The 72089-nt window shown below is 35.5% G+C and overlaps 1 protein-coding gene across 1 annotated transcript; it reads left to right on the top strand.

Moving 5' to 3' along the window:
- Window positions 1-25642: 25642 nt before the first annotated feature.
- LOC107847743 (importin-9) lies at window positions 25643-60539 on the top strand. The gene is made up of 33 exons (XM_016692199.2): window positions 25643-25861; window positions 27102-27163; window positions 27334-27426; window positions 28851-29022; window positions 29183-29298; window positions 29438-29524; window positions 29604-29720; window positions 29809-29872; window positions 30003-30145; window positions 52198-52245; window positions 52325-52393; window positions 53139-53214; window positions 53840-53970; window positions 54209-54268; window positions 54410-54479; window positions 54627-54691; window positions 54784-54845; window positions 54942-55065; window positions 55148-55205; window positions 55346-55458; window positions 56603-56680; window positions 56796-56858; window positions 56983-57078; window positions 57193-57302; window positions 57925-58114; window positions 58643-58757; window positions 58931-59043; window positions 59122-59199; window positions 59539-59604; window positions 59681-59812; window positions 59908-59964; window positions 60061-60141; window positions 60211-60539. Exons 1-33 carry the CDS (start codon window positions 25750-25752, stop codon window positions 60259-60261), a joined length of 3072 nt encoding a protein of 1023 aa, XP_016547685.1. The 5' UTR covers window positions 25643-25749; the 3' UTR covers window positions 60262-60539.
- The last annotated feature ends 11550 nt before the right edge of the window (window positions 60540-72089 follow it).

Below are 72089 nucleotides of genomic sequence, written 5' to 3'. Positions count from 1 at the left end.
TCAATACCTACTTGTTCCACCCTCTTGATGTGAACTACTATCATTGCAGTAGCTTCAATTTAATATATTTTGTGCACCCACAGTCAACAAAGATGTGAAGACAAGTCTCAAGAATCTGCCTATTGCATAAGTAATAATTAATATCATCAACATGAATATTCTTGTGAACTAGCATATGTAAGTCATATTCATGAATTATAACATAATGAACCATGAAATTACCTTGAATGGGTCCTAAAGTGGCACTTTATGAATTTTGGACTAAAATGGCTAAACTATGAACATGAGCCTGAAAGGGCTAAATGATGAGCACGAGCCTAATGAGGGTAACACTTTGAATATAAATAAGTAAGATAATGTCATGAGTCTAAGGGAGTTAGTTAGCTGATCGTGAAGGCATAGGTTTAAACGACAAATGCCTGAAACCAAGTTTGTCAACAAAGAATAGAGATTGTTCCGCAAGTCAAATGACTATTTTTTATCATGTGTCCCAAAAAGGGGCTAATCATGGATATTCTTAACAAATTATGTCATGTCATGTCCTGTGCCCAGCAAGGTATAGGATGGATTAGCTGATTGGATCGAGATCAGACTCCATGCGCTTACATGGTGGTTTATGACGATTCACTACTTTCTCCTGCAAATAATCAAAGAAATTAAATTTACCTTACTTGATCAATTATAGATTTAGTTTATATTCTTGCTCTTTTCCAGTTGTCTTCACTTAATTAATATTTTATTATTATTTATAATCTCTTGTTGTACTATCCTTCTGAAATGGTTTTACATCCAATACATTCCACGTATTGATTGTCTTTAGCGCTACATCATTTTACGGTGTAGGTTCTGGCTCTCAAGTCAGTGGTCAAGTGCCTCATAGGATCTCTATCTTCTGTCGTTGGTGAGCCTCATTTCTACTAGTAGGTTGGACGGGATATGATGACTTCTTCATTTTTTTTTCAGTATTGGTACTTATTAAAGGCTTCACAGGCTGATGTAGTTGTCAAACAAACTTTGTCATTTCCAGTCTTTATTTACCATAACTATTAGTATTGTTGGACATTATGCAGTGCTAATAAACTTTGGTAAAGTTTTATCTCTTGAGTAAATCTTAAATAAATTTTATATTATTTCCGCTTTATTCATTTGTATTAGAAGTATGCTTGGGTGATATGACAGAACGTTCGCTCGTACTAAAAATAGTATCGGGTGCGTGGCACGTCTAAGGCCTCATCTCAGGCCATGACAATTTATTAGTCTCTAACTCTGCTTCAACAGCTTGGCATCCATTTTTTTTTTCTCTTTGCTTTCTTTCAGTGAACAAGTTGCTAATTTATGAGGACTTTGACGATTGGCTTGGCTAGTTTTGCCATGAAAAATGATTGCCAGCAATCAATGACGGGGTCATTATTTTCACTTGGGTGTTCAATATATGAACAAATAAACACAAGAAGAAGTCAAAGGGGGTTCAACATCTAGTATATATACATTAAAAAAATAATTTTAACCATATATGGAGAAAGTTCTAATGAACTTCTTAGTCCTACCAGACTCTACCCCTACCTACAAGGAAATGGCCAGAGTCTACACAAATATTAGTAAAATATTAATAATATGTCACGATAATGTATATTAGAATAATATCAAATATATTGATGTAATTTAATCTTTTATAACACGTTATTTTTCATTTATTCTAGTTTATTAGTCAATGCTATTAAACAGAACTAGTCTATGAAAACGTTCGTTGCACGTTTATCCCAAATTCATTTAACAGTCTTTCCAACATATACATCCACAAAGGAATGAGCTTGTATCATCGCATAATGCGAAGATGCAAAGCGATGCAAGCCCCTCTCGCTGTGAGTGGCTTATGCAAGCCAACCTTATAGAAGCGGATGCATCACAGAATTATGCGAGATGCGGTAGTCGATGCGAGAAGCTAGCCGATGCGAGTGCATCATGTTGATTTTATTTTTAGGGTTAATTTTAAATTTAAAAAATTATCCCTTCCTATTGACTTTATATTTAGAGTCAATTTTAATGTTTTAAAAAAAGAGTCTACCGTTGTGACTACCACTGTGGCAATTTTCTAGAGTTAACTTTGCTATTTTACTGAACTATTTTGCTATTGAGATTTGTTGTTTTGCTGATCTGTTTTGGCAAGTGTTTCAAAGATCAAACCTTTGATTTTCATGTTTAATTTAAACTTCTGCTTATACATATATAGGACTGCTTATCGGACAGATCGGATGGACCATTACACTTAACAGTTTGGCTTATCGGTTATCGGTTTTAAAATATATAAATCTACTAGCCAACCAATATGATATCGGTTGGTTCGGTAATGGATAAACAATTATTGGACGGTTATCGGGCGGTGTATCGGACCTCCACAATATGACACAAAAATAGACAAATAGTAGTACTATATCGTGATAAAGCGAAGGCTTTTCTAACTTTCTATGCAACATGGTTGTGCAGGGAAGAGACTACTAAGTCATTCTACTACTTGCAGTTGGAATCTCCAAGAGTAAAGCACAATAGATCTTTGGTTTTTTTAATTTCTAAACCTTTGTGTATATTGTTTACAAATATTGTTCCTCTTGGTTGTGTTACTTTGCCATAGTAATCTGCACTTCGGAAGGTTGAAAGAACAGAAACAGTCTTATCCGAAAAGAAAATTAAGTAATCCATCCGCACACTGATAAGCCGTTAATTATAAAATTTTAATCCGTTCACCAACCGTTTATCCGATAAGCCAATAAGTCAATTTTGCGGTTGGCTTATTGGATATGGTTCGATTTTGAACAGCCCTATATAAATATATATATATATATATATATATATATTCTCTTTTTATTGTTGAGTATATCATTGTGTTCTTTTCAGTTCTCTCTTACTATTTTGAAGCTCTATTTATTTTTAAATTTTTGTAAATTGCGCTTCACTTCAATGATGCGCTTGCATCACTTCACGCTTCGTGTAATGCATGATATGGAGCCTTATCGGGGTTTTTTTCACATCACGCTTTCCTGAACATGGCCTATTGAAAAGGAAATACAAGATTCTAGCTATGAGTAGTTGAAATAGTAAATAACCCATTCATTGATGGTGAGCCCTTTCCCCGTATTCTTTGGACCGGCCAACATTAATCGCTTACTTTTTGTGTGTCTCAACCTTCACAAGACGAAATGAACAAAGACCTGTGAGATAGTTTTTCTATTTTTCTTTTACTATATTATTTTAGACTTTTTTATATTATATATGAACATAATAGTGCAACAAAATAAATTAACAATGACAATATTCTTCCTTCCAATACAGAAAGTGAAATTACCAAGTTTCAATTCATCAATTACAATCTTAGCTATAACAACTTGTAACCAGAAAACACAAGTCATACCATGCCCATAGTTGGAGATATTTGTCATCAAGTTCTCTATATACTTATCCTGATTTAAGAGAAAATGATCTTACTCCACCATCAATCGTACACTGGAGCGTAAGTGAGAACTCCATCGATCCTCCTAGGAGGTTGGGTGTAAGAAAAAGAATATTTTCAAACAACACATATAATTAATACACTTACTCTCACAATCATCATCATCACTTCTACTTCATCTTTTGTTTTATACTTTCAACATCACGAAAGTTTCTCCTTTTTTCTTTTTCTGTTAATCTTTAAAACATAATTTTACAACAAGTGAAGCCGTCAAATAAAATATCTAAAGTCTTACCTGTATAATGCATAGAACGAAAGAAATGTTGGTGAATTGAAAACATCAATCAGTTCAAAGAAATTTCCATTCACGCTCAAAGCTAAAGCAACAATTGACATACTCTTTTGCCAAGATTCCTAAGCAACAAAACAAAATAAGATAATTATACAAAACTAAGGTAGCATCAACAACGAAAACAACTTATCTAATGTAATCTCAAAAGCGGGGTCTGCGAAGTTAGGATGATGTGTATATGCACTATCTTATGAAGGTAGAAAAACTATTTACAAAAAAAAATAAGAAAGTATGTAAGTAGAATATTGTGCTTTATTTATTTCTATTAATATATGCATACTTAAATTTTGTAATGAGTTAAAATCCAAGTAACTTGAGAAAATTGAAGGAAAGGTGTCTTTTAAGTATTGAATGAAGGATTGGTGACATTGACCAACAGATAGGGTCAAACATCATTAGGAAACTTGATTAAGTTAATTGTGGACTTGATTAATATTTTTAAAACTTTCTAATCTTTTCAAAAATACAAATCAACCCAACCCACACCCCTCTTCAATCCTAATCAACCACTCTCTCTCTCCAGCTTCTCCCAACCAATAGTTCTGCAAAATTTCTCCCTTCAACCTCTGGCAAAAAATAGTCGGGAGAGTTCCTTTTCAACTTTCAACCATCAATCGACGTGAATACTTCTCCAGCGACAACAATTTTTAGTTCTTCGTTCTCCCATTTCCTTTTTCATAGGTAAAAAATAATGAAGAAACAGAGGAACTTGAGCTAACTACTCTTCTGGTATTGAAATGTGGACTGAATAAAACTCTAATTTCTAGTATTTTTGCATTTCTTATTCTCGTTGTCGTACTGTTGATTCAAATTTGTTGGTGATTTTTCATCACAGTTAATGTTCTTAGTGTGTATGTGTGTATGTGATATGTTGGTGTTGCTGGGTTGATTTGTTGTTTATCTTGGTAGAAATAGTATTACAACAGTTGAAACATATGATGTAATAGATGAAACATATGATGCAACAAATGAAAATCTGATGCAACAGATTAAAAATCTAATGCAACTATGAAAATCTGATGCAACAAGTGAACAATCTAATAGATCATTCATCTGTTGCGACAAACGACTCTTCTGTTTGGAAGAAATCTAAATAATATTAATCTAACAGATAACTGATTAGTGATCTATTTTTATTCTTTCCAATGGCTTACTCTTTATTTTAAAATCTGATGCAACAAATTAAAAATCTGATGCAACTACAAAAATCTGATGCAATAGGTGAACAATCTAACAGATCATTCATCTGTTGCGACAGACGACTCTTCTGTTTGGAAGAAATCTAAACAATATTGATCCAACAGATAACTGATTAGTGATCTATTTTTATTCTTTCCAACGGTTTACTCTTCATTTTACAATAAATAAGGACTATTTTTATTCTTTGCAATGATTTATACATGTCAGTTATCTGTTGCAACAAATAACATACCTGGTGCAACAGATTAGTGATCCATTTTTATTCTTTCCAATGATTTACTCATCCGTTGCAACAGGTCGGTTATATGCTGCAACAGATAAAATACCTGGTGCAACAGATTAGTGATTTGTTTTTATTGTTTCCAACGGATTACTCATCCGTTGTAACGGTTCAGTTATGTGTTGCATCAGATAAAATACCAGGTGCAATAGATAATGTTGTTTTTATGGTTCCCACATATTACTCATCCTTTGCAACAGGTCGGTTATATGTTGCAACAGATAACATACCTGGTGCAACATATTAGTTATCTGTTGGAACTGTTATATTACTGTTATGCATTAATCAATTATAATCTATGCTATGTTCCTGTTAATTAAAGATAGCATGGCTCCCAAAATAAAAGAAATCGAATCAAGTCCAAGTAAAGGAACAAGTGCAGCAACTCAGCTACATCCACCACTCTATGAGCTTGCTTTACAAGCGTTATCTCAATCAGGAGCAGAAGATAATGAACACGAGGAGGAGGAATCTTTCAAAAGAGATGATCCAAATTCTAATAACCCTTCCGTCGAAGAGTTGGTCAAAACCTTCAGCATTAATCGTTACCCTGTGAGAATGCAATGCAATGGTGCCACAAATTTAACGGGTGATCTCATGTTAAAGTCAGTCATGGGAAAATCTTTTGACGCCTTCAGAAAAATACTTTGAGAACAAAAATTGGATTCTTATTTCAGGGAAAGCTACTTTGGGAAATATCTTGATTTGTCGGAGGACAACAATGCTTGTTTCCAGATGAAAATGGTATATGATCTTCTCAAGCGCAAGTTTATGTATGAAAACAAAGATAAGATGGATGAGGTATGGATAAATTACTGTGGCATGCCTGTTTGTTTTGGTTGGGAGGAATTTGTCATAGTTACCAGACTAAAATGTTATCCTCCTTCTCCTTCTCAAGTTATACCTACTCTAACTCAAAAAAATCACCCCGCACACCCAAAAAAGGAAAAGGCAAGTCGAGTGATTGTGATGACCTGGTGTCCATTGTTGGTCCAAGCTTCAAAAATAAAAATTTGATTGAAGCATTGAAAGGTAAAGGACTTTCAAATATGCACAAGCAATCATTGTGCTTGCTTTGGTTTGTACATAATGTTCTTTGGGCAAGAGACGTTAACAACAATATAAGTCTCGATTTAATAAATCTCTCAGAGGATCTTGAGGCATTTAACAGCTATCCTTGGGGTTATGAAAGCTTCAAAATGACAGTCGAATATTTGTTGACTCCATTAATGCCAAAAATAGTCAACTTATATGGTTTTCCATGGGCCTTCATGGTAAATATCTCTTTTATCATGATATGATTTATTATTTTTTTATTCAATAATGCTTTTAATTTATTGGCGTTATGTTATAGGCTTGGGCATTTGAAGTCATTCCTTATTTGAGACAACAAGTGAACTATCAGGAAGAAGTTTCCTGTCTAAGAATTTTGAGATGGTTGTCGGCCAAAACCGATAAAAATGCAAAATTTCTTGATCTTTTCAATCCCCCCAAGGAAGTAGTAAGTCCAATTCTAATCAAGTTTTTGTTTTAATTAATGATTAAATGATTTCATCATCATTCTTAATATATGTACCAATTTATTTTAGATTGTCCATCCGTGGATTGTTCCGACCAACCGAGAGTCGAAGATGCCATTTTTTCTTACTTTATGGTCTGTACAAACTTTATCAAACCATAAAGTCGTTGATGGAATAAAAATGGAATTTATTGGAGCAACAGCCATCACAAAAAAAATAATTTTGGAGGGTGGGGCTAATGATGCTCCTCTTACAGTTTTTGAAACAACAAGCCATTATGATTATGATCATAATAGTTGTACAGATTTTTCTCTAGATTTTGCCACATCTAGCGAATGTTCTTCATGCAAATGTCAAAACTGCAAGGCGAAACACAATGGAATGATTAATGTTATTAATGCACTAACTGCTTCTGTAAATAAAATGACATCTAAGAGGGGTGTCATATCTAGACACTCCATTAGAGATCAAGGCGGCTAAGAGGAGAAGGAAAGACACTTCCAAGGCATCATCAATCATCAAAAAAAGCAAGATTCCAATGCCACTATCTTTTTCTTGCACCGATGTTCAGTATGCAAGGGCCACAGAAGAGCAGCATGAGTTGAAGAAGGTGAATGTACATCATCTATTTCAAAAACAAACAAGCACATATCTGTTTCAACAGATGATACACTACTGAAAATTATCAAATAAATGTATATATCTGTTGCAACTGTTGTCTAACCTATTGCATCAGATTCGTTATTTGTTTCAATAGATGAATCTTATGTTAGAACAGATGGGTCATTTGTTTGAAATTATCGTACTACTCTGATTTACCTATTCAAATTTGTCCCAACAGATAATCCATATGATGCAACATAATAATCATTTGTTGCAACAGATGGAAAATCTATTGTATATCTCTACTTAGCATTGATAATTCTGGCTTTCCAGGTGGATGTCACAGCTACTACCGAAGAGCATAATATGACAGTTGATAATCCATCAACTGCTTCCAAAGATGAAGAAAAAGTAGAGCCTGTTAGTTTGGGAGAACGGAAGAATTACCCGTTTGAAGGGTTCAACATCTCGGATGAGGCTCCAAAAAACTAATACAGTTGATCAACAACTATTCAGAATGGATTGCCGATGGGTTTTTAAAGCATCATGCCGGCAGGTACATAAATCAATTTTATGGATATTGGTTTATACAATTCTTGTTGTACGAACCTGACATTAACACATATAAATCATCATGTAGAAAACAAAATAACGAGCACTACAAAGTGAACGAATCGAGTCTTGGTTTTTATATGTTTGACTTTGTTGTTGCACATCCCGAATAAAGAATCGATTTTATTTGATGTCAGAGCCCCATACTTGCCGAAATGATGAGGTTTAAAGGCCATACATATTACTATTAATTAATATTTTATTTAATTGCATCTGCGTATTGATTTTTTGTCACGTAATCCGAAATGTTTGATAATATGTGCAGCACATTGATGTCATTTTTTACTATCTTTGAAAGAAGGCCAAGTTGCAAACACAAGAACAATACAGATAAACAACAGGAAATTATTTGTCCAAAGTTTACATCAATAATGCTTACGATAGGTATTGTCAACAACAGTCGAAAGTTTTCCAAAATGAGGAATGCTCAATCAACATCATCAAAGGTTTTAGCATTCCGACTGGCTTACCTTGGCATTTGGTCGATGAAGTGTACATCCCAATCAATTGTAATGATGAATTCCATTGGGTGTTGACTGTCGTCGTTCTAAAAGAGAGAAGCATCCGAGTTTATGACTCGATGTCACGAAGGAGATGTTCTGGGCCATCATCTGAGATACAAAAACTGGCCAAAATATTGCCTACTTACCTTGATATGAGTGGCTTTTTGGATCAAAAGGTTCGTACTGATTGGTCGACGATTGAAGCATACCGGGATAAAATGGCTAATCCATTTGATGTACAATATGTTGACGGAATTGCTCAACAAACCATTGGTAGCCTGTAAGTTTAAGTGTCGTGATTTAGTTTCATTTCACAAATTTCACAACGCTTGCATGAACTGCAAGATATGGATTATCTATTTTTTTATAACGCAGGAATTGCGGTTCTTTTGTTGTCGCCTATGCCGAGTATTTGAGTGATGGATTACAAGTAACAAATGATGGACTTGATGCTGGATTACACTGCAAAAGATATGCTGCTCTTTTATGGAAATATGGAGAAGCGAAAGATCAGAAGCCGTACGCAACCGATGTTAAAGATCCACGACGACCAAAGCCGAATTCCATAGCACTGGATGAAGAACAACTTGTCCATATTGATTAGATCTTTATTGCTCGAGTCCGTCAATGTAATAACCTATCCTACTTGGTTTAACTTGTTGATTTATTTGTAGAGTATATCGTTTGTACTCATAATGATTTTTTTTACATTTTATTTATTTGTTGAGTTATTTTATTTCATGTAATTTCTGAAGGCTTCGATTTATTTTATTCCATCTATGAATATAATTAATTATGAGTTTTGAACATGTTAATTTAAATGGAGTACTAGATTCAAATATCGCAACAGATAATAATCTGCTGCAACAGACGACATATCTTATCAGATAGATTTAGACATATGTTGCAACATGAGATGCAATACGTAGGTCATCTGCTGGAAATTATATAACAGGTCTTTCTACTTTTTTTATTTGCTCCAACAGATTACCGATCAGTTGCAACAGATAAGTTATATATTGCAACAGATCGATAATTTGTTGCGACAGACAGACAGGGAACATCTGCATAACAGAACAGATAACCAACCTATTCCAACAGATAATCAATCTGTCACAACATGTACTATATCTTTTACGACAGATATAAAATCTGTTGCATTATAAAAATTCAACTTTGCCAAACATAAAAATTACTGTCCCTATATATAGAGTGAATTGGCTTGAAATAAAAATTTGTTATCGTGTTTGTCTCTGTCTTTGTACATGTTCTTTTTTATACACAGGCTCCAACCATTTAGTTAGTACCCCATATGCCCAGACCCATTGCATCTTTCCCACAACGGTGTCGCACACACCAGTCATTTATGTGTCGGTCAGAAAACACTCCATGTATGCAAGTGAGTACAGCCCGCACGCTGCACCGGTTGTATTTTTTGGGAGCTGGATGTTCCTATTTCGACCTTCAACAATCCATGATTCCTTCGCTAAGACTTCAGCCGACAAATGATCCATCAGTTTACTTTGCGTCAACAACTTGGGCAACAACTTCAAGAGTGGCTGCATGTGGGTTAAAAATGTCTTCTTACTGAACAAAGGTAAGTTACAATCATAAACCTTAATCTTTCCCTCATATAGTAGTATCTCAACAGTGAGAAAATGGGTGACATCCACGTTCATGACTGCAAGAATTTTCTTTGCCTTGGTCCAGCTCTTGCCGTGTGGATATGGTCTCTTCCCTCTAACATATTTAATCACTTCTTCATCCCATTGGAACGTAAAAACTAGCTGATCAAATCCCAGGCCACCGAAATCAGCTAGATTACGAAGATCAACGTACCTATCTTTGAAATTATTGTAGAAGTTGAGGTCCATTATCCTATTAGCAGCATCATAAGCATCTGGGTATGCTAATTGTCTGCCCCTCATGAGGCAGAGAATTTCATCAACATACTGTGGTATAAGAAGATAATTTTTAAATAGGTTAGTAATTGTAAAGAATAAAAACATAGTGGAAAGAATCTGATGTAGAGGGTTCTTTGAATCAGTTCACAGATTACCCAACCAACGCAACTTATGCAACAGATGTGTATTATGTTGCAACAGAATACCAAGCTATTGCAACAGATTATATATCTATTGCGTAGATTCTTCTTCATGGGGTAGATTGGAAGGGTAGGTTAGCAAAAGTAAACTTACCTTGTCCTCGTACTACACGCACATATTTGTCATATTCGAGAAGTCTTTGGCGGCAAATGAATGCATGGTGTATTCTTTTTGAACCTTTCTCTTGATGAATTCTTCCAGTTCCTTCTTCTTCTCCTTGCTAAGCACCGCAAATATGTCCACCTTCTTCGGCAGCCCCTGAACTTCAACAACTATTGGAGCGGGGGGATTGCATTTTTTGTTGATTTTAGAATGGAGAGAATTTGTCTAATTTTTATTCTCTTCCTCCTAACCTCCACTGTAGGAGTGCATGGCTCTCTCGCCTCGTTGGATGGTATGACACCCCTCATAAATTTTAACTCCTCATAAACTTTAGCAATAGCCTCTAGCATGTCGAGGAGTTTATCATCTCTGTCCTTGCTCACGTTGCATTTACAATGAGAACATAAGGGTGAGGAGGTATGAGAGGGACTACTGTAAGAGTGGGAGGGACCGGTGTAGGGATGAGAGGGAGGACCTGTGCAAGGGGTGTTTTCAAACATATTTATTTTTTGCTGAGCACCAACATGCTCATAATCACGACTGGCAGCAGAAGCAGAAGCAGGATGGCTGCCACCATCACAAACAACTCCACCAGTAACACCCCCAGAAGAAGCACCCAGATCTGTTGCAGTTTGAGTTAGGTCGTGAAGAGCTTCAACATTAGACTGACCTTGCCTAACTTCTCTTCTTATGGATGTTTCTCCATCCAATTCCTTCTTTATTAACTCCACCATTGGGTCTTCTTTTGTATTAACAAGACCCAAAGTAAGAAAAAAAGTCATCCCCAGCTCATCAATGGTAGGCACAATCCAAGGATTCATAACCTATAAAAAACGATAGAAGGATTTTAAATCATATAATAATAATTTGCAGTCAGTTGGGTTACATTGGGCTCGGGTTATATTAATACAGCCAACTCATGCAACAGATGATCTAGCTACCACAACAGTTGATCTGTATGTTGAAACATATTGATAGTATGTTGCATCAGAAAACCTATCTATTGCATAATTTATAGTAGATGGGTAATCTGTTGAGCAGGGTTCAGAGAACAGAGCAACATATGGTTAATCTGTTGCAAAATATGGATCGCCTGTTGCAACTGATCACCCATTGCACTAGTTGCAGTTGACGAGTAATCTCTTGCAACAGATGGAACATCTGTTTCAATATCTTTCTTTGAGGCAAATTATTTTAGTTGAAAGAAGACGTACTGCATCATCTAGAGGGTTAGAGAGATCATCCTCGTTAATATTTTTTTTGTTGCTCTCTACTGCAGCCAACCACCTAAGGATCCTTAGATGAGAAACCTTATTCAGGTAATCCGTGAAATGCTTTCGGAGGGGAGGAATGGCTTCACATGCCCAAGCCAAAAAATTGCAAACAGGAAGCAAGCAAAAAAAAAGTCACAATTATATTCAATATAAATTAATAAATGAGTAAAAATAGTGATCAATTTTACCATGAAAGCCCAAGGAAAGCCGTATAATGTGGTCGACTTTGGCTTTAGCTCTTTCAGTAAATATTTGACAGTCAAGTAGTAGCTGTCGTAGCCCCAGAGATAATCGTTGAATCTCCCAAAATCATCAGCAAGTGCCAAAAAATCACATTCTATGACTTTCTTGACGTCTCTTGCCAATAAAACGGAATGGACAAACCAAACTAAGCATAATTTCTCCCTGTAGTGCTTTGGTATGTCTTTATTCTTGAGATCCGCTATCCAATCCTTCACTTTGTAGCTAGGTCCAACAATGCCCAACAACCCATCTTTTTTCCCTTGAGTTTGTTGGACCCTTTGTGGGGTGTTTTCTTGATGGCAGGTTCTTCTAGATGATCGTCTCTCAAGCCCGTCACAATGGCAAACTCTTTCAATCCAAAACAAATCGACATGCCACAGTAGTTGATCCAGACTTTATCCATCTTATTTCCGCCCTCCTTCGGACCTCCATCATCCCCCGCATAAATGATCATGCGCTTGAGAAGGCCATATACCATGATCATTAGAAAACGGATAGGGAGGGCCTAGACAGCTCAAGAAAGTGTGCAAAGCAGCTCTTCTTAAAAAGTCCATCTATATTTTCCTTCTTCATAATACTCCTAAGTTCGTCAAAAGGTTTCCCCAACTGACATTTAAGTACAAGATCACCAAATAATGCATTAGGGTTATTCATCGGCAACGCAACTCGATTGTTTTGACAAAATCATGCTAGAATTTTGGTATTATTTCATGCCCTATCGGTGAGGAGGAGTTATCACTTTCCTCGGCTTCGTTTTGCCCTGACTGAGATTGTTCTGGAAGTTCCTCCGAATCTATCTATACTCTAGCCTTTTTTGTTTGGTGATCGAAAGTTGATCCACTTTCTCCACTTTCTGTTTCTTTTCTTTTGGGAGACATCTTTTAACTACAAACAAAAGAAAAACAAAAAATACATTGCATTTGATGTCAGCATAATTTTTTAAAAAAAGGTAAGACAAATCTCAATAAATTATTCTTAGCACATAACCAAAAAAAAATACTCCAACGGACAACCCATCAGTTGGAACAGATGGGGAACCTGAATCTGTTTGAAGACCTATTTAATATCTCCCCACAGATATTCCACCTGTTGCAACAGGTGGAGAAATTTCAATATATTATTCTCTGCCACATTACAAGAAAATACTCCAACAGATAACCCATCAGTTGGAACAGATAGGGAATCTGTTTGAAGACCTATTTAATATCTCCCAACAGATCTTCCACCCGTTGCAACAGATGGACCACCACCACCATTACTAATGACACGACCAATTCCACCAAGACCAGCACCAATGCCACCAATACCAACACCAAGACCACCAAAACCACCGCCAAAAAACACAAATACCAACACCACCAATAACAGCCACCAATAACACCACAAAAACCATCCAACAATACCACGACAGTCAATAAAACACTGAGAGAAAAACTAGGGTTTTCTTAGGTGCTTCCTACTTTTTTAGCATCAAAACTCAAAATTGTTAACCCATTCTCAAAGATAATACGACTAAAAGTCTTCTTTTTTATCATTAACTAAAAAGCCCTATTTTTTAGAATAAAGAACAAATGTAGAACTCTTCTTGAATTCTGTTACATGTGAAGATAGAGAAAACAATAAATACAAGTGAGAATAAAGTCGAAAAAAACAACTATATGTAGTAGTAAATGGGAAGAAAATCGACCTATTTTAAAGGGTTGAGCAATATATTGAGTAGTTGTTGTTTGTATTGTTGAGAGGAAGAGGACACCCAGAGAGAGAGAGAAGAGTGAGAACTTAAGATTTGAAATGAAAAGTTTTCGCGCAAATGGATGATTTGTATAGGTTGATTTGTAATTTTGGAAAAGAATGACAAGTTTTGAAATTGCTAATTTGGTCCGAATTGATCTTAATTAATTTTAAAAATTTTAAAAGATATAATTTTTAAAACATTGAGTTGATGAGAACTCATTTCTACTCAGAGTGATCGATCGACGACTCGGGTCGGTATGAACGCAATACCAATGCCATGCAATTGTAAAGACTCGATTGGATTTGTAGTTGACCCTACGAGCTCATTCATTCATCCATAGTTCCACCTAAATCAATTGCTATGAAATCTGTTGCAACAAACAACTAAGCTGTTAAAAATTTTCAAACAAGCACATATATATTGCAACAGATGACATATCTGATTTAATTATCAAATAGATATTTGCATCTGTTGTGACAGATGACTGAGTTGTTGGAAATTTTCAAAAAAATATTTATATCTATTGTAACAGATGACATATCTGATTTTATTAATTATCAAATGAATATTTTCATCTGTTGTCACAAATGACTGAGCTTTTGGGATTTTTAAATAGATATTTATATTTGTTGTAACAGATGACTGAGCTATTCGAATTTCTAAATAGATATTTATATATGTTGCAACAGATGACATATCTGTTTGAAAATCTTTTTATCTCTTTTAATTTTAAAGAAAGAAGCTTCTGGTCCGAGTAGATAATATCAAGTAGTAGTACTTACTACTAAAGGCGGTAAAAAATATTTCTTGGATATCTCAAAAGTGAGTTCATTGAGCAGTCTTGTCTTTTCAATGTCAATAGTCTTAGTCTTCCTCGTGCCCCTCAAATTATTAATGAAATTAATGAATATTAATTAATGAATATTGAAAACCACCACGTCTACGTACACAATACATCTGTAGAAATTATCTCATGTCTTTCTTCAGCTGCAGTTTATTTTATTCAACTCTCATCTTTTCCTCTCTCCTCTTTAGGGTCACAACCTTTTTTCTCTCTTTTCTCTTCTCTTTTCATAAAGATATTTTCGGATCTAAACCCATCCATATCTTTCCTCGACTTAAATTTCTGTTTTGATCCCCATGTTGATATTAAGGTATGGTTCATTATGCTCTTTCATTCTCGTCTTCTTCTTTGCATGTTATTTACATCTGTTTTTTATTTAATTACTATTTACCCACCTCATATTTATTAAAAAAAATTAAGGAACTTGTAAGTGTTGAATAAACAATCCGAGAATTTTTATTAAAGTTATCTGTTGGGAGAAGTTTAAAAGTCTTGTTAGCAGTATCATTTTTTTTGTATGTATTTTGTTTGTTTCATTATTGTTGATGCAGTTATTGATGTTGGTGGTGGGGTTGGTGTTGTTGGAACTGGTGTTGTTGTTGATGGTTCTGGCACAAAGGATACTGCTTCTTTGTTGTTGATGATGTTGTTGGAACAAATGTTGTTTCTTTTTTATTGATGTTTATGTTGTTGTTGATGTTGCAACAGATGGAGAAACTGTTGAAACAAATAAAACCACCAGAAAGGCTGGTTTGATGTATCAAACTCCACATCTGTTGCAACAGACTCCCCATCTGTTGCAATAGACTCCACATTTGTTGCAACAGACTCCAAATCTAATGCAACAGATGGACAATGTTCTTTTTGTGACATCAATTTTCTTTCTCTTCTTTGTAGATATAAGGAACTGACAGTTGATCAACTTTTGATGGACTATCTCAAGAGGCTGCAGTAAAGATGGGATCGGAGGAATAAGTTGTTTGTAGATGGAACCACTTCATATGTGGGAGGTATGTATTACTGATAATGTTATCGTGAAAACACACATAGAGTGCACTGATTTTGTGAATGATATTTTTTTTGATTAGTCATAGATCATTCAAACAAGATGTCTGCAATTTTACAGTTAATTTTGGTAGGTCCAAACTGATAAGGCTGAGGGACCATGAATATGGTTCTGATAGCCTGTTAAAATTTAATGTCGGTTGTTGCTCATGTTTATTTGTCAAGCATTGTTAAGGGATCTAATTTTTGTGTTATTGTAAAGAGATTGAATAGTGATTGGACTAACTTTTAGGGTGCATTGGACCCTTAGAGGACCTTCGAAGTTTAGAACTGCATCTAATAAGAATGAAAAACTAATATATTTATTGCCCTATCCAAAATTTATATGGCTCGGTTGCTCGCTCGGGGTGATGATTTTATGCCAAAATGTGCGGTAGGAGAATGCTTTTAAAGAAAAATAGGTGGTTGATGGAAGACTATATCATCTGAGAGCTAATTGAAGAAGAGACATAGGGCAGAAAGTAACTTCTAACGAATCCGGCCGGTGGAATTATCTTAACAGATGCGAGATCTGAATCAAGTGCAAATATGAAAGTGTATCCGGTAATATAATTTCATCTGTTATGTCTCTAAAAGAAAAACAATGCAGATAGACACTTTGTTAGAGAGCTGCGTGGTCGGGATTATCACCTAGATAGAAAATAGGAGAAGACCAACAAAGAAGCCTCACGGGCATTGAGGGTAGAATGAGGTACAACAAGTCTAGAAAACTTATGCCAACAGCTACTGCCATTAAAATAAGGAATCTAAGCGAAGGCGACAAATTTTTGAATTTTAAATTTCATCTCATGCCTTCCTATTTGTGTTTCTGATCAGGTCCACTGTCGTTGACCTGATCGGAACCACAAACTAGATTGAAAGGCAAATAGAGTATCATTGCTTCCTTAGAAATATGGTTATAATTGATTGTGTTTTCTTGCTTTGACATGCTTTCAACATTCGTTGGAGAAGATCAGATGCTTGTTGTAGTATGTGAATCCTGATAATTTTCAAGCTTGCCTCCAGCTTGTTGATTCTGTATTCAAGCTGGTCATTGCCCTCTTCGAAGTTGGAAAAGAGTTCCTGGTCTCTGGTGAGCTCGGTCAGGAACACTACCTTCAAAGTTATGGCATTCTAGAAGCCCTTCAGAACACTTTCTTCAGAAGCCTTAAAGGATACATGGAGGGTCTCTGTGTTTGTTTTAGGTCAAAATGTGTTGATGCACGTTGAAGATATGGTCCCAAAAGTTGAACAACACACTTTTATCTAGCGTTTCTCCATGCATCTTGCTCAACCAATTTGATAAATTAGTAAGCATGGAGTTACCTAGCGTGTGATCTAAACCGGATCTACCAAGCCTATCAAACATTATATAACTCTAAGCTCATTACTCTATCAAAAAAATATGACCGAGTTAGTGCACAAATCGAACAAGCTCTCAGCCTTTCTGCTGATTGCTCTTCTCCAATATAGATGATAAGATATCTGCTATGCAAAAGTCTACACCATCGCCAGACATGTTCCCAGGCAATCATGTCTGGCGATGGTGTAGACTTTCGCATAGCAGATATCTTGTCATCTATATTGGAGAAGAGTGATCAACAGAAAGGCTGATAAATTGGGCTTTTTTTCTATGTACACTAACTTGGGCATATTGTTTTGATAGGGTAATGAGCTTGGAGTTACGTAACATTTGATAGGCTTGGTAGAGCCGGTTTAAATCACATGCTATGTAACTCCATGCTTACTAATTTATCAAATTAGTTGAGCAAGATGCATGGAGCAACGCTAGATAAAAGTGTGTTTTCAACTTTTAGGACCACATCTTCAACGTGCATCAACATATTTTGACCTAAAACAAACACAGCAACCCTCCATGTATCCTTTAAAGCTTCTGAAGAGAAAGTGTTCTAAACAGCTTCTAGAATGCCATAACTTTAAAGGTAGTGTTCCTGATCGAGCTCACAAGAGACAAAGAACTTCTTACCAACTTCGAAGACGGTAACGACTAGCTTGAATACAGAATCAACAAGCTGGAGGCAAGCTTGAAAATTATCAGGATTCACATACTACAACAAGCATCTGATCTTCTCCAAGGAATGTTAAAAGCATGTCAAGGCAACAAAACACAATCAATTATAACCATATTGCTAAGGTAGCAATGATACTCTATTTGCCTTTCAATCTCGTTTGTGGTTTCGATCAGGTCAACGTCAGTGGACCTGATCGGAAACATAAACAAGAAGATGGGATGAAATTTAAAATTCAAAAATTGTCGCCTTCGCTTAGTTTCCTTATTTTCACTGCAGTTGTTGTTGACATAAGTTTTCTAGACTTGCTGAACATCATTTCTACTTTCGATGCCTGTGAGGCTGCTTTGTTGGTCTTCTCCTATTTTCTACCTAGGTGATAATCCCGACCATGCAGCTCCCTAGCAAAGTGTCCATCTGTATTGTTTTTCTTTCAGACACACAACAGACGAAATTACATTACCGGATACACTTTCATATTTGCACTTGATTCAGATTTCACATCTGTTAAGATAATTCCATCGGCCAGATTTGTTAGAAGTTACTTTCTACCCTGTGTCTCTTTTTCAATTAGCTCTCAGATGATATAGTCTTCCATCAACAACCCATTTTCCCTCAAAAGCATTCTCCTACCGCACCTTCTGGTATATAATCATCAACCCGAGCGAGCAACCCAACCATATAAATTTTGGCCAGGGTAATAACTATATTGGTTTTCCATTCTTGTTTGATGTAGTGCAAGGCTTCGAGGGCCCTCTAAGGGTCCAATGCACACTTAAAGTTAAGTCCAATCGCTATTGTTTCTCTGCAGTGACGACAAATATTGATCCGTTCTCAAAACTTAACACGCATAAACACGAGCACCAACCGTCAGTAATTCGTAATAGGGTATCTGCACCATCTTCATGAGGTCCTCAGCCTTATCAATTTCGAACCCATCAAACTTAATGGTACAATGCAGGATCTTATTTGAATGATCAATGCCTAATCGGTTAAAAATTGCATTCACAAAAATATTGTACTTTGTGTGTGTTGTTCCGGTAACCTTATCAGTAACACATACTTAACTCCCACACATATGATAGTGGATCCATCTGCACGCACCTTATTCTTCCTAGCCCATCTATGGCTTAAATTGAATAAACAGATGACTAGCTTGTTGCAACAGATGACACATCTGTTTATATTGTCAATCAATTGGAGACATTTGTACGACAGTGATCGACCTGTTGCAGAAATTAAAAAGATATATACATCTGTTGCAAAAAGATTGTCAGTATGTTGTTTGTAAGTTATCTAACAGAAAGAATATATTTTGTAACAGATTACCCATCTGTTAGATTTATTTTAAAACAATTTTCTTTTCTTTTCGAGATACAATAATTTATAAATAGGTCCCTCCTTACAAATATGGATGATCCAGATTCGTACAAGAATATTCATATCGAGTCCTTGCGTGAAATTCAAAGGTAGTTTGATTGATAAACTCCAGAGAGATATTTGGCTGACTTCGGAGCAAGGCTGCCGGATGAATGAAAGATGTCTGATTGACAATAATAATAATAGTAGTAATAATAATTAGGTAATGTTTTTTTATTTTAGCGATTATTTTCCTCCTTTTGTATATCAAATCTACCCAAGGGATTCAAAAATCTATGAACATTCATTTCATTTTGTTGTCGACTTTGAATTTTTAATTCTTATTTAGTATTTAAAAATAATCATATGTTTATTCGTTGTTCTCAACATGTTGACGGTTGGTGGTAGGGATTGAGCAGCAATTTGTGTCAACAGTTAAAGGTTAATCTGCTACGACAGATCGATCATATGTTGCACCTGACGGTTATTAATAAAAAGGGCTATTGTTGTTATTGAGAGGGTGAAAAGAAAGACATGACTCGGAGTTCCGATTATTCAATATGAAAAATGTTTCGTAAATAAATAATAAGAAATAAATAATAAACACAATTTATAACCACAATTTTAATAACTGATCGTGACTTTTCACCACTTTTGTTTTTAAAATTATTTATTGTATAATAAAATGATTATTATTTTATTAAGAAATTTGAAAAGGTAATTTTTTTTATTTATAAAATAAAAAAGTAAGCAAATTTGTATTAATGATATGATGATATAGTTATTTTTTTTAAAAAAAGAGTAGATTATATGTTGCAACAATTAAATTATCTGATGCAACAGGTTCACTATGGTTGCAACAGATGATATATTTGTTGTCACAGATGATTTATCTGATGCAACCTATATCGAGTCACAACTCAATAAAAGCAGTTCTTGGAAAGAACTAATTAATAATAATAATCTGAAAAGTCATGACTTATCACAATATTTCTTAATTTAATTAATTCATTACTTTTCACATTAATAAAAAATGTAATTAATAAATGGAGGTCAACAGTTAGATTATATGTTGCAATAGATATGTTATCTGATGCAACATATTTTATATTTGTTGCAACGGATAATGTCACAGATATGTTATCTGATGCAACAGATATAGAATCTGTTGCCATAACTCAATAAAAACGGTTCTTCGAAAAACTAATTAATAATAATAATCTGAAAAGTCATGACTTATAGCACAATATTTATTTTCTTAATTTAATTAATGTGTGGAGGTGAATAGTCGCACCTTTTTGCCTCTCATTCAAATTCAATCCTCTATAAATAGGTCTGTCCTTACTCAATCATTCATTCAAATACACACTCTATTTATTTATTGCATCTCGTCTTTCATATTACACTCTAGAAGATAAGATTATGGCTGACCCAGTGTGCGACGTTGCTTTTCTGCAAGACGCCGTGAATGAACTTCAGAATCAAGTTCGTGATCTGCAATGGGAATTGGGAGGAGTTAGATCAAGAATGCTCCGCGAGATACGCAGGCTGAGGAGGGCCTTGTTGCTACTTCCGATTGAAAATTGGCCGGCTGGCAATGATGATGCTGATAATAATAATAATAATTAGACTATTATTTTTCTTTTAGTTTATTATATGTATTTTTATTTGTTTAATAAATAAATTATGTTTGATCTTTGACGTTTTAATCCATATTTAATTTTCATTCTGTCTATTATCTTCTCAACAAATATTTCGATGATTCGGCGTAAAAAGGAATAATTTAGAATCCAGTAGCAATAGCAAGATTTATCTGTTGGGTTTGTGGCAGGGGTTGATTTGTGTTGTTTCAAATAGATTAATCATTCGTTGCAACAGATAATTAGTCTGGTGCAACAGATAAACATTCTGATGCAACAGATAATTAGTCTAGCGTAATAGATAAACATCCTGATATAATAGATAATACATCTGATGCAACAGACAATACGATGATGCAATAGATAAATAGTTTGATACAACAAATTACTCATCTGATGCAGCTGATGATTGATCTGTTTAAATTGTGGGCACTTGTGCTGGATTCATAATCGAGGTTCTATCCATTATTGGAAAAACAGAAGTGTACCCAGATGACAAATACAAATAAAAATCATAATTTTACTTACCAAAGTAACCTATGAAGTAATGCCAAAGTGGAAAGTGATGTAGTAAACAAAATTTGACCTAAGAAATTAGTCAGATCACAGCAGTAGCGCTGTACCAACAACAACAACAACAAATGGTCGACAAAAAGAAGATGAAGCAGAAGATGATAAATAAAACAGCAGAAACAGAAACAATTAACAATAAAAATTGCTAAGAGAGAGAAAACAACAATGGATGAGAAGAGAGAGAAAGACGTCTTTTTTTCCCTCCGTTTCCCATTATTTTAGGTATACATTGGGATCAAAGTGTAAATTTAAAAATTTGTGGGTTATTATAAAACTTTCTCAACTTTTTTAATACATAATAAAGTAATTGTCACCTCCAACTAATAATTAAAACTTGTGTCACGTACACCTCATTTTAAAACCCTTTTGTCACCTGTGGCCCAAACCCCCAAGTAACTTAGGGAGAAATATAAGAGAGTTGATATATACTTACTGATAACTCTCTTATAATATTCTTCCATTGTAAACTTCCAACATGGCAACATTTCTACAAGTCCCAAATAAAAACATGACATATTTATTTAAGTGAAACAATATACTTCTATTAATGAAAATCAAGCAATTAGCCTAAAAAATAATAAAAAACATAATTAGACCAAAATTACCAAACTATTTTAATAAAAGGCAAATATTATAAAATTTGCATACTTGAATCTTAATGGTCCTTTAGAACATTCTGGTACATCTTCTTTGTAGTAGATTTCATTAATGTCTCCTGTTGTACCTTGTATATTGTATAGCTAGAGAATTGGTGACCGAATTTTGCTTAATTTGAAATATGTATAACCTCAGAAAAAGTAAAATTAACAGTAATACCAATTTCTATCTCTTTGTAATAAAAAAATTAACCTACAATATCAGTTCTTATAGTATTTTGAAAATAGGAAAAATTACCTAACTAAACAACGTAAGTTTCTAAACTTCTTAAAATCCCTCCACTTCTAAAAAATTACTTAAATCCCAACATTTCATACTTTTTGGTAAAGTTGAGATACAAGTTAAAACCTACGATTAAGAGTCAATCCTTTACCAAAAATAACTCACTTCTTCTCCTCTCTGTATGCCGCAATTTCTGGTGCGGTTTCTATCAATTTTCTCCATCTAATTCAAAACTTGCAATTTTTGGTGCGATTTCTATCAATTTTCTCCATCTAATTTAAAACTTTGAAGTAAGATAATTTTCCTTCCTAAAATCAGGTTCTATTTGTTCTAATCCTTTTTTACTTTCTTTTTTTTTCAAAAAAAAAAAATTTGCCCATTCCTTTTCAAAGTGAAATTTTAGTGTTTTGGTTGAGCAATTATTCGATTGTTCATTTTTTAGGCTTCATTGTTTGAATTACCATTATGAATAAAGATTTGGCACCTTCTTTTAGTGTTGGGTTTTCTTAATTAGAAAGTATCAAAGAATCTCAAGAAGTTGTAAACCTCATTCCCGAAAGTTTTGATTACGAATTTATGGGTTTTGATGAAAATAGATCAAAGCACAAAAACAATCCCCAAACTATGAAGAAATTGCGGCAAAAGCATGATAAGAAGGACAAAAAAAAGTGGTTCTAAGAAAAGGGGATCCAATAGTCCAGCAAGTAAAGCTCCCGCCAAGAGAAGAAGAATTGTCGAAGCAAATTTCAGATATGAGCTTCCCAAGGTAATTGCATAGTTAGATCTGTTGAATATTAGGCCGAGATACATATTTTGACTTGTATGATACGTTTAGAAATTTATTGCTTATAAGTTTTTTTTTTTTGTCAATTTATATATATCTTGTGTTTTTGATGTTTTATTGAATTTAATATAACAAAAGATACAAGTTCATAAGTACATAGGTACATGTTATGTTGACTTGTATCTGTGAGTTATTGTTAATACTTTGATTTGTATCTAGTGTTGTTTAAATTTTTATGAAAGTCTTATGAAAAGAGATACATGTTTTTTCTTCTAAGATATATGTTTTTCTTTCTGAGATACATGTTGTGTTAATTTATATCTATGACTTACTGCTAATGCTTTGAAATGTATGTAGTGTTGTTTAAATGTTATTGAAAGTCGTATTACACAAGATAAATGTTTTTTTTCTAAGATACATATTTTTTAAGCTTAAAGATACATTTGTGTTATCTTGTATCTAATGTATGATGTTCTTAGAGCTCTTATATATATTGTAATATCTTAATGTAGATTTGTTGCATCTCAATTAATTTTATCATTTATATTTTTTTTGTTTTACATGATTTGCTAGTATACTGTAGAGTGGTCTGAGTTTATTTTTTTCGGTTACTTGTATTATTTCTTGGATAGATTAGGTTGATTTATATTTCTCTACGTTATTTTGAAATTTGGTTAATTTAGAGCAGCCTGAGGTTTTTGTAAGCATGTATTGTGTTTGTGTATAGCTTAATGTGATCGTTTGAAATATTGTGGTGTCATTGGAGCTTGACTCCACTGTAGTCTCATTGATTATGAATGTGTTGTTTTAGATAAGCCTGAGGTTTTCCTAAAGTATGTCTTGTCTTTGTTTATATCTTGACGTGATCGTTTGGAATACTGTTGTGCCATTGGAGCTTGACGTGATAATGTAGTCCCATTGATTATGAAATTTGCTTTTTTAGAGCAACCTGAGCTTTTTAGATGTATTGTCTTCATGTGTAGCTTGACGTGATACTGTAGTTTTAGAGCAGCCTGATTTTTTTTGCGACTTTGTGGATAGCTTGATGTGTCATCACTCATCACTTTGTTATTTTGAAATTTGATTATTTTAGATCATGTTATTTTATAATAATCAAATTTCAAAATCACAGGAAGTGATGAGATCGTGTTAAGCTATACTAAAGAGAAGATAAATATTTTTAAAAGAACTCATGCTTAGGCTCAAAGATTGCAAAACCTCCAAAAAAAATTCAGGTTGCTCTTAAGTAATCAAATTGAAAATTGAGCGATGACGCTATAGTGTCCGAGAAGGTCACCTTAAGATGTGACTTCTTTATTTTAGTAAAACTATAAATTACTAGAGCTCTATATCCTTCAACCAATCACCTATAAATCATAAACTAGCACCATGATGTTGTTAGTAGGTGTTGAAGGAGATAGAGGTTCAATAATTTATGGCTTGTAAAGGGATATGTGCAACTTTTTCCTTGAAGAATTATGGAGTGATTCAGCTTGTAAGATAATTGTTATTAATGTTGATCAGTGCTAGTTTAGTCTTGGAGCAGAATGGTTGTACATGATTTAGTGCACCCTGAATTTGTTTTGTATTAGATACATAATAACAAAACATGTATTTATCTATATTAATATGTATCTTGTTCATTATCTGAAGCAATTTTCTATCACTTGCATTAATCACAATAGATACATAAAGCATTTAATTTGTATCTCTTTCAGTTTTAATCATCACAATTCACTGATGTATGATATTTTACATTTGATTGTAATTTGGACAGCATCTAGATGTCATCATGTACTACTTGAGGAAGAAGTACAAGAACAAGAATTTTTCAATCAAGAGATACACTACTGCAGATTACTTTTTCAAAGTGTATTATATGCCGAGTATCTGAGCGAGGGATTAGACATTCCATCTTCAAAAATTAATGCTCAATAACATCGTCTGAGATATGCTAGTCTTTTGGGCAAGTACGAATCTGAAAAGCGGAGAATGGATACTTTAGTGAGAATGACTATCCACCAAGGCCAAGGATCAAGTTCACACCAAAAGATACAGACCGTGTTTTGAGTATTCAGTAGTTGTTTATTTGTTGACTAGTTGGCTATTAAAAACGTTGTTGATGATATAAACATTGTTGATGTTTTGATGATGTTAGTAGTGTTTAGATAAACATGCATTAAGTTTCTTCAATGATTAATTACTTCTATTTGCATTAACATTCTAACGAAATGCTAAAGCATGTAAAGATATGTTTATGTTTTCGTTACATGTTTTTGGTTACACTATTTACAGAGATTGTGTTTGATACAGATTTTACAGTATTTTACAATTTTATGAATCTAAATTAAAGAAAGATATATTACAATTTATGTTGTTTGCCCGTGTATTTTTGTGGAATCAGAAGTGAAAAGCCACTTGAACCGGTGAACCCGGTCCATCAAGAAAATGAAGACCCCACCAATAATTATCGAACCGGGCAAAACCCTAAGATGACCTATAAAATGCACATTACAAAAAACCTAAATTCCCTCCCATTTTCATTCCCAAAACACACACAACACACTAACTGTGTGAAACCCACACAACACACTAACTGTGTGAAACCCATTTTTCTTCAAAATGGATGAAGATAAAGAATGGCTAGTAAAGTGTTTGAATGCAACACTAGACCCAAATCAGCAAGTTCGTTCTTTTGCTGAAACTTCTCTTCATCAAGCTTTTCTTCGACCTGGTAATTAATCTGCTTTTTTATTCCCCTTCAGTTTTACTGTACCTCCTGTCGACTAAATTATCAAAAATTAGAAAAATTGGGTGTTGGGGTGGGGTTAATTTTTGTGTTTGAGTTACTGGGGAGATGCTTAAAGCCTTATAATTTAGGTAAAGTTTGAATCTTGGAGTAGTTTAGTGAGTTTGTGGGGGTGGGGGGTTAATTTTACTGTAGCTTATAGAATGATCGTAATTAACTGATATTGATGTGTTGGATGGTGTAGGGGGGGTTAATTTTTGTGTTTGAGTTGCTTGGAAGATGCTGAAAGGCTTATAATTTAGGTGAAGTTTGAATCTTGGAGTAGTTTAGTGAGTTTGCATCCATGCTAAAACATTGTGTCTTGTTTTTTTTTTTTTTGTGTGTGTATGTGGTGGTGGTGGTGGTAATTTTACTGTAGCTGATATTAATAGAATGATTGTAATTAACTGATATTGATGTGTTGGGTGGGGTGGGGGTTAGTGATTGTGTTTGAGTTGGGGGTGGATGCTTAAAGGTGTCTTATTTATGTTAAGTTTGAATCTTGGAGTAGTTTAGTGAGTTTCAATTATAATGTACATCATATTTAACTGAATTAGCTGGCGTTGATGTGTCCGTAATTGGGGCTGGGGGTTGAAATTTGTGTTTGAGTTGCTTGGTAGATGCTTAAAGGTTTCTAATTTATGTAAAGTTTGGATCTTGGAGTAGTTTAATGAGTTTCAATTTTACTATAGCTGATATTAATAGAATGATCATAAATTAGCTGGCATTGGTGTGTCAGTAATTGGGTGGGGATGGGAGTTAATTTTTATGTTTGAGTTGTTTGGAAGATGCTTAAAGGTTTATAATTTATGTAAAGTTCGAATCTTAGAGTAGTTTTGTGAGTTTCAATTTCACTGTTTTTCTCTGTACTGCATGAATGATTGTTTTTAACTTTCTTAATAGCATACTCCACATCTTCAAATGAGGAAAAATGAAAAAGAGAAATCATCAAAGCACGAAGTATTGATGATATATAAACATGTAAAGCAATCCATGAAGTCTTGACTACTGACACAAGTTTCAAGTTTAGGATTAAGCTTTCTGCTATGTGTGTGAATTCTGCTGATCTATAAACATGGTTGGGTTTATATATTCCAGGATTCTTCATGAATTTATTCATGTTTTTTGAAGAAATTCTATAGATAGGATAAACTTTAATCTTTGATAATGTTTTCTTCTCCTGAAGGTTTTGGAAGCTCATTGTGTAGAATTGCGGCAAAGAGAGAGCTACCGCTGGGATTGCGTCAGATATCCTGTTATACATATACACACAAAAAAAAACACCTTTATATATTAGCTTCTTTCCTTTCAAGTTGTACCAATGTGCTAATCCACAATTAATGGGCTTTTGTTCATCATTTTTTGTCGATTGTCTTGTTTTCTTCCTTCTGGCCTTGTAAGCTTAACTTGCTTTTTACCTAGCTGCTGTTATTCTAAAGCAATTTATAAAGAAGCACTGGCAGGAGGATGAAGAGGGTTTTGAGCATCCTGTTGTTTCAATTGATGAAAAGGTTGTTAATCCTGTTTCCCTTACCCTTGGATCTGTTTCATCTCCTAATTTTTCACCATTGTCTTATTGATTCTTTGAAATGCTAATACTGTTTGGCCATGAAAATAATAATTTCCGGAGTTGGAGTTGGAGTTGGTGTTGTGTTTGGCCATGAATATAAATTGGATTGTTTTTGAAATTTTGAAAGAGAAATAGGAGTGAAAAAAGCGAAAACAAGTTTTACTTGTTTTCACTTTTCCAAAAATAATTTTCACTAAAGTGAAATAATTCTTATGGCCAAACACTACTATTTTTATTTTTTTTCACTATAGTGAAATAATTTTCTGGAAAAAAAAACTGTAAAAATTCCCATGGGCAAACGCCTACTTAGGACATTTTGCAGTCCTTTAATATGTGGGTTTAACTTACTGTTGGTGTTATTAACTTTTTCCTCTTTAAAGGTCTAATTTATTGGTCAATTTGTGCTGTTAATATTCATACTAGAATAACTGATTAGTTTGTTATCATGTAGCTTACTAGATTATCATGATATATGCTTTAACCTTTGCTTAGAGTTAGCACAAACTTTCTTCATGAAGATGCTGTTATTTTAACAGTCAAAGGCATCAATCATTTGCAGGTGGAGACCTCCTTAGAATTTTTGTGGTTTGGATATCAATGACTTCCCCGTCACAATTATATCGTGTGTTAAATAAATTTTAGCTAATCTTTGTATAGGCAGTTCGAGGCTTAGAGCAGTAAGACAGCCTTTTCCGTTATTTTTTGTACTGATTGCACCCCGCTGTAATGCTGGAAGGAATAGTAGTTGGGAGGCCATAAAATTTTTTGCACTGACTGCACGCCCTTCTGATTCTTGTAAGGAACAATAATTGAGAGGGACCATAGGTTTCTTAGGAATCCTTTAGGTGGATTGACCTACATAAATTTGCTTTTAATTCCTTCTAGAAGACGTATATATGTGCTCAATGCGGTTTTAACCTTTGAGAAACTTGACTTTTGTAACTGCTATTTTTAGTAGAAAGATAAAGATTTTGTTAGTCTTTTGTATAACTAGAGGAATTATGGTGATCAGTGTAATAACAACTTACAGTTGGCTTTTGAAAAGATCAGACTCTAGATAGATATAAGATATAACAGTAAGATATTTAGACATTCTCATCTTGTTCATAGCTTAGATTCAGAAAGGAAGAAAACTCTAGCAAATTGAGCAAGAAAAAGGGTTCCTGCGTGAACCTAAGTTTTTTCGACCATATTGATTTGGTGATGATCTGGACTGCAGGAAATCAAGCTTCCTTCATGCAACACCTACTTTATCAGAAGCTAGATCCTATTGTATCTTTGGGATTACATCTCAGGTGTTTAGGGAAGCTCTGTTGTTTCACTTTCTCTATACTGTTTCTGATGTGATTCTGTGTGTTTTATCAGGTAGCTATACGTGGCCTGCTGTTGCCGTTGCTTGATGATCCTCATAGAAAGATCTGCACAGCCATTGGTATGGCTGTGGCATCTATTGCCCATTACGATTGGCCAGAAGAGTGGCCTGATCTTTTACCATCGCTAGTGAAGTGTATCTCTGACCAAACAAACATGAATGCTGGTGAGTCATTTGCTTCACCTTATCACGAAGTTAATAGATTGGAATAAACTTGTTTTGGTCATTTGAATTGCATGCAACTTAGTGGTTGCCTGGTTGGGATCCTTATTTTTTTGACTTCTTAAAACTGAGAATTTAGAAGTCTGATGCTAAAATTCTGCAGTTCATGGAGCTTTGAGGTGTTTTGCTCTTGTATCGGCGGATTTGGACGATAATATGGTTCCAAAACTTGTACCTGTTTTATTTCCATGCTTGCACACAATTGTTTCATCACCTCAGGTTAATTTAGTTTACTGTGCCTTTTTTTGATTTGCGGTAGTACATATCTTAAATGTCTGCAAATGGTAGTGGTTGGTAATTTCTTTTAATTCTTTTGCTTTTTGTGTCACCCAGAAAGTACTGCTCTCTTTTTCTGCAGATTTATGAGAAACCTTTGCGCATGAAGGCTCTTTCAATTGTTTATGCTTGTACCTCAATGCTAGGGGCTATGAGCGGTGTGTATAAGGTATTTTCATTCTGTAAGAAATACTTGAAGTTTGCAACATTGTGTAGTTCTATCATCATTACTTATTCTTTGTGTTAAGATGGAGACAAGTGCAATGATGTCACCTATGCTTCAATCTTGGATCAACCAATTCTCTTCTATTCTAGAACATCCAGTGCAATCAGAAGACCCTGATGATTGGGGCATCCGGATGGAGGTTGATTTTCTTTGTTTTTGTCAAAATTGTGTGATGCTGTATCTTAACTTTTTTGTCATAGATTATAACTTTTCCTTGATACGTTTAGGTTATAAAGTGCTTGAATCAGTTCCTCCAAAACTTCCCGAGCCTTATGGAAAGTCAATTTAGTGGTCAGTATCGTCATCTATTCTCCAGGACTAGGTCACTCTTTAATGTTATATGTTAAAGTGACATGGCCATGCATAGATGGTACAATATTCTGACATCTATGGCTATTTTGTTTTGCCTACTTCATTTCAGTTTTTATGGGGCCATTGTGGCAGACATTTGTATCATCTCTAGGAGTATATACACGATCATCAATCGAAGGAATAGAAGATCCTTATGATGGGAGATATGATTCTGATGGTGCAGAGCAAAGTCTTGAATCATTCATCATCCAGGTAAAAGAGTCTGAGTTCTGTTGTAATCTAATAATCCCTAGTCAAAGCTTGTTTATTTTTTAAGAAGATTTCTTCCTTCAGTAAAAACAGAAGTTTCAGCTGTTCAGACTTACTAGATTTCAGGCCCTACCTATATCTGTTGCAACATTTGAAATTGTGAATGTTATATTCTTTTGACTATGGAAACCTGGAACTTCTTTCTCCTCTTTCATATGAAAGCAGAATTGTATTTAATCTTAAAATTATTAGATCTGAAAATTTTGTGTTTCTCATGTTTAATGTGTGATACAAGTGCAACAAGCTCAAGACCATTCACACGTAGCCAAGCTCGGGAGTTACAAAAATTCCAAGCCATGTTCATGAATATGGTCGTGTGTGAGTGTGTAATTAATCCATCTAAGGCATTACATGTTTTGAAGTGTGAAGAGGGACTTTGAAGTGTAATAAACTTACATTCCAAAGCCGCCCCTAGGACCAAGGATAGAGTGGTCATTTTCCTTTCATTTTGTGATGTACTATATATAAATAATATTAGGGTCATTTCCATAGTTAGTTCATAATTGATATTTCACAATACATGCCTTGTAATATTGGAACCTTGGCCGAAACTTGTTGTCTTGTTGTGTTGACTTGGCCAAGAGTTTGTGACTAGATCCAGAGTAACGGTGAGATTGACAAGGATGTCTCGCACCGTATTGCGGCGGGATGGATGAAGTGGAAGCTCGCGTCGGGGGTGCTGTGTGATAAGAAGGTGCCGTCCAAGCTTAAAGGCAAATTCTACAGGGTGGTAGTCCGTCCGGCCTTGTTGTATGGAGCGGAGTGTTGGCCAGTTAAGAACTCCCACATCCAAAAAATGAAGGTGGCAGAAATGCGGATGTTGCGCTGGATGTGTGGGCTGACTAGAGGGGATAGAGTTCGGAATGAGACTATCCGGGAGAAGGTTGGTGTGACTTCAGTGGAGTGCAAGATGCGGGAAGCCCGATTGAGATGGTTCGGACACGTGAAGAGGAGGGGCATGGATGCCCCGGTCCGTAGGTGTGAGAGGCTGGCGTTGGATGGTTTTAGGCGGGGTAGGGGTAGGCTGAAGAAGTACTGGGGTGAGGTGATTAGGCGGGACATGGAGCAGTTACAGCTCACCGAGGACATGACCCTAGATAGGAAGGTCTGGAGGACGCGAATTAGGGCAGAGGACTAGGGCCAGTTTGGGTCGCTAGTGTAGGGAATTACTTGGTGGGGGTTTTATTCCTGTTATGATTCCGTGTTCCATGTTTTATTACGAATCTGTGTGCTTTCCTTTGCTTTCCTCTGTTTTATATTACTTATGGGTGCCGTATTTATGTTATGTAATATGCTTCTGTGCTTTACTATGTGTTTGTGTGGTATCTCGTGCCTTGAGCCGGGGGTCTATCGAAAACAGCCTTTCTACTTCTTTAGAGGTAGAGGTATGGACTGCGTACATCTTACCCCCCCAGACCCCACTAGGTGGGAATACACTGGGTTTGTTGTTGTTGTTATCTCTTTCTTATTCTTGAGAGTGGAATCCGAACCTTGAACAACAAAGTGTAGTAACACTTGTGTTGTTCCTTGGCTAGAAACTTAGGGTCTTGAGGTCATTGGGTTCCTCTTGATCTAAGTAAGAACTTGGTGTGTATATCTTTTAGTCTTAGGGTCCTTTCATTTAACATGTGTTAGGGTTCTTAGATTCTAGGATATTGTATGCCAAGTTAACTATCCTTTGAATCTTGTAATCTTGTTGTTTTTGCCTCTTGATATAATGAAGCCGAGTGGGGCCTTTGATTCGCTATTGTTGTTGTTCTTTTGTTGTTCTTGTTGTATGCTTAATCTTGTGTCATTTGGTATCAGAGCTCAAGGCTTGATTTTGTTCTAACAAAGTCAATCTTGGGAAGATCTTACCAAAGTAGTAACATTATGTTGTTGTTGAACCTTGGCCGAAACTTGTTGTCTTGTTGTGTTGACTTGGCCAAGAGTTTGTGACTAGATCTAGTAGTCTTTACTTGTCTAGAGTGTTTCTAGTGTTGGTTTCTTTCTCACTAACACTAAAAGTGTCTAGATCTAAAGTTGAGCGTATAATATTGACATTGTTGTTGTGGACTTGAAGTTGGCCGTGTGTTGTGACTTGTTGTTGAAGGTTGGAGTGGCCGTTGGTGGTGTTGTTGTTGTTGTTCTTGAACGTTGTTGTTGTTGTTCTTGAACGTTGTTGTTGTGTTCTTGTTGTTCTTCATCTATTCTCATATTTTGACCAAAAAAAAAAAAGAGTGCATAATAGATCTAAAAGAGTGAAAGCTAAAGTTGTAAAGCTTGTTGATGAAGGGACTTGAACACATCGCTTCATAGATTTGGCAACCACTTTTCTATATATCAAGGACCTTGTTTTGAGGAAGTAGTACAAGTCAAGTCTCACCTTTTGAGGTTGAATTTGAAAAAGGTTCTAAGACTTGTACTTTCCCTCCAAGACCAATTTCTTCCATTCCAAATTGTGTAATGACAAAAAAACTTCAAGTTGATGACTAAGATTTATGTGGGACCGTGGCCAATTGCATGCTGCCACGTCACTATTGTTACTGTTCACCATTAATTTTAAGCTCAAACTTGGATTTTTAGTTTCTAATTGTTGATCCTTGGTTTCATTAATTGATCCTAGAACTAATTAACAAGCTAGTAAACTCCTACTAGGTTGTCAATTAGTCCTTGAATCCATTGTTCGTGTCTACGTTCTCTTGAGTGCTTTTATCTTTTGAATTCGTTGTACTTTCTTTGGTTCTAGTCCGCTGAGATTTCTTTGAGTCTTCAAACAAGAATCTACTCCGGACACCAGCATACTCATCCCTTGGTACTCACAGGTTACTAACACTTGTGGAACTAATTGTGAAGTGATCCAAAGAGTGTGAGTGTGGTGAGGCTCTTTTAAAACTAACTTGTTTGTTGATTTTGTAGGTGTTCAATTCGGGTACCTTAACAATGGAAGGAACCACGTCTCAAACCATGGATAACAATTCTCCTGAGATTATGAGAGTCTCTCTTGAGGCTATCACCCGAACACTTGCAAGATTGAGTACGGAAGTTGGAACCGTGAAAGGAGATTTGACAACAATAAAGGGGGATGTGTCAACAATTAGTGGGAGGTTAGAACAAATGGAGTGTCAAAGGAACTCTCGCCCTTCTACGCCTCAACATATTTCTTCAAGTGAACATGATAGAAATTCCTCCGCCACTATTACTCCCGAAATCTTGCATCAAATGTTAAATCCTCCACAAGCTCCACTAAATGCCGCAAGCCAAACTACCCCTTTCCCTCCAAACCGAGATCCTAATAGACCATTCCATTCCCAATCTCCTCAAGTTCCCCAAGAAGGACTTGGTTATCAACTACCTCCTCTAAATTCGAACCCTCTATTCCAAGCTCCACTAACCTAAAGACCCACCACCTCCACAAAATCCAATTCCTCCAAATCAAGTTCCACTTAACCAAAATCGTCCCATCCACTTTGAGGAATATGGTAGAGAGGAGTATGAAGGGTGTGGAGCCTTTGATGATGCTTATAAGAGGGAGGAGGATATGAGAGGGGGTCATGTGGATCCAAGAAGATACCGAGGGTATGGGAAAGAGTGAACCGTCACCAAGATAGGGATGTAGGCATCAATACCATCAAATTAAGCCTATCGATCTTTAAGGGTGAAAGTGACCTCGAGGCATACCTTGCTTGGGAATCGGCTTATGACAAAGTGTCTTTGATGTGCTTAGAAAGGAGAAATTGTATGCCAATCTTAAAAAGTGTTCCTTTGGTGTTACTGAAGTTGTTTTCTTGGGTTTTGTTGTTAGTTCAAGAGGGGTCAAAGTGGATGAATCCAAGATAGACACTATCAAAAATTGGCCAATCCCACAAACCGTTGGTGAAGTAAGAAGCTTCCACGGCTTGACTAGTTTTTATAGAAGGTTTGTCAAAGGATTTAGTAATATAGCCGCCCCCTTAACCGAGGTCATTTGGAAAGACCAACCCTTTAAGTGGGGTGAAGAACAAGATAAGGCTTTTGAAGCCTTGAAAGCTATGCTCATCTTCGCAGCTTTGTTACAATTGCCCAATTTTGATAAAATGTTTGAAGTTGAATGCGATGCTAGTAAAGTAGGTATAGGGGTTGTTTAAATGCAAGATTTAAAGCCTATTGCTTACTTTAGTGAAAAGCTCAAAAGCACTACTTTAACTTACTCCACGTATGATTTGGAGTTGTGTGCCTTGGTTAGAGCATTGGGGAATTGGCAACACTACTAGTGGCCCAAGGAATTTGTGATCCGAATGGACCATGAGTCCTTGAAGCACCTTTGGGCACAAGACAAGCTTAACAAATGGCATGCCAAATGGATCGAGTTCCTAGAAACTTTCCTTTATGTTATTCAATACAAAAAGGGTAAGGACAATGTGGTTGTCGATGCCTTGTCTAGAAAACATGTACTTGTGTCTACTTTGTCGTCCAAGTTCATAGGATTTGAGAGCCTTAAATCATTGTATTCCGAGGACCCTCACTTTGCTCCTATCTTTAGGGAATGTGAAGAATTGGGTAGGGAGAAATAGATTTCAGATAGGGGTTCAAATCCCTATGCCAAGTTTGATGGTTTCTTGTTTAAAGGAAGACGATTGTGTGTGCCTTCTAGTTCTTGGAAAGAGTTATTTGTAAGAGAAGCACACGATGGTGGCCTAATGGGGCACTTTGGGGTTTATAAGACCCTCGGAATCTTGGAGGAACAATTCTATTGGCCTAATATGCGCAAAGATGTTGCTAAAATTTGTGGCCAATGTATGGATTGTAGGAGTGCTAAGTCTCGGCTCCTTCCTCAAGGGTTGTATACCCCACTTCCCACTCCTTTACGTCCTTGGCTTGATATATCTATGGATTTTGTGTTGAGAATGCCAAAAAGTAGAATAGGTAGGGATATTATTTTTGTTGTGGTTGACCGGTTTTCTAAGATGTCACATTTCATTCCATGCTCTAAAAGTGAGGCTGCATCTAGTGTAGCCTCTTTGTTCGTTGAAAATGTTGTCAAATTGCATTGTGTTCCAAGGACCATTGTGAGTGATAGGGACTCTAAGTTCCTTACTCACTTTTGGAAGTCAATGTGGGGTAGGCTTGGCATAAGGTTGCTATTCTCAACATCTTGCCACCTACAAACCGATGGCCAAACGAAAGTAGTAAATAGAACCTTGGGTTCTATGCTACGATCCATGGTTAAAGGTAAAATGATTTCATGGGAGGATCACCTACCCTTGGTGGAATTTGCATACAATCAGGTTATACACTCAAGTACGGGAATGACTCCCTTTGAGTGTATATACGGCCTAAACCCCCTCACCCCTTTGGATTTAACTCCTTTGCCAAGTGATCTTATGGTTAGCCTAGATGGAAGTAAGAGGGCTGAAGCCATGAAGAAATTGCATGAGAAAGTGAGGCAACGGCTTGAGAAGAAAAACCAAGAGATTGCTAAGAGAGTAAACAAAAGGAGAAGAAGGCTTGTTCTTGAGTCGAGAGATTGGGTTTAGGTGCACCTTAGAAAAGACCGGTTTCCTTCACAAAGGAAAACCAAGTTGATGCCGAGGGGTGATGGTCCTTTTCAAGTGCTTGAGAGAATCAATGACAATGCATAAAAATTGACCTTCCTCCGGAGTATTAATGCACAACACCTTCAACATATGTGACCTCTCTCTTATTGACACGGTTGAAGATGAACAACCACTGAATTTGAGGTCACATTCCCTTCAAGATGGAGAGGATGATACAAGTGCAACAAACTTGATACAAAAATCAGCCAACAACACAAGGAAACAAGATTCAACACAATATAGAAACAAAAATGCCCCACACGCTTCACTAGAACAAGATGAACATCAACAAGATTACAAGATAGTTACTTAACATACAATATCCTAAAGTCTAAGAACCCTAATGTGTTTCAAATAAAAGGACCCTTAGACTAGAAGATATCAACACCAAGTTCTTACTTAGACCAAGAGGAACTCAAGCACCTCAAGACCTAAGTTTCTAGCCAACACACAACAAAAGTGTCACTCCACTTTGTAGTTTCGGGTAGCTCTTAAGAGAAAAGAGAGAGAGATTCAAAATATTACAAATCTCGTATAAACATCAATAATGAACTAAGAGCTAAAATAACCCTAATATGTCCTATATATAGTATATCACAAAATAAGTGGAAAATGACCATCTTGTCCTTGTCCAAGGGTGGCTTTAGAGTGTAAGTTTATTACACTTCAAAGTCCCTCTTCACACTTCAAAATATGTTATCCCTTACATGGATTTATAACACACTCACACACGGCCATATCCATGAACATGGCTTGGAGTTTTTGTAACTCCCGAGCTTGGTTACATGTGAATGGTCTTGAGTTTGTTGTACCCGTATCATCCTTTCCATCTCAAAATTTGGTGGTGGTTCATCCTTAACTGTGGAAATAAGAGAAAGATCACAAACGTTGAAAGTGTTGTTCACTTGATACTCCGGTGGAAGGTCAATTTTGTATGCATTGTCATTAATCCTTTCAAGCACTTGAAAAGGACCATCAACCCTCGGTACCAACTTGCTTTTCCTTTGTGATGGAAACCGGTCTTTTCTAAGGTGCACCCAAACCCAATCTCCCGGCTCAAGAACAAGCTTTCTTCTCCTTTTGTTGGTTGTTTTAGCAATCTCTTGATTTTTCCTCTCGAGCCGTAGCCTCATTTTCTCATGCAATTTCTTCATGGCTTCGACCCTCTTGCTTCTATCTAGGCTTATCACAAGATCACTTAGCAAAAGGGTTAGATCCAAAGGGGTAAGGGGGTTTAGGCCGTGTACACACTCAAAGGAAGTCATACCCATACTTGAGTGTATAATACGATTGTAAGTAAATTCAACCAAGGGTAGGTGATCCTCCCACGAAGTCATTTTTCCTTTAACCATGGAACGTAGCATAGAACCCAAGGTCCTATTCACTACTTCCGTTTGGCCATCAGTTTGTGGGTGGCAAAATGTTGAGAATAACAACCTTGTGATGAGCCTACCCCATATTGACTTCCAAAAGTGACTAAAGAACTTAAGAGTCCCTATCACTTACAATGGTCCTCGGAACACCATGCAATTTGACAATATTTTCAACAAACAAAAAAGCTACACTAGATGCATCCTCACTTTTAGAGCATGGAATGAAATGTGCCATCTTAGATAACCGGTCAACCACAACAAAAATACTATCCCTACCTCTTCTAGTCCTCGACAGCCCTAACACAAGATCCATAGATATATCAAGCCAAGGACGTAAAAGAGTAGGAAGCATGCTATACAACCCTTGAGGGAGGAGTCGAGACTTAGCACTCCTACAATCCATACATTGGCCACAAATTTTAGCAACAACTTTGTGCATCTTAGGCCAATAGAATTGTTCCTCCAAGATTTCGAAGGTCTTCTCAAACCCAAAGTGCCCCATTAGACCACCATCGTGTGCTTCTCTTACAAACAATTCTCTCCAAGAACTAAAAGGCACACATAACCGTCTTCCTTTGAACAAGTAGCCGTCAAACTGTGATAAAGATTTGAATCCCCATCCGTGAGCCTACTTCTCCCGACCCAATTCTTCACATTTCCTAAAGATAGGAGCAAAGTGAGGGTCCTCGGGATACAATGTTTTTAGGCTCTCAAATCCTATCAACTTAGAAGACAAGGTTGAAACAAGTACGTGTTTCCTAGACAATGCGTCGGCAACCACATTTTCCTTACCCTTTTTGTATTGAATAACATAAGGGAAGGTTTCTAGGAATTCAATCCACTTAGCATGCTGTTTGTTGAGCTTGTCTTGGGCCCGAAGGTGCTTCAAGGATTCATGGTCTGTTCGAATCATGAATTCTTTGGGCCACTAGTAGTGTTGCCAATTACCCAAACCTCTAATCAAGGCGTATAACTCTAGAAAATCATAAGTGGAATAATTTAGAGTCGCACCCTTGAGCTTTTCACTAAAGTAGGCAATGGGTTTGAGGTCTTGCATCAAAACAACCCCTATACCTACCTTACTAGCATCACATTCAACTTCAAACATTTTATCAAAGTTGGGTAGTTGCAACAAAGGTGCGGAGATGATACAAGAATAACAAGGAAAGGCACAAAACATACACCAGAACAGTCCACAAGTTCTAGGAACCGAGGACCCCTATGATGACCGACCACTCTCGAATTCAACAAATAAGAGCAAGAATGAAAAGATTACAAGGTGTTTAACACACTAAGGCAGCCAACAACCAAACTAAGTTACAAAACAAGAAGAGCACAAAAATATTGTAACAACAACTCACGGCTTCCCTAGAAATGAGAACAAACTAGTACAAACGATTACAAGAATAAAATGAACAAAGGATAGATAGTTAGACCTTGGTTGGTATAATCTTAAGAACCCAAAAACATGTGATACTCTTGGACCCTTAACACTACACACAACGGTTAACCTAACTCCTACGTTGACACAAGAGGGACTTTTTACCTCCTCTAAACACCAACGTCTCAAGCTATGAATGCAACACTAGTGATTCCACACTAGTGTCACCTTAGTTTCGAGTTGCCTCCTAAAGAGAAGAGAGGACTTGTTTTTCAAAGTGTTGTACAACTTACAAATATCATCAAAGTCTAAGACAAAATGACCTACAATGTTCTATTTATACTAGGTTACAACTAGAATAGAAAATGACCAAAAGGCCCTTTAATGAAAACCCTCAAAATGCTGCCCATGGAGTGTAGTGTAGGTTCGGTTTTGGTGTGTCTTTTAGGCCCTCTTTTGCATTTTTCTTGCACACTCCATGCCTCGGGTTCATTACACTTTCACACGTCTATCCTCGTGGTCGTACTTGTATCATCCTCCCCTTCTTGAAAAGGATTCAACCTCGAATCCATACCTTGTAAAATCAAGAGAAGACAAACAAGCACACATCCTCATGACACGAGGGGTTAGGGTTAGCAAAAAAATAACATATCAACATGCCATGTCGAGGCGGAACAAACTTAAAGTGTAGCCACGGGTCCTTTGTTTGAATCATGAAAAGATTACTACAAATGCTATAAAGGAGGTGGCTCGGGCAAGCATCAAGACAAAAGGAAAATAGGCCACGAGTAATCCTTTCCCACCCTAAGATGGTACCGGGATCAAATAGGTGGAGTAACCAAGGACTTAGGCCTTGGCCATTCTCACTTTCCCCTAAGGTGCCGTCTTCAAAATTAGGCATACCCTCTGTATCCCTATGGAAAATATCATGAGCACAAAGAGGATAAAGAAAGGTGTCACACGAGTCAACTCCAACTATGGTCTCCTTATGCGTGTACTCACTAGTTTCAAGTCCAACAACACTAGTAGGCTTAACATAGGAAATACATAAAGAAGTAGATGGAATTTCTAAGCATATAACACTTCTCTTTCAAGAGAGTGGTCCCTACATAGACATAAACTATCATGGGCAACAAAGGGATCACAAGCAAAACCATCTTTACCAAGACAATCACAATTCGGGTTTCCTAAACAGTCAAGCATGTCAAGGTCATTTCCACCCGATTGATCATTGTCCACAACCTCATTAGTTGTTGGCAACTCATATACCAACGTGGACCCACCTTGGTTTTCACAAGGGTCAACTAGTGTGTGAATACTCTCGTCACTTGGTAATGGAACCTTAGTCAAGTTATAAGTGCTAGCACTAGATGGACACAAATCATTCTCACCAGGAGAATCAATTTCGTCATGTAAAGGATCAACTAGTGCTTGCGTACCTACAACAAGAGTTTGGTCTTCATGCGACCTAACAATATCGAGAGTATCACAAAAGGAGACTCGAGCACCTCTACCCTAGGCAAAGCCGCAACTACACCTACTTGGTTCCTACTAGCCACAACACAACATTCTAAGTTCATAGGAGAGTAGGGGATAGCATTTTTACCTCGTAGCTCGCATGAGTTACGACATTCCTCTTGACATGTGTCCGGGCAGCCCACTTGCTCCCTTTGACCTACCATACGATCCAACCTTTTATTTGCCATAGCTAGGTCTCGAGACATAGTGTCAAGGTAGGCCAAAATGACATTGGTGGCATTGTTGTCCATGGGTTGAGAGGTTGAAGCCGCAGGTTCCCTTGTAATTGTACCTAAAAAAAAGAAAAGAACAAGCCTACAAAGCAAAACACAAGTTAGTTCGAAACAACCTCACCACACTCTCACACACTTGGATTCACAAGTGTTGCAAGTCGGCTCGTAGTTCGTGATGAGTCGAGGGGTGAGTCTACTCCTTGATCGGAATGGATTTTTTGTTTGAAGACTCAAGAAAGTAATGTCCGAACTTGAACCAAGAAGTACTATGATTTTAAAAAAGACAAAAGCATAAAAGAAACGTAGACACGAACAATGGATTCAAAGGACTAATTGACAATCTAGTAGGAGTTTACTAGTTTGTTAATTTGTTCTAGGATCAACTAATGAAACCAAGAATCAACAATTCGAGACTAGAAAATCCAAATTTGAGCTAATATTGACGGTGAACAGCAATTAGGGTGACGTGGCAGCATGCAATTGGTCTTGATCCCACACAACTTTAGTCACAAATTTGAAATTTCAATCTTCACACAACTTGGAATGGATGACAATTGGTTTTGGAGGGAAAGTAAAAGTCTTGTAGTCTTTTTCAACTTTTCAAACTCAAAAAGGTGAGATTTGACTTTACTAGTCCCACAAGACAAGGTCCCTTGATTTAAGGAAAAGTGGTTGTCAAGTCTAGTAAGTGATGTGTGCAAGTCTTCTCACAACAAGTTTACAACTTTTTGGATCTATCTTACACTTTTTGTTGTCTTAAGTTGTAAGAATAGATGAAGAACAAGATGAACACCACAACAACCTTCAAGAACACAACACAACACCACCAATTGTCAACAACAAGGTACAACATACGGCTATCTTCAAGTCACCACAACAATGGTCAATATTATAAGCTCAACTTTAGATCTAGACACTTTTAGTGTTGGTGAGAAAGGATCCAACACTAGAAACACATTAAACAAGTAAAAGACTACTATATCTAGTCACAAAACTCTTGGCCAAGTCAAAACAACAATACTTCAAATTTTGGCCAAGTTCCAACACAGCACAATGTCTCTAACTTTGGTAAGATCTTCCCAAGATTGGTTTTATAAAAACAAAGCCAAGCCTTAAGCTTTGATACCAAATGGTACAAGAATAACAAGGAAAGGCACAAAACATACACCAAAACAATCCACAAGTTCTAGGAACCGAGGACCCCTTTGATGACCACTCTCGAATTCAACAAATAAGAGCAAGAATGAAAAGATTACAAGGTGTTTAACACACCAAGGCAACCAACAACCAAACTAAGTTACAAAACAAGAAGAAGAACACAAAAATATTGTAACAACTCACAGCTTCCCTAGAAACGAGAACAAACTAGTACAAACGATTACAAAAATAAAATGAACAAAGGATAGATAGTTAGATCTTGGTTGGTATAATCTTAAAAGCCCAAAAACATGTGATACTCTTGGACCCTTAACACTAGGTTACAACTAGAATAGAAAATGACCAAAAGGCCCTTTAATGAAAAGCCTCAAAATGCCGCCCATGGAGGGTAGTGTAGGTTCGGTTTTGGTGTGTGTTTTAGGCCCTCTTTTGCATTTTTCTTGCATACTCCAAGCCTCGGGTTCATTACACTTTCACACGTCTATCCTCTTGGTCGTACTTGTATCAGGAGATGAGCATAGCTTTCAAGGCTTCAAAGGCCTTAGCTTGTTCATCACCCCACTTGAAGGGTTGGTCCTTTCTAATGACCTTGGTCAAGGGGGCAGCAATGTTGCTAAACCTTTTGACAATCCTTCTATAAAAACTAGCCAATCCATGGAAACTTCGTACTTCACTAATGGATTGTGGAGTTGGCCAATTTTTAATAGCGTCTATCTTGGATTCATTCACTTCGACCCCTCTTGAACTTACAACAAAACCCAAGAAAACAACTTCATCAACACCAAAGGAGCACTTTTCAAGATTAGCATACAATTTCTCCTTTCTAAGAACATCAAAGACACTTTGTAAATGCTATACATGCTCATCTAGGGACTTGCTATAGACCAAGACATCATCAAAATAAACAACAACAAACTTTCCAATGAACGGTTTCATCACATGATTCATTAACCGCATGAAAGTGCTTGGAGCATTTGTTAGGCTGAATGGCATAATCATCCATTCATAAAGACCAAATTTGGTCTTGAAGGCGTTTTTTCTTTCATCACCGAATTGCATTTAATTTGGTGATAGCCGCTCCTAAGATTAATCTTGGAAAACACACAAAAACCATTCTAACTCATCAAGCATTTTACCCAATCTAGGAATGGGATGGCGATACTTTACCGTAATTTTGTTGATGGCTCGGCAATCCACATACATACGCCATGTTCCATCTTTCTTTGGCACTAGCAACACTGAAACCACACATGGACTCATGCTTTCTTTGATGTACCCTTTGTTGAGAAGTCCCTCAACTTGATGTTGAAGCTCCCTAGTGTTCGTAGGGTTACTTCTATAAGCTGGGTTGTTTGGCAATTGTGTTCCTGGCACAAGGTCAATTTGGTGTTCAATACCCCGAAGTAGGGGTAACTCTTTGGGAAAGACATCCTCATAATCCTGCAAAACAAGAGAATTAGAAGGAGAATTAGAGGGGTTAGTGTTAAAACAATGAGCCAAGAGAAGCATAGGTGTGTTCTCATTATGTTCCAAGAAGAGTTCTTTCCTCTTAGACAACATTACCACACTACCCATGTCCTTTAAATTTGAGACCCCTTCGGATTCCCCCTTTTGCCCACTCTCGGGTTCTCCTTCTTTCTCGGCTTTCTTGCCCTTTTCTTTCAAATCCCTCATTTTTTGATGCAATTCATTCACTTGAGCTGGCAAGAGAGGGTGAAGTGTGAATTTTTGGCCATCCATCTCAAGGGAGTACCGATTGGTCCTCCCATCATGTTTGGTAGACCTATCATATTGCCAACGTCTACCTAACAACAAGTGGCCTGCTTGCATCAGAATCACATCACAAAGCACTTCATCATGGTAGTTTCCCACCTTAAACCGAATTACACATTGCCTTGTGACTTTCAATTCACCACACTCATTCCACCAATGTAACTTGTAGGGACTAGCATGTGGAGTAGTAGGTAGTTTTAAGAAATCCACCATAGTGGCACTAGCAACATTTGCATAACTCCCACTATCAATCACCATGGTACATACACCACCTTTGACGAGGCACTTAGTGCAGAATTGATTCTCCCTTTGGCTAGGATCATCTATTGCCTTACTAATCATGGCTCGTCTCACCTCAAAATTTTGAACTAGACATTCACCTTCTTGCGGATAAGTATCTTCTCCATCATCTTCTTCTTGCACTTCATTCTCATTGTGCTCTCCATCTTGAGGCCCGGCCTCATTCTCCTCGGTTTCAATACCCACTTCCTCTCCAAGGTAATATAACCTTTCTTCCCTAAGGATCACATTTCGTCGGTTTGGACATTCGTTAGCTTTGTGTCCCCAACCTTGGCACTTGAAACATTGGAACCCCTTAGGATTAGGATACTTGTTTCCATCTTGTCGTGGAGGGTATTTTGGGACTATTTTGGTCTCGGGTTGATTTGCATAGGCAGGTTGGTCCTTGTTCTTGGGCCAACCCGAGGAGGATTGAGCCATCTCCTTGTTTCTAGGCCAACCCGAGGATGTTTGTCCCCTTGCCTTGTACGTCGATCTCTCTTTGAGCTCTTTTTCAATTTTTAGGGCCGCTTGAAAGACACCATCAATGGTATCAAACTTATGAAGAGTCAAGTGAGTGGAAATGTCCTTGTTCAACCCAATCTTAAATCGAATGATGTCATGATCAACTTGTTCCCCCCGATGATTAAATCTCAACATGAATTGTTGAAACTCATCGTAGTAGGCCATAACACTTTTGCTCCCTTGCCTCAAATTGTACAACTTGGCAATGAGTTCATGTCTATAGCTCTCGGGTAAGATCGTTGCCTCATGAGATACCTCAACCTAAACCAAGGTAGCGGTTGGGCTTCAATTAACTCATTCCCAAAACGCTTGACATATTCCCATAAAGTCTTAGCATATCCCTCAAAGTGAGCCATGACATAGCTACTTTTCTTTTCCTCCGTGATATCATTAACTTGAAAGATCTTGTCACAAGATGATTCCCAAGCGAGGTAGGCCTCGGGGTCACTTTCTTCTTTGAAGATTGGAAGGCTCAATTTGATGGTATTGATGCCTACATCCGTATCTTGGTGGTGGTTCACTTGTTGGTTCGATGGACCAACTCTCCCCTCATGCCCTTGGTATCCCCTTTGATCCATACGACCTTCTCTCATCTCTTCCTCCCTCATATAGGCATCATTATACACTCCATACTGATAGCATCCAGATTGGCCAACTTGCATTAAGATTAACGGACTTCAATGTGAATAAAGAAAATGCTTATGATGGAAGAAAGCCCAAGAATGAGTCCAAGAATTGTGGAGAAGTATGGACTAAACGCTATCCATATTTCATGATTCAAGTTCAAGCCCAAAAAAAGAAGATTGGGCCCATATGGGTTTGATTAAATTCGGAAACTTTTGTTTTCCAAGTTTAAAGTTTCCTAGTTAACAATTTCCTAGTTTAGAAGTTTCCTAGATTTATTTATTTCCATAAAAGTAGAATTCGAATTCCATGCTATTTGCGATGGGTTTTTTCCTATATATATAGGGATGGATTTTGTTATTTTCAATCAGACAATATTATTATTAATTGAGAGTTTCTCTTATTTACACCTTTGTGTGTGGCTACTTGGGATTTATCTTGCAACCTTATAAGAACGACTCTTTAGAAGGTAAGATTAATTCTTAATTTGATATATTTGGTTTCTATTAAAGTTAATTAAAGAAGGTGATTAGTCTTATACTAATTGTTGTCTTTAGTTTCTTTGAAATAGGGGTCTAGATCACTTTTGATCTAAGTTCTTGAATTGACTCTATTAGTATCATAATTAGTCTTAATCCGCTAATTTTGAATACTAAGATCAATTAGGGTTCTTAGCACTTAACCTCGAAATTGGGGATTTTATTCTCCAATTTTGCCTATCTTTAATTTCTTGCCTTTAATCTTAGTATTTTCGATTCCGCATTATTTTCTTGTTTGTTAACGCAACCCGATTTTTACCAAGTGGTATCAGAGCGGTTCTATCAAGGATCCGTTCTTGATAATCTTGGGAGTTCCAACAAAAAAAAACACTCAAAAAAAATATTTTTACATAGCCAAAAAAAAGAAGAAGAGAAACGAAATAAAAAAGAGAGAAAATTTATCTGTTTGAGAATTAAGGTATTATCAAAAAAGAAAAATCAGATTTTTTTTTGTGTTTGTTGATTTCCAACATCAACAAGGAAACTTAAGAAGAGGGAAAATTTGAAAATTTTTCTATTTACACAAATTGGTCTTTTTTCCTTGTCTCATCAAACAGTTGTTGCTAATAGAGTTGTATATATAAATTCTAAAGGATCCAGCCAAAGGTAGTAATTTGAATGGGAAAAGGGCAAGAAAGGGTGAGATAAAAAAAGGGTCAAATTGAGAGTTTTTGTTTTCTTTAACTTTTGGAGATGTCTCAAAAAGATACTGACGCTGGGACTCAAAACAACGATATAGCCGAGGCACATAGAAGGATTTCTGCTCGACTCGATGCATTAGAGGTCACCCAAAACCCACCTAATCAGGTGAATATAACTGATTTAAGGAGAAGTGTTTTTCATGCAAGGTGTGGAATAACGGATAATATTTGCTCTATGATAAGTGATGCTAATGTGATAAGTTCATACGTGGTGGAGAAGTTGAAACTTACATGCATCAAACACAATGATTTCGGTGAACTTAAGGTGATTAAGCAATGCATGATTTCTTTCTCCATTGGAAGGTACTCTGATAATGTTCTTTGTGAGGTAATTCCAATGCAAGATTGGCATATCAAGCTTGGGCATCCTTGACAGTTTGATAGGAATGCAATTTATGATAGGGGGAAGCATAGAGTTTCTTTTGAGCTAAGCAAAAGAAAATATAAACTTGTACCTTTAACTCCATCCCAAGTTTATGAAGATCAGAAACATGTGAAAGAAGCAATGAAGATTTTGAGAGAGAAAATAATGGAAGGAGAAAGGGAGTGCATGTTGACATTCGAAGAGAGGAAAAGGAAGATGTGTTGTGTGGAGAGAATAAGCTGACAATTGAGGTCAAGATAAAAGAAAAGAGAGATGATCACGAGAATAAAAAGGAGAGGGATGGTTGTGAGGTAGAGAGAAAAACAAGAGAGTTTGAATAAGGTTATTTCTTAGTCTAACTCTAATATTCCTACTTTTTTTTGCTAGTTATTTTGACTCTTTTGTAGATACTCATGGGAACATTTGCATTAAAAAATCATCATTGAATAAACTTATTCCTAAGGTGGTCCAAACTAAATATCCCGTTGAGCAAGTGCATGTTGATGAGAAGTATAAATGTAAAGAAAATTTTTTTGGATCTTTCCAAGATAAGACTCGTGACTAAAAGATCAAAAATACAGTTGTGAATCTAACGCTCATGCAAAAGGAACGAGGTGTAGTTATTTTGCCATATAAGACCAAATACGGTATGTATGATTGGTTTATTCACGTTCTTGGGTTTGCTAGAACACCTAAGGTCCTTTTTGAGGTGATGAACTACACTCTTAATTCTTACGTTGATGTTAATAGGTACGTGGGAAAATATGTGAGAAGTGTAATTGAGGATGCTTGGCTATATCATAAAAGTGTTCAATTTGATGCATATTCTATAGATGTTATGTCGTCTTTGGCAAGCCCATTAGAGTACTTTATTGATAGAGTTAAATTGGAGAAGCACATATCATCTCCGACGTTATCCATACATGAATTTTGTTGTGCTCATACAAATAAGAGAATTTTCTATTGGGATGATAATGTCCACATATCTTGTTTTATTCCTACCATTGTTGTTTTCAAGTAATGATGTTGTTTACTATTGTATGCTGTCTTGATTATGAGAGATTCAAATTCGAGGATGAATTATTTTCAAGAAGAGGGGAATGATGGCATCCAAATTGGCCAACTTGCATTAAGATTAACGGGCTTCAATGTGAATCAAGAAGATGCTTATGATGAAAGAAGAGCCCAAGAATGAGTCCAAGAATTGTGGAGAAGTATAGGCTAAACACTACCCATATTTCATGATTCAAGTTCAAGCCCAAAAATAGAAGATTGGGCCCATATTGGTTTGATTAAATTCGGAAACTTTTGCTTTCCAAGTTTAAAGTTTCCTAGTTTAAAAGTTTCCTAGTTTAAAGTTTCCTAGTTTAAAAGTTTCCTAGATTTATTTATTTCCATAAAAGTAGAATTCGAATCCCATGCTATCTGGGATGGGTTTTTCCTATATATATATATATATATATATATATATATATAAGGGATGGATTTTATTATTTTCAATCAGACAATAGTATTATTAATTGAGAGTTTTTCTTATTTACACCTTTGTGTGTGGCTACTTGGGATATTGCAACCCTATAAGAACGATTCTTTAGGAGGTAAGATTAATTCTTAATTTGATATCTTTGGTTTCTATTAAAGTTAATTAAAGAAGATGATTAATTTTATACTAATTGTTATCTTTAGTTTCTTTGAAATAGGGGTTTAGATCACTTTTGATGTAAGTTCTTAAATTGACTCTATTAGTATCATAATTAGTCTTAATCCGCTAATTTTGAATATTAAGATCAATTAGAGTTCTTAGCACTTAATCTCGAAATTGAGGATTTTATTCTCCAATTTTGCCTATCTTTAATTTCTTGTCTTTAATCTTAGTATTTTCGATTCCGCATTATCTTTTTGTTTATTAACGTAACCCGATTCTTATCACATACCCTTCATGTTCTCTCTACCATATTCCTCAAAGTGGATGGGTCAGTTTTGGTTAAGTGGAACTTGGTTTGGAGTAATTGTATTTAGTGTGGTGGTGGTGGCCTTTGGTTAAGTAGAGCTTGGAAGGGAGGGTTCGGATTTAGTGGAAGTAATGGACAACCAAGTCCTTCTTGTGGGGACTTGAGGAGATTGTGAATGAAAGGGGCTATGGAAGACTCGGTTTTGGGGGTAAGGAGTAGCTTGGCTTGCGGTATTTAGTGGTGGTCTTGGTGGATTGAGCATTGGATGTAAGGTTTCGGGGGAAATGGTAGGGGAAGTGTTTTGGTCATGTCCACTTGAAGAAACATGGTAGTGTTGAGAAGTAATAGGGCGAGAGTTCCTTTGACTCTCCACATGTTCCAACCTCCCACTCATTGTTGTCACTTTCCCTTTCAATGATGTTATATCACCTTTCACCGAAGACACATTCGTTTCTAACTTCCCAAGACTCACTTGCATTCTTTCCAAAGTGTGGTTGAGGCCCTCAATAGAAGCCATGGGGATATTGGTATCATTGTTGCCCACGGTTTGGGAGGTCGTTCCTTCCGCTGCAATGTACCTAAGAAAATATCTACAAAACAAGAAGAAGTTAGCTAAAAAATTACCTCGCCACACTCTCACACTTTGATTACCTCACACTTAGCTCCACAAGTATTGTAAGTTGGCTAGTAACCCGTGAATAGTCGAGGGATAAGTCTACTCTTGGTCCGGAATAGATTTTCGTTTGAAGACTCAAAGAAATCTCGTCGGACTTGAACCAAGAATTTACAATGAATCAAAAAGACAAAAGCAGTCAAGGCACACAAACACGAACAACGGATTCAAGGACTAATTGACAACCCAGTAGGAGTTTACTAGCTTGTTAATTAGTACTAGGACCAACAAATGAAACTAAGAGACAATAAAATGAAACTAAGTATCCCAAGTTTGAGCTTAAAATTGATGTGTGAGCAGTAAATGGTGATGTGGCAGCCCGCTATTGGTTGCAGATTATCAAACTTTTTATCTTTTTTTCTTTACAATTCAAGTCTTGACCAATTTACAATTTGGAATTGGTGGATTTGGTTAAAGGAGGAAAATATAGTCTTGGAGTCTTCTTTCCAATTCAAAAACAAGACTTGACCTTCTTTGTACTTTTTCCTTAAAACATGGAAAAGTGGTTGTCAAATCTTGGAGTGATGTGAACAAGCCCCTTCCCAACAAGTACAACTTTGCCTTTTACCTTTTTGATCTAAGGTTCACTTTTAGTGTTTAACAAGATCATGAATGTGGTGAAGAACTTCAAGAACACAACAAGAACAACAACATCCAACGTCCAACTCCAATCCACCACAACACACGGCCAAACTTCAAGTTCACAACAACAATTTCAACAACATAAGCTCAAACATTTAGATCTAGACACCTTTTAGTATTAGTGATGAAGAAACTAACACTAGAAACATTCAAAACAAACAAAATACTTCTAGATCTAGTCACAAAGTTTCGGCCAAGATACTTCTAGAACACAATCACTTCTCGGCCAAGATACAACAACACAATGTTACTACGTTTGGTAAGATCTTCCCAAGATTTGATTTTGTTGGAACAAAATCAAGCCTTGAGTTTTGATAACAAATGATACAAAGATCAGCCAACACCACAAGGAAACAAGATTCAACACAATATAGAAACAAAAATGCCCTACACGGCTTCACTAGAACAAGATGAACATCAATAAGATTACAAGATAGTTATTGACATACAATATCCTAAAGTCTAAGAACCCTAATATGTTTCAAATAAAAGGACCCTAAGACTAGAAGATATCAACACCAAGTTCTTACTTAGACCAAGAGGAGCTCAAGCACCTCAAGACCCAAGTTTCTAGCCAGCGCACAACAAAAGTGTCACTGCACTTTGTAGTTTCGAGTAGCTCTCAAGAGAGAAGAGAGAGAGATTTAAAATACTACAAGTCTTGTATAAACATCAATAATGAACTAAGAGCGAAAATAACCGTAATATGTCCTATATATAGTATATCACAAAATGAGTGAAAAATGACCATCTTGTCCTTGTCCAAGGGTGGCTTTGGAGTGAGTTTATTACACTTCAAAGTCCCTCGTCACACTTCAAAATATGTAATCCCTTAGATGGATTTATAACACACTCACACATGGCCATATTCATGAACATGGCTTGGAGTTTTTGTAACTCCCGAGCTTGGCTACGTGTAAATGGTCTTGAGCTTGTTGTACCCGTATCAAAGCTCAAGACCATTCACACGTAGCCAAGCTCGGGAGTTACAAAAACTACAAGCCATGTTCATGAATATGGCCGTGTGTGAGTGTGTAATTAATCCATCTAAGGGATTACATGTTTTGAAGTGTGAAGAGGGACTTTGAAGTGTAATAAACTTACACTCCAAAGCCGCCCCTAGGACCAAGGATAGAGTGGTCGTTTTCCTTTCATTTTGTGATGTTCTATATATAGATAATATTAGGGTTATTTCCATAATTGATATTTCACAATACAAGTCTTATAACATTGGAAACTTATCTCTCTCTTGTTCTTGAGAGTGGAACCTGAAACTTGAACAACAAAGTGTAGTAACACGTGTTGTTCCTTGGCTAGAAACTTAGGGTCTTGAGGTCATTGGGTTCCTCTTGGTGTGTATATCTTTTAGTCTTAGGGTCCTTTCATTTAACATGTGTTAGGGTTCTTAGATTCTAGGATATTGTATGTCAAGTTAACTATCCTTTGAATCTTGTTGTTTTTGCCTCTTGATATAGTGAAACTGAGTGGGGCCTTTGATTCACTATTGTTGTTCTTGTTGTTTGCTTAATCTTGTATCAATGTGGACATTGACTAAATTCTTTATCAAGTGATTCTCACCTTTGTGTTCTTTTGCCTTTGTCTTTTTTTTTTTTTTTTTTTTGATAAAGTAAATGTTCCATTAAAGGCATTAAGAAGATGCAAATTAGTTACAAAAGTAAGAGCAAAAGTAGTTGGGTCTGTTAGCTCTGGTACAATTATTCTAGAGCTAGGGAGCTAACAAAGTTCAAGAAACTATCTAGGGAATCTACAAAGGACATATTAACCCAACTATACAGACAAATGAGACAATCAGCTTTGAGAGAATGTAGAGGCGTTGATAGGCCATCAAAACATCTTCTATTACGTTCCTTCCAGATACTCCAAAGAATTGCTGCAGGTATCATTTTCCAAGCTTGTTTGATGGTGTTGTCAACTTTCCAGCAGCACTAACTCTCAAGAGCTGCTTTGATACTATGTGGCATGACCCAACTGAGTCCAAAAAGAGAGAAAAACATGTTCCACAGACTTGCTGTAACAGTAAAATGCAAAAAAAGGTGTTTGTTGCTTTCTGCTGCTTTCTGACATAAGTAGCATCCATTCACAATGCAGCGTTTCCTTCTATAGAGGTTGTCTTGAGTTAGGCAAGCTTCATATAGCGCAGTCTAACTAAAACAGATGATTTTGGGTGGTTGCTTAATTTTCCAAATTAGCTTCCATGGCCAGTGGTCAGTGACTTGATTAAGTGCTCCCGACTTCCTGTAGGCTGCACTGATTGTGTAGTTCCCTGCTCCTGTAGTGTCCCACTTGAACTGATCTGTTGCCCGAGTACTGAAAGAGAAACTCTGTAGAGTCTGTAGAAGTTTGACCAAGTCGTTAAGCTCCCAATCATGCATATTTCTTCTAAACATAATGCTCCAAATTGTTCCATCTCTATTTTGCGAGACTGTTGAATCTGGATACCTGGCTAAGTGGAAAAGACCTGGATAATCATCCATCAGAATTGTGTTGCAGAGCCATTTGTCTATCCAAAATCTTATATGGAGTCCATTCCCCGCTGCGAAGTGTTTATGCCGAGAAAATTCCTCCCATAGCTTGCAAATGTTTTTCCAAAATCTTGCAAATCTTCTTGATGCCTTTAATGGAACATTTACTTTATCTTTTGTCTTGTCTATATGAGTGATGCATTTTTTATTGTGGTCTCGCAGGTGTTTGAGTTTCTATTGACCATTTTGGGAAGCCCCAAATTTGTAAAGGTATGTTCCATAACTTCTTGTCTGTACCTTCCTAATTATAATGGTTGATGATGTTTTAGAGTTGGAGATATCATTGTAGGTAGTGGGGAACAATGTAAAGGAGTTGGTTTATTACACTATTGCCTTTATGCAGACAACAGAACAGCAGGTAATAATTAGTTTTCTTTTTTCAATTAGTTTGAGATTAAAAGCTGTGGTTGTGCAGATCTGGTTTATTATCGAGAAATCACTTATTTTTAATTTATCTCGGCATGCCAAAGATACATCATCATTAGTCAAACCTCTGATAAAAGAATCCTTGGATAGCCTTAACAATTAGTTGAATAACCATTTCTGAGTGTACCTGAATCTGAAACATGCTAAGATTTGCAGCATTTATTTGTTATAGAAGGAGAAGCTCCTTCCTATGGGCTTTGTGTATCTTTGGGCGTCTAATTTCCAAATTGGGGAAGGTGGCAGAGATTGTGTGTCACTAACCAGAATTGTGTGGTCATGGAACCTGTGCATCTTAGTATATTTCTCTTGTGATTCTCTTGGTATCTTGTGTGTTGTCCTAAAGATGCAATTTCTTTGTTTTACTGGCAATTTAAAACCTGAGTTTGTCTTTGAGTGGTTTGTCTACTCAGTATATATGGTAGGAGATATATATTTAATTCAGTATATATGACAGCTTGTTTTCAGTTGCTAATTATTAGTATCAAGATTATGTCTGCTATGATTTCTGCAGTATTTTTATTTTTATCATCTCCCCTCTCTATGGAATCGATGCATCTACTTCTTTATTTGCTACTTGATCACAACTTTACTTGTTTTTATACATTTATGTTATTCTTATTAAAATAAAGTTTCCATGTGCCTTCTGTCTTTATCTTGTCTTTTGATTTGAATCCCAGGTTCACGCCTGGTTTGTTGATGCCAACCAATATGTTGCTGATGAGGATGATAATACTTACAGTTGTCGTGCTTCTGGTGAGTTGTTTCTAGGTGCTAACTTTCCATCCCTTTTCATAAACCCTTGTAGTCTTTCTATTTCTCTCTCTCTCTCTCTCAGTGGATAGGAATTATTAGCTATTTCACATTTAGGATCATGAACTTAGTATTGCAGCAAGGATTATTGTCACCAGAGTTATGAGATTTTAGATAGAAGGTTTAGTATAGTTAACCACAAGAAGTACTTAGATGTACAATGTGAACTTCACACAAGGTTGGAATTACGGCACTTATTTTCTGACTAATATATGCCAATAATTTAAGTGGTTAAGCATTTGATTTTTTGTACCCTCAAGACTAAATTTATTCTAGTGATGTAAAGCAGACCAGTTTCACTTCCCTTGGGGATTTACTTCTGAGGAGTTTTCTGATTTTGATATGGACTGTTTCAGTGTTCTGTTAAAAAACTTAAGCTCATGATAACAAATAAATAGAAAAGGATCTTTTGTTTTCTCAGATTTGACCTTCTTTACTGATGGCTGTGCTTTCTTTCTTCTTGATTTTATCTACTGTCTACTTGATTGTTGCAACTACGGGCATGATTTATCTATACCATCAGATAGCTCTGTTCTGTTCTTTCTTTGATATAAAACTGTCATTCCAGGTGCCCTTTTGTTGGAAGAAGTCATTAGTTCTTGTGGTACACAGGGAATTCATGCTATCATTGACTCTGCAAAGACGCGATTTATGGAGTCTCAGCAAGAAAAAGCATCTGGTGCTTCAGGCTGGTGGAGGGTAAGTGGAAAAGATAAGCTAGTAGTAATCCTGTTTTGTAGCAAGAGATAATCTGTATCCTCTGTATCCTCCTTCCCACTCTCCTGATATAAAAATAGCACCTTCTCACCACAATCCTTCTTTATTCCCTGTGATTGTCAGCAGTAATAATTGCATTTCATACTGCTAAACCAATTTAGTAGCTTTTTACAAGTAATACTCTTGCACCATGCCTCCTGATAACTCTTACTTTTGGCAGATGAAGGAGGCCACACTTTTTGCTTTGGCTTCAGTGTCTGAACAGTTACTTGAAGCTGAGGTTCGTGTTACTTTCAATACTTTAAATGTTGATTTCCTGATTTTCTGCTTGTTAACTTAAAAAATAATAGAGAGTTCCTGGTAGATTCATTTTTCTTTGTAAATTGTAGTAACAATTCATTTTGTTTTACTTTCCTCTCAGGCCCCTGAAATCATTAAAGTCAGTTTAGGAAATACCTTAGAACAAATTCTTTCAGAAGATATGTCAACAGGTAAATCCGGTTTTGTGTATCAAATTGGATTTTAGGTTACTTGGCATGTTACATGTGTAAGGTCCATTACATTGGATATAGTATTGACTCACTAATGTAGATGCTGTGATATCTGTAACCAAATTAGTGCTATTATGGATTTTGCAGGGGTAAATGAATATCCCTTCTTATATGCACGTATATTCTCTTCCATTGCCAAGTTCTCCTCCTTGGTAATTGTCTTTATAATTCCCATTATACCATTAGGACTTCATCTTTCATTTTGCCACACTGTATGGCTCACAATTACTTGCTGTTTGCTCAGGTCAGCCAAGGTCTAATCGAGCACTTCCTATGTGCAGCCATCAAAGCACTTGGCATGGATATGTGAGAACCTAATTTAGTACTTAATGAGTTAATTCTACTATCAAAGAAAAATAAAGGGCTCAATTATTGAATATTGACGATGATTAACTGCAACAGGCCTCCACCTGTAAAAGTAGGGGCATGTAGAGCACTTTCTCAACTTTTACCTGATACAAATAAAGAGATTCTCTGTCCTCATTTCTTGGATATACTTTCATCACTTACAGATCTTCTTAAGCATGTAAGTAACTATGAAAGCAAACTTCTTCCATATTGTCTTCTATTTTTCTTCTGTTGAAGCAAAGGTTGTGTCTACTCCCCAGGCTTCTGACGAGACCATGCATCTAGTGCTTGAAACACTACAGGAAACTGTGAAAGCAGGTTCGAAGAATATAAACAGAATATAAGTTCAGCTTAGCGTGCAGTTCTGTTTTGGAGTTTCAGAGCTTCCAAGTGGAGTAGCTCCTAAAATTTTCCAAGCACTCTATGTTTGAAGTTCCTAACATATTTTACCTATGTAGGCCCTGAGTTGGCGGTGTCTATTGAGCCAGTTCTCTCTCCCATTATCCTCAATATGTGGGCTTCGAATGTTGCGGATCCTTTTGTCAGCATTGATGCTCTTGAGGTTCTGGAGGTATTAATTGAAAGGCTGTTTTTTTATTACAGAAATCTAATTTAACAATATTAGATGGACTTCACCTGAAAATTGAATCAACATGTTACTGTATGCATGATACAGTCTATAGATGAAAATCACCATCAACTAGGTGAATTTTTGATGACAGGCTGAACTATTAAAATCACCTGTGTCTTTAGTGCGTTAGCCAAATCCTTTTGCTGTGCACGATTTAGTTATTTGACCATTTTTGCAATGCTCTAGCTAAGTCTTCTATCAATTTTAGCCAAAAGATGGAATGGTAGTGGATTGATGTTCGATCGAAGCTGAAGGTTGATAAGTAATACATTCCAGTTTCTGCTTCCCTTTGATTTGGATTGACATGCTTTGTTGCTTAAACCCTTCAAATCCATGCTGTTACCGTGGTGGATCTTCATGATTTGGGTGTGGAGGTGGGATTCACATCGGATTTGGCCAACTTACCTGGGTGCTTTGGCTACATCTTTGACCAAGAAGTATAGATTGATTGTGTATTTTGTTTGCTTCTGAGTGTCGTAACTGTGTATGTAAACACTATGCTATACATGAGATATCTTGTGAATAAAATCTTAGGTGTTTATAAAGGATGAGTTTATTAGTTTTAGTTCAGCAACTTGAATTAATAAAAATATATACGTATATATGTCGTGACATACATCTTTTATTGTGATAAAATTTTTGTGATGAAGAATCCAACCTCCAGATCCACACCCGCATTGGGTACCCAAACCTGTATCAACATAGTTGACAAATATAAGCAAGTCAACTTATCACTTAATGTCATGCCAAAACCAGGGAACTTGTCCTAACTGCTTTGGTAAAAGTCAGTTCTGTCTTTGAACCTACCTCCTTTCCTTTGGCTCAGGTAAATGTGCAGAATATATTTGTGATTTATAGTAGATGGAAATCCGTAATGAGCATTTATATGTGTGTGTGTGCATTATATATGTATGCATGTGTATGTATATGTAATGTTCTTATTTCAGATGAATTCTCACTTTTCATGCATTTTTCTTATTGAATTTATAGATATTTGCTGCGTGACATCGCTTGCTTAAGGACTTTAATTATATTATCTTCTGGTACAATGTTAATTGGCCTCCAATTTCCCTTTTGCTTGCAGGCAATAAAAAATGCTCCCGGTTGTATACACCCAGTGGTTTCTCGAGTTTTACCTTATATTGGGCCCATTCTAAATAATGTATGTTCTGAATTTTATGTCTTATAAAGGGTGCTTTTTCTTGAAATTAGATTATCTTATTCATAGAAAGGTTGTATTAGTAATTGTGCCTGATAAAGTTTTCGTCATCTGTCAGCCACAACAGCAGCCGGAGGGTTTAGTTGCTGCTTCACTAGATCTCGTGACAATGTTGCTGAAGGTGATGTTCTGCGTAAAATAAGGATCTTTATTGATACCATCTTTATGTAACTTCTGTTTCTTGTCCGATTGGAAGATACTTTGTTATGAAGTTATCTAATGTATCAATTATGTGTTTTTTTCAGAATGCCCCAACTGATGTAGTCAAGGCGGTGTATGAAGTCTCTTTTGATCCTGTTGTTCGTATAGTCCTTCAAAGTGATGATCATAGTGAAATGCAGGTTACATATGTGCACTCTGTTTCTACTTGGAAATTGCTTCTAACTTATGCTTCTGTTAGTATTACTTCGATGTCAGAAGCTTGAACTAACACATTAGTGTTGGTTTGGGTTCAGAATGCAACACAGTGCTTAGCTGCTCTTATATCTGCGGGGAAAGAAGAATTGCTTGCTTGGGGTGGTGACACTGCATTTGCAATGAGAAGTTTGCTTGATGTGGCTTCAAGGTTGGGTTGTCATTCTTCCTTTTCCCATCTGCCCTGTTGAGCCTTTGAATTTCAATTTGTCTGTTTATCATGCTTCATTTGTAATATGGGGCTGGTAGGCTCATCGATCACTTGCTATCATCTATTTTTGATCGAGCAATCTCTTTGATCTTCCACTGTAACATGGTGCGCAGATGTCATATCAAGATACATACCAGCATAAGCTATTATTGTTTTTATCTTCCACTTTAACATGGAGCACTGAAATCTTGTAGACTGCTGTAATACTTCAAAGTAGAAGTTTAAAAGTATGAGAGATTCATGTTTTTCATCTGTTTGCTCACTCTTTCGTCTATTTTTCCTCTCGTTTTAACCATTTTCCTCGGTGGGGAGGCAGGAGGTGTACAACCTGATAGTAAAGATAACCACATATAGTTTCATTCCTATTATTAGTTTTTTCAGCTATTGAGCACCTGAGGCATCTATAGTTGTTGCTTAAGTTAGAAGATCATCTAGAAGGGATCATATTGAGCTTGTCCTGTGATTATGTTGAGGGTTGCAGAATCGTAGACATCTACTATACTGTGTGAACGATATATTTATGCTGCTTGAATGGTTTATTGTTGACAAGTACTGTGTGCAGGCTTCTGGACCCTGATCTAGAAAGTTCTGGAGCACTTTTTGTTGGGAGCTATATCCTGCAACTTATTCTGCACCTCCCTTCACAGATGGCCCAACATATCAGAGACCTGGTTGCTGCTCTTCTGAGGCGCATGCAATCTTGTAAACATTCTGGGTTAAGAAGCTCTTTGTTGGTTATATTTGCCAGATTGGTATGGTTTCCTCACCCTTATTTGAGGATGTCTTTGCGTTTTTGGCTGGTAACTGCTGCATATGTGGTGGTCTCGTTTCAGTCGCCCAATGAGCTAAATTTGCTTATATCAACATGCCACTTTTTGGTGGTAGATGTTAAAAAGGAAATAAGTAGACTCTTAACATAAATTTGTGGACTACACACAACACACATAAAAGGTCTTTTTTCCTATTTAGCTTTTAATTCACGATACTTTGCGATGCTTTAGGATCAGATCCAAAACAAAATTGTGATTTCTTCTCTTTTTTTTTCTTTTCAGAAATTGAGATTTTGGTAGTCGTTTGCCAGCACATCTTCTGATAGCACGCACATATTAGTTATTACAATGTTCCCGTTCTTGCTTTACAGATAAACTAGTATTTGCAAGTTTATCAGTAACGAATTTGGGAATCTTGTTCTTTTAATTGCTTATTCCCGTTTGTACTTGATGCTTTTCTATAGCAATGTGATGATGCTGGAATGATCTGAGGTGTATTTTTCGTTGTAGGTCCACATGAGTGCTCCTCATGTTGAACAATTTATTGAGTTGTTGGTGTCAATCCCAGCAGAAGGTCATCCTAACTCCTTCGTGTACTTAATGATTCAGTGGACAAAGTTGCAAGGCAAGTTTACGGGCTTACTGGTCCTTTATTGGCATTATCAAGGAACTTGTAAATGCATCGTTTGAGCATATTATCGATCTTTTGCTCTATTTGCTTTGTCTCGGTTATGCGTCATGATTACATCTTGACACCTGCTTGTATATTTGCTCTACTAAAAACATGTTAATATTCAGGCGAAATTCAGGGGGCCTACCAGATCAAAGTTACCACTACCGCTTTGGCTTTACTTTTACTTACAAAGCACGTTGAATTGGGGAAACTGAATGTTCAAGGCTATATAATTCAGGTTGGTTTTGTTTTTGCTCAGTTCATTTAGAAGCAGAGTTCACCATAGACTCAAATCCATTTTCTGGTTATTTTGAAGTCTACTGCAGGGATAACTACACGCTCAAAAGCTAAAATAGCTCCAGATCAATGGACGTTGATGCCTCTTCCTGCAAAGGTATTGTTACTGTTATGGACAATTTCTGAGATTTACAGCTTAATGTGTATTTTTCTTTGTATGTTTATGCCCACTTCACATGAAGTACATGCCGAGTTCTCATCAGGCATGACACAACGTTTGTTGTATAGGACTTTTAATTCTTCAGTTGACATTGCTTGCTCACCCGTTAATGATAAATTCATGTATACCACATTCTACATTTTCATCTGTCTTTCAGCAATTGATTTATGGCGCGTACTTCTATCTTGGTGTGTTCTTAGGCAGATGTGTAATCTAACTTTGCTGAGTAGTAACTATTAGATCTTCTAACAGAACTTGTATTTATGGACTTGATAGATACTTGCTTTATTAGCGGACGCCTTGATCGAAATTCAAGAGCAAGTTGTAGTTGGCGGTGACGAGGTAATTCCAGTCCTTAAAGCACTGTATAAATACTAGCCCATAAGATCCTAAATCTTACACAAATTCCTTGTGCCAGGATAGTGATTGGGAGGAAGTTCAAGACGGAGACGTTGAGACAGACGAAGCTTTAATTTTATCAAGTAGTGCCATACCCCGTGGTAGACCATCTCATGATTACCTTGACGCGATGGCCAAGGCTTTCGACGAGGTTTATCAAACGCTGCTATTCTCTCTTTCTCATCTGTCACTCCATCAATTTCCTTCGAACTAATCACCTTTTAATCCTTAAATTCATTTTACTAGGACCAGGATGATGGTGATGATGATGACCTTCTTAGTGGTGCCGACCCCCTTAATGAGGTATTTGTGCATCCTGTGCTATACAACATACATCATATCTGAACGTTGTCGCTGCATTAGTATAAACTGACTTATCCAACACAACCGCGTCTTCAGATAAATCTGGTGAATTATCTAGTAGATTTTCTCAAGAAATTCTCCCACAGTGAAGGAACAATTTTCAGTCATCTTTCACAGGTTCAGCGCAAACTCTACGATATCATATTTTGAACGCGTTATTATAGTTTTAACAACCGATGTTTGCAGAGTTTGACGAAAGCTCAACATGATGCTATTCAAATGGTGCTAAAGCAATGACGATTCATTTGTTGTACAAAAAGGTGAGGACAATGTCCATTGTGAAAGTATCTGGTTTTGGCCTAAACTGAATTTCCCCCCTCAATTTGGTTCTTGGTGAGTGTCTGTGAGTTTGTTTGTAAAGCGAATTTTATAATTTTTGACTATTTTCTTTCGATTAAATCGCGTGTAATATAAGGTAAACAACTTATATTCGATTGAGGCATTTGTAAATTTATATGATGAGTCATTTTTCCATTGGAAATTTGATTATATTATGATTGATATTCATTTTTAAATTGTGATTCTAGGATTTAAAAATCTGCCGTTGCTGTTATCTTTCTTTTCAATCTTGCTTTTATTTCACTTCTTTTGAGTCGAGGATCATCAGAAACAATCTCTACCTATCACAAAAATTTGCACAACCAACTAATATCACAAAAACATTATAATCTTTGTGAAATATCCCCATATTCAATGTAACTAAATTCGTTTCTAAAGATGGAATGAAGTATAATTTTAATCACGTATAATGATAAAAAGAATATTTATAACACTAAGAAATTGATTAATTGATCAATTTGATCAGTTAGAAGGAGAGCGTTGGAGCAATTGGTATAGTTCATGCCATGTGATTAGCAAATTATGAGTTTAAGTTGTGGAAGCAGCTTCTGATAGAAATACAAACTTCTGATAGAAATACAAGGTAAGAAGTATGCATATAATAGATATTTTTGATTTGGTCTTTTTTTGGAATCTTGCGCATAGTAGAAGCTTTTATTCAAGTGGTTCTTCTTTGATGTTTATGAGGTCTAATTGTTAGCTTTTATAGTTTGAACTCTTTAAAAATGTTATATAAAATGAGGGGTTAACTCTTTTAAAGTAATGTATTTTTATAGGATTCAATACAAGTATGAAAATATTTTTAAGACTCGAGCGAGCAACATAGTTCTTGTACTTGTCATATTTCTGATGTTCGATATATAAAAAAAAAAATTATCTAAAAAGTATTTGTGGAGAATCTTAAAAAAATATTTTAAGAGTGGACGTGGAATAGGTAGGACGGAAAAGTGAACATGAAATGTCATTCATAAAACTAATTTAATTTATCTATTTTTTTTTAATTGAAAGCATTAATATGAGGATTTTGAGTATTGTCACATATACCAAATTGGAACTGTTAACATGAGGATGTTGAATCATGCCGTCGATCAATTCAGATCAAAATCGTTGTGAGGATTTGTCTTTTGGTCTACCAAACTGGAATCATTAATATGAGGATTTTGAGTCCTGTAGTCTAACAATCCAGTTTGAAACTGTTAACATGAGAATTTTCTATCCTTTTGTCTATAAGTCCAAATTGGAATTGTTTATTGTTAGAGAATTTTGAGTCATGTCGTCTACCAAATCAGAACCATTAATATGAGGATTTTGAGTCATGTGGTGTACTAACCTATAAGGAAAGTAAATGTTTTACTTTTAAGGAATTTATTTTGTTTGAAAGTAAATACTCCTTCCGTTTAAAAAAGAATGACTTACTTTGACTTGACACAAAATTTAAGAAAATAAAGAAACTTTTGAATCTTGTGGCTTTAAATTAAAGTTGTGTCAAATGTACCAAAATGTCCTTTAATCTTGTGGTCCTAAACATGCCATGTGGAAAGTTGAAATTGAAGTATTGTCAAAAAAAGGAAAGGGGTCATTCTTTTTTAAACGAACTAAAAAGGAAAGTAGGTCATTCTTTTTTAAATGGAGGGAGTAATTTTTAAATTATTTTGATCAATCAAATATAAAAATATAAACACACCCTTAAATTTCTAGCTGTTTCACGTATGAGTACTTGGGGACTGTCTTGATTGCATCATCGACCAGCTAGTGCTGTAGCAATTGATTAGTACTTTGGTACTCCTCGGTCTAAAAAATACTTTTCCATCTTCGTTTATTGAGAATCAATTTGACTATTTTTGATTAATTCAAAATTTTTAGATTAAAATTCAATAATTGAAAAGTGTATGGAAGGTATCATGAGTTAAATTTTTTCTTGTATCAATATCAACTTTGTTGTATGAAGTGGAGTGTTGACTTGTCAAGAAGTTTCACCCCCAAAAGATGAAGGTGGTGGAGATGAGAATGCTATGGTGGATGTGTGGGTGTACTAGAAAAGATAGGATTAGAAATGAGGTTATTCGAGATAAGGTAAGAGTGGCTTCAGTGGAAGCCAAGATGAGGGAAGCAAGGTTGAGTTGATTCAGACATGTGATGAAGAGGGACACGAATACCCCCGTGCGAAAGTGTGAGAGGTTGGCTGGGAATGGATTGAGGCGACATAGAGATAGAGCAAAGAAATAATGGAGGAAGGTGATTAGACATGACATGGAGCAGATTCAGCTTATCGAGGACGCGACACTGGATAGAAAGGTAACGGAAAGGCGGATTAGAGTAAAAGGATAGTAGGAACGAGTGCGTCAGTGGTAGTAGGTAGGAGGACTTTGTTATCGGTGTTAGTAGTTATAGTACTAGTATTATTTCAGAATGTTGTATCGTTTGTTGTATTACTTGGTGAGTCTTGTTTATGATATTATTGAGTGTGGTAATTTCTATTATATCTTGTACTTTTACTATTTCTTTTCTAGATAGTTTAAACGACATTTCTATCTCTGAGCTAGTGGTGTTCCCAACAAATAAATTGCAATCATAAATAAAAATATGAAGAAACATGTATTTTTATTAATAAACAATGTGTGTACAAATCTATTTTTCGAGAGCGGTCAGTAGCGTATTCAATCACAAATAGAAGTATGAAGAAATATATATTTTTTATTAATAAACAACGTGTGTACAAATCTGTTCCTTCCTTGATTTTCTCTCTTGATTTTCACCATAATTCGAGGGTCGTCAGTAGCGTATTTCTCAAACGTTCGAACGTAGGCATATTTGGATTTGATATGGATTTCTCCGTAATTCGAGGGTTGTTAGTGACATAGTTCTTGAGCGTAGGAATATTTGAGTTTGATCTCCATGAAAGTATTTGGGTTTGATCTCCATGAAAAGAGGTTTTAGAAGTTCTAATTTTAGTTTCAATACTACTCATCAACAATATGAAAGGTGGCTAACATAATTAAAGGGGTGTTAAATAGGTGGATTGACTTGAAATTGAATAGGTTAAGATAAACTAAAAACTGAAACGGGTCATGAATCACCCAATTTTGATCCGCTTAAGCTAAAAAAATATTTACTTACGATGTAAAAGGAAGAGACACCAATCTGAAAGAAAAGTCAAAAAAATAAGAGATTCGACCACGACCCAAGAATCGAGCCCTATCTGAAGCCCGACTACAATTCGACACTCGAATCCGACCCCGATCTGATATAGATCTTAATACTCAAGCTTGACTAGGGAACTTGAAACCCGATCCGGACTGGAAAACCAAACCTGTCTTTGAACCTAACCTTGATCAAAAACCCGATCGAGGCCAGTGGCGGAGCTACAAGTATGATAGGGGTTCATCCGAACCCTCTTCGACGGAAAATCTATAATCTATATTTATAATCTATAATATATTAAAATTGTGAAGACCTTAGAAAAGTGATTCAAACTTTTTTGTTCTTCATTAAAAGTCTTTGCTTTAGACAAAATCAACTTTTCACTTTTTTTCTTTAATTATTATATTATTATTTTATAATATTAAATATCAACTATAATAAATATAATAAAAACTTTTCCAAAAAAATTAGCTTGGGTTGACTTTTCTTTAAAGAACGTGATTTTGTTGGTTTTTACGCCACTTCTCAAAAAAGAAAAGGTAAAAAATTAGCCTAATACATATGGCAATATAAAAGCCATGTTGAAATATTAATAAAGCTCCTTTTTGTATGATTTCTCTATATCTATTAAAAGTCAAAACTAATTAGTTAGTGTCCCTTTTTATGTATAATTCCTCTATTTCTATTAAAACTACTCTAGTTTCAAATTTTCTTACTCGACTTCTTTGTTTCAATTTTGTCTCGCCTTTGCCTCTTCTTCCTTTTCAGTAAATAGCTATATCTCTTGATGATTGAATGAATTTAATTCAACTATATACATCTATTTTGTGCTTTACTTGTTAACCATGTTTGATTGATTGTATATATTTTATTTGTAAGAGTACAAACAAAGATTCTCTTTTTGTCATTATTAATGTATAACGAGAACGTACGGGCAACGCATCAGTACTGTAACAATGAGGAAGAAAATTTGAAAATTCAGACATTCACCCAAATTCTGTCGTTAGAGATTTTCTCTTTTGAATTTGAACACAAAAACGTTCCAACAGTAATTTCACCTTCAAAATTAGAAAATATGTAAACCACATCTATAAACATATATACTCTCTTTGGTTTAGGTATTCAAGGGATGAATAAAAAATTGAAAGGCTTTCTCTAGATGGATATTTATTGTTTGACGATGACCTAATCTACTTACTTGCAGGTATTTTTGTCTTTGTTTTGTTGTCTGCAATTATATCTATTACTCCCTCGCTCTTGTTTCTCTATTATGTATGAGAAAGACAAAAGAAAAAAATCTACTCCTTGAATAGGTGAAAGTGAGAATTATTACTGTATCATTCGTTCTAGACTCGCATGCCAAAAACAATTTCATGTCTTAAGATATCATTTTCTTCATTGAATATGTAATCTATTTATCTATTATATTTTCATAATTGAGACGTTTGTAGTCTCCCAAAACTATTGCTCCTAAAATAATTACTTTAAATTTCTTTAAGGACATATAATTTGAGCTAACTATTTGTAACAACTATGACAAATAATTTAAGACAGATGAAGTATTTTTTTAAAAAAGCACAACTGACAAATTGTGGTCAATAATTAGTTATAGCTCTTGGTATACTAAACTCGAGTACAAAATAACAATGAATTTCAATGAACAACTCAAATAAGGCTAAAAGAATCAAAACATGTATAAGGCTAACAGTTTATTCATAGTTTCTGGTGTGAATCCACTAGACCAGAGTCTATTGTATGTAATTTTGTCCATTTTAATTTTTCTTTATTGACAAATTTTTGTTGAACTACTTATTTTAAACCAACCAATAGACAATTTTCATATTGTGTTACTTTTTGTTAGTTTTAAGTCTGTTAGAGAATACATGAAGTTTTGGGTTAGAGAATATATGAAGTTTTGGGTTCGCCCGTGAGATATTTTTTTCTTAAATTGAACCCAAAAATGCTGGAGCAATTCATCATATTGTTATTCAACTTTGGAATGTATCTCACTAAAGTCATTTATTCTTTTTTTTTTGTTTCAATAATATCATTTAACTTTGTAGATTTTTCTTACAAAATAATAATTGCTAAAATAATCCTCATTCTTTAAAAGAAAAATAACCAAAATAGTCCCTTGAGTTAATTTTTTAATTGGAATGATCCATGTTCTTTAACAATATGATATACTAATAACTTTTTACCTATAAAAAAGAGTGCGTATAATTTTAATTCAACTTCTATTTGTAATATTAAAATAATATAGTCCACCAAAAAATGTGATTGATATTGTTAAAAAAACTTATATTCACTCTATTTATTTGAAAACTTAGGAGTTCAACGATAAATGATGTTTTATATTTATTTATTTTATGATTAATTTTTATTTTTTGATAAAATAGTTTGAATTTAGTTGTTAGTTTCTTTTATAAATAATTGTCAAAAAAATTCATAATTCATATAGAAGACGATAAATTCCTTCAACCTTCCGACTCTCTAGTGAGTAGAAAAACAATCATATATAAATATTTTAAAGAATTTCTATAATAAATTAAATTATTGATGAAGGATATCGTGATAATATCATAAATCAATCAACATCAAATAAAATTAGAAAAGTTCATATAATCATTGTGTAATTAATTTAAAAATGTTAAAGTTTTCAAATATTATTTTTGTCAATCTTGTGATATTATTTGAGAAAAAACTATATTACTTCTTCAACTTGACTTTAAAAACTAAACACATCTCTCATTTTTTATTTATTTTTATTTTTAATATTTTGATATGTCTTTTAAAATTTAATTACTCCCTCTGTCCCATTTTAGTTGGTCGTCTTACTAAAAATAAATGACTCATATTAGTTGATTATTTACTAAATCGAAATAGAATTGATTAATTTTTTCAATGATACCCCTACAATTCATAGTATACATTAAAATGTGAACAATTTCAATTTCAATATTCATTTCTATGCCCATATCATTAATATTGTTAAAGGGTAAAATAATAAAAAAAGTTCATTTAATTTATAATTTTTTAATCACCGTGTAAAATGAAATGTGTCCAACTAAAAGGGGTAGAGGGGGCATGTAAAAAGGTAAAAATGTGAAATATAGTTGGAAGCCTATTAATATTTCAAATAAAAAAATTAGGACTAACTTAACAGACTATTTTGCTCATTTTTCTTACAAAGAATAAGGACTATTTTAGCAATTGTTAGTTTGTAAGGAAAATGTACAAAATTGAAATAAAAAAGATAAGTGATTTTAGTAGGACATTTTCTTAAGTCGAGTGATAATATGAGGAATTGACTCCAAAAATGTTTCATCAATAACTTCTCTAACGTTGCTTATTAGTACTAAAATATCTAAATTATTTCTCATATCATAAAACTAAATTATTTCCTATAATTTTTGAATGTTCATGCGTAAGATCGACTTATAGGCAATATTGATCTATTCAAAATAATAATTTTGTCTAAAACGTGTTTTAAAATTGATTTTAGATAATAATTTCTCAAGAAAAAAAAAACATAAAACAACGAAAAATAGTCAAATTTGTGTCAATTTAGGCTCCTTCCAATTCTTATAAAAAACACATGATACACGTGCAACACACGTATACTAAACTAGTTATATATATATACATCGTTAAAATTATTTTTTATGTATATATAGCAGATATCGAACCTCCTTCGGTTAGTTTGTATGGTCACTTGTGAACCCTTTGGTGAAAATCCCGACTCCATCACTGATCGAGGCCCGAAATTTATGCCTTGAACCAGACATGAGATTCAATTCCAACCTTGAGCCCCCCACCTAAGCATGTCAAACGGGCCGGGTTGACCCATCCCAACCCGACCCACTAAACAAATCCGATCTGATTTGACCCGGCCAGGTTAGCCCACGGGCTGTAGGGTACCGAGTTTCGGGATGGATTAATTTTTTTTGGGCCCGGTTATCCCGTTTCGAACCAAAATCGGTCCAGGCCCGTCGGTTAATCGATCAGACCCATATAACTTTTTTTTTTTAAAATCAAATTTTACAAAAAGTATCCGTTGGGCCATTATAGCCGTTGGGCCCAACGGCTATATGACCGCTGGGACCCAAAAACGGCTATATGGCCAATTATATTAAAAAGAAAAAAAAATTCATTTAAAATATTTTTTTAAATCCAAAAAAATTCCTATAAATGCCCTACACCTTCAAATCATTTTCCACACAATTTTTCATTCTCTCAAATCTCATTCTCTCTCAAATCTCAATTCTCAATTCTCAAATATTCTATATATTTTCTAAAGTGCTCACTTTAATTTTTTAATTTTGCGATTACAAAGTACGAGTGAAAGTTTCTAAAGTCGTAATCTTTGGATATTTTCAAAATTTGGTATTATCGTTTCATCTCTTACTTTTAATTTTTAATTAATGTATTCATTGTTGAATATTTAATTTTATTATATTGTGTATTTTGAATTTTTTTAGTTTAATTTATATTATAGATAAATTAAGAAACCTCGTCACTAAAGGTGTAAATTTTTTTTATCCTGGAAGTGGTAGTGGTAGTAAAAAGCGAATTAATAGCGGTAAAGGTACTTTAAGTAGTAGATATACCTGTGTGCCTCCGCCTCCAATACCGCTTAGTCAACTTTTTGAGAAAAAAATAGGTGTAGGTGCTCACGATATGGATTATGTAGAAGCTCAAAAAAATTACGGTATAGAAGAAGAAAAAGAAGTAGATGCGGTTGATTTAGATGAAGATGATGAAAATATTGGTGAAACACCCGCAATAGAAAATGCTAACGTTAGGTCTGAATCGGTTAATCTCCCTCCCCGTCCCCCCCCCCCCCCCCCCCCCCCCCCCCCCCCCCCCCACCCCCCCCCCCCACCTCAAAAGGTCGTAAAACAACTAGTATTGCATGATAATTTTTTTCACTTATATCAGATACTGAGGTGCAATGCATTATTTGTCAACAAATATATAAGCATAAAAAAGGAGGCACGCAAGGGGGAACGGATACATTAATGAGACATATAAGTGATAATCACGCAAGGGAATTAAATATTGCAAAAGGTGGTGCAGATGTTGGTGGGCCAACATAAACTAGAATGGACTCAGCAACCAGTCAGGTAATGAAGAAGTATAATAAATTGAGGGACCGAGAAGAAATAGCAAAAATGGTATCTGTGGGTTGATTGTCGTTTAATTTTCCTTCTTCTGATGTTTTTATTCATTATATTCAAGCAATTTATAATCATATGTTTAATGGTATTCCTAGAAGTACTTGTCAGACCGATATTTTTAGACTTCATTCACAATATTATTTTTATTTATCAACATTGTTAAAAAATATTCAATGTAGAATGTCTCTAACTTCTGATCTTGGTCGTGTTGTTAATAAAAATAATTATTTAACGATTACTTGTCACTGGATAGATAGTAATTTTGTTATGCAAAAATGTATTCTAGCTTTTTTGTATGATGAAGATCGTAAACATACTGGAGATTTTATTGCTGATTCGATTGCTAAAGTTGCAGAATTTTTTGGTATTGAAAATAAAATCTTGTGTATTGATTTTGATAATACTTCTAACAACAAGACTGCTATTACAAAGTTAAAATCTAAGCTATCTCCGCCGTTACCTGAAATATTTCATGTTAAGTGTGCTTATTATATATATAATTTAATTGTAAGAGATGGTCTTGAGTTTTTTGAGCTTTATATTAAAAAAATTTGGCTTGCTGTTGGTTTTATTCAAAGAAATAATCGAAGAAAAAAATTAGAGACTTCAAACTTAAATGTGAACAAAATGGACTTGCACCGATATTGATGCCTGAAGAATGTGATACTAGATGGAATGCAACGTATAATTATTTAAAAACTTGTCATAAATATAGAGTTTCTATTACACTATCTTTTAATCAACATTATGGTTCATTTACTGATTCGGCTGAATGCATACTACATGATTCTGATTGGGCTATAATTGATGATCTTGTTAAGTTTTTGGAAAAAAATTATATAGCTACGGTTGAATTTTTCGGTGCTTATTATCCTACTGTTTGTAATATTTTGACATAAATAGCCGATATTTCTGGTTTACTCAAAGAATATAAAAATAAAGAAGGTTACAAAGAAGCTGTTAGTGCTATGTTTGCTAAATTTTAAAAATATTTTTTTCGATTCCCCTATTTACTTGGTTGGTGCTATGCTAAATCCGTGCATGAAACATAATACTATGTGCCATTTTAGTACTATTATTTATACCAACTTAGAGATAAATGCTAACAATGATTTTGATGATGAAGAACAAGAACAACCTGATTTGTGGACGGCTATGACCGATGCAAACACTTACATAGATAAATTATATAACCATTATGCTGATTTACTTGATTTAGCTGTACCGACAAATATCACTCCAACTATCACTCCTTATCCTCTCGAGGAGCCACCATCTTCTAAAAGGCCGGCACATAGTGGGTTTTCTAATTACTTTTATGATTTAAATTATTGAAACAGTGTTGAGGCGAAAACTTACACAATAACTTATCGGGAAGAGCTTAAGTATTATCTTTGAACACCGATAGAGGATCGCAGACGACGGATCAACGCGTTAGATTGGTAGAGGAATAATGAAACACAATATCCTGTGCTTTCAAGATTAGCTAGAGATATCTTGAATGTTCCAATGTCAACCGTTGCATCGGAGAGCGCTTTTAGTCAGGGACGACAGCAGCTTGGAGACAACCGACACCCATTGGGAAGCAATGCAATGAATGTTTTAGTTTGCCTTAGAGATTGAATTAGAGCGGAACGAAGAAATCAAGGAATGGAGGCGGAGCCGAACGACGACCAGAGACTTGAAGAAATTATGACATCACGGGAGAACTCAGCAAAGTCAAGTCCAATGCATGATTTTTCCCTCATTGACTTTGACTATCCTATGCAAGTTCCCACTAATATTAACATGAATGAATTGAAAAAATGATGCAAAATTTGTAGATTTTTTATTAATGGAAATTATAAATTTTGGATCATTTTGCAATCAATAAAATTCAATATTCAATCATTCATTCACTCCTTAATCCTTACTTTATAATTTTTTCCATTTAATAATTTAAATTGAATTTTTAGTTTAAATTAAATACATAGTTTTAATACATTACTAATTTACTATCAAGTATTATTAATTTATTATATTAAGTAGCATATTTTTTAAAGTAGTACTTATATATTGAATGGTACGTATATATGTGTATATATCTTCTATAGGCTTTAAAGTAAAGTAATATATATTTAACATATACACGTGTATATATTTTATAAATTAGTAAATATATCATTATATTGTAGTATATATCTTGTAGTATATGTTTTATCAGTATATAACTATATATAGTGTGTGTGCATATGTTGTAGTATATATATTGTAGTATATTTTATTTAAAGTAGCACATATATATTGAATGGTACGTAGATATGTGTATATATATCTTCTATAGACTCTAATATAATGTATATTTAACGTATACATGTGTATATATTTTATAAATTAGTATATATATCATTATATTGTAGTATATATATTGTAGTATATTTTATTTAAAGTAGTACATATATATTGAATGGTACGTGTATATGTGTATATATTTTCTATAGACTCTAAAGTAGTATATATTTAACGTATACATGTGTATATGTTTTATAAATTAGTATATGTATCATTATATTGTAGTATATATCTTGTAGTATATGTTTTATTTAGAGTAGTATATATATTTAACTAACATATAGTCATATACACGATTACATATGTAATTGTGTATAAATGTATATATTTTTTAAATTCTAATGTAGTATATACTATATATATGTAGTGTTTAATGTATTTAAAATGTATATAGGTGGGTATATATATAGTGTATATTGAAAAAAAAACTTTGTTTTTGGGGTTTTGACCGTTTTGACCTGAATTATGGATCGGATTTGACCGGGTTTAAGTGGATTGGACCGGGTTAAATTAAGTGGGCCGATTCAGGGTTGTTTTAAAAAAAATTACTGTTGGCCCAGAATCGGAGTATATATAGTGTTTAATGTATTTAAAATGTATATAGGTGGGTATATATAGTGTATATTGAAAAAAAAACTTTGTTTTTGGGGTTTTGACCGTTTTGACCTGAATTATGGATCGGATTTGACCGGGTTTAAGTGGATTGGACCGGGTTAAATTAAGTGGGCCGATTCAGGGTTGTTTTAAAAAAAATTACTGTTGGCCCAGAATCGGAGTATATATAGTGTTTAATGTATTTAAAATGTATATAGGTGGGTATATATAGTGTATATTGAAAAAAAAAAACTTTTTTTTGGGGGGTTTTGACCATTTTGACCTGAATTATGGATCGAATTTGACCGGGTTTAACTGGATTGGACTGGGTTAAGTTAAGTGGACCGATTCAGGATTGTTTTAAAAAAAGTTACTGTTAGCTCAGAATCGGACCGACCCATTTAACCAGGCCCAGATCTAGTCCAGCCCACAAACCGGTTAAATATGATGGGCCGATTCCAGATTGACCCGTCCCGGCCC

The sequence above is a fragment of the Capsicum annuum genome, chromosome 11 (genome assembly GCF_002878395.1).
Source record: "Capsicum annuum cultivar UCD-10X-F1 chromosome 11, UCD10Xv1.1, whole genome shotgun sequence".
Classification (NCBI taxonomy): Eukaryota; Viridiplantae; Streptophyta; class Magnoliopsida; order Solanales; family Solanaceae; genus Capsicum; species Capsicum annuum.
The sequence above is the reverse complement of the archived record's forward strand: the minus strand, read 5'-3'. Positions and strand labels throughout refer to the sequence as shown.

Excerpts from the sequence above, each read along its gene's own strand:
- LOC107847743 (XM_016692199.2), top strand. The coding sequence starts at position 25,750 with ATGGATGAAGATAAAGAATGGCTAGTAAAGTGTTTGAATGCAACACTA. Across the intron at positions 27,164-27,333 it reads TACCGCTGGGATTGCGTCAG|CTAGCTGCTGTTATTCTAAA; the intron begins ATATCCTGTTAT and ends CTTGCTTTTTAC. Across the intron at positions 29,023-29,182 it reads CCAAACAAACATGAATGCTG|TTCATGGAGCTTTGAGGTGT; the intron begins GTGAGTCATTTG and ends AAAATTCTGCAG.